The 72,089-nt window shown below is 34.8% G+C and overlaps 7 protein-coding genes, 1 non-coding gene and 1 pseudogene across 8 annotated transcripts; 5 read left to right on the top strand and 4 right to left on the bottom strand.

Moving 5' to 3' along the window:
• LOC109836783 (pentatricopeptide repeat-containing protein At4g21065-like) lies at positions 13,078-15,456 on the top strand. The gene has a single exon (XM_020404790.1). It carries the CDS (start codon positions 13,455-13,457, stop codon positions 15,342-15,344), a length of 1,890 nt encoding a protein of 629 aa, XP_020260379.1. The 5' UTR covers positions 13,078-13,454; the 3' UTR covers positions 15,345-15,456.
• LOC109838278 lies at positions 16,244-17,014 on the top strand (annotated as a pseudogene).
• Positions 20,759-21,463, top strand: LOC109838279 (putative germin-like protein 9-2). The gene is given in 2 exon segments (XM_020406735.1): positions 20,759-20,887; positions 20,889-21,463. Coding segments are annotated over 2 exon segments (624 nt in total). The 3' UTR covers positions 21,384-21,463.
• Positions 26,549-29,644, top strand: LOC109836784 (germin-like protein 9-3). Its single transcript, XM_020404792.1, has 2 exons — positions 26,549-27,281; positions 29,504-29,644. Exons 1-2 carry the CDS (start codon positions 26,672-26,674, stop codon positions 29,542-29,544), a joined length of 651 nt encoding a protein of 216 aa, XP_020260381.1. The 5' UTR covers positions 26,549-26,671; the 3' UTR covers positions 29,545-29,644.
• LOC109836785 (ubiquitin-60S ribosomal protein L40) lies at positions 28,261-30,836 on the bottom strand. Its single transcript, XM_020404793.1, has 5 exons — positions 30,687-30,836; positions 30,510-30,596; positions 30,309-30,411; positions 28,586-28,652; positions 28,261-28,468 (listed from the first exon to the last, which is right to left on the bottom strand). Exons 1-5 carry the CDS (start codon positions 30,787-30,789, stop codon positions 28,442-28,444), a joined length of 387 nt encoding a protein of 128 aa, XP_020260382.1. The 5' UTR covers positions 30,790-30,836; the 3' UTR covers positions 28,261-28,441.
• On the bottom strand, positions 31,499-32,705 carry LOC109839764 (glutathione S-transferase T3-like). The gene is made up of 2 exons (XM_020408269.1): positions 32,336-32,705; positions 31,499-32,254 (listed from the first exon to the last, which is right to left on the bottom strand). The coding sequence occupies exons 1-2, from the start codon at positions 32,627-32,629 to the stop codon at positions 31,580-31,582; spliced, it is 969 nt and encodes a 322-aa protein (XP_020263858.1). The 5' UTR covers positions 32,630-32,705; the 3' UTR covers positions 31,499-31,579.
• On the top strand, positions 33,256-34,632 carry LOC109838280 (putative nuclease HARBI1). Its single transcript, XM_020406736.1, has one exon. The coding sequence runs from the start codon at positions 33,256-33,258 to the stop codon at positions 34,630-34,632; it is 1,377 nt and encodes a 458-aa protein (XP_020262325.1).
• LOC109836786 (40S ribosomal protein S14-3) lies at positions 38,996-44,652 on the bottom strand. Its single transcript, XM_020404794.1, has 6 exons — positions 44,540-44,652; positions 43,105-43,224; positions 42,978-43,023; positions 40,364-40,449; positions 40,113-40,242; positions 38,996-39,270 (listed from the first exon to the last, which is right to left on the bottom strand). Exons 1-6 carry the CDS (start codon positions 44,540-44,542, stop codon positions 39,203-39,205), a joined length of 453 nt encoding a protein of 150 aa, XP_020260383.1. The 5' UTR covers positions 44,543-44,652; the 3' UTR covers positions 38,996-39,202.
• TRNAL-UAG lies at positions 68,346-68,425 on the bottom strand. The gene has a single exon. It is a non-coding gene; the product is annotated as a tRNA-Leu (tRNA).

Here is a 72,089-nt window from a genome sequence, read left to right on the forward strand (position 1 = left end):
GAATTTTCTCCCAATATCCTCTGACCCTGGGTCATTCATTCAAGCCTTAATCCTATGTCGAGCCCCAACCCAAATCAAATAAATCTAGACTCAATTATGCAATAACATATACATATCTCGCAGAATTTTGTTTGGTTGATAGAAAGAGAAAAGACGATCAAATCCATGCACTTCATGATGGGAAATAAACAGTACAACAAGACATTTCCCATCTTTGTGATGAGATGAGAACAAAAATAGAAAAGAAAAAACACAAAGAGAGATTGCACACACAAGATTTAGCGAGGTTCAGGTCAAATTGAGCCTACGTCCTCACCCGCTCCTTCTTCGTCGTTTCCATTTTAATCAAATGAAAGCTTACAAAGGGTCTTCTCTCAAGTTGGTATAACTTAACTTGAGGATCACTTTCTATCAAACTCACTTGAGGATTATAGCTTTCTATCAAACTCACTTAAGGATTACAGATTGTATGTGGTTCTTGTTCTTGCTTCTTGTTTTCAACATTCATCATCTTCTCTCTATTTATAGGGAGGATATTCCTCTTGGGTACACCATATTTATTGCATGGAGAAGTCCAAAGACTAGCCCTTCCTTTTCCCAATGCATGGGGAAAGACAATCTATTAATGCATGCATATAGTCAACCACAAAATCTCCATGGATTAAATCCATATTAATTCATCATGGGGATGGACTCCGTTCCCATCAATCTCCCCCTCCATCCTCATGAGGAGAAAGTTTTTAAACAATAGTCATACTTGCCTTTCTTCAGCAGAAGTCATGCTTCTTTTTTGGTAGAGGCTTCGTCATCATGTCAGACGGATTTTGGCTTGTATCAATCTTCTTAATGTGCATAAAACGATTCTCCAAAGCATCACGGATCCAATGAAGGCGTACGTCGATATGTTTTGTCCTTGAGTGATAGGTAGTATTTTTACTCAAGTCGATGGCGCTCTGATTGTCACAATATAGAGTGTACTTCTCTTACTTGAGAGATAGCTCCTTCAAAAAATTCTTCATCCACAAGAGCTCCTTGCTAGATTCTGTAGCAACGATATACTCAGCTTCTGTGATAGATAGAGCAATACACTTTTGCAGCTTTGATTGCCATGATACGGCTCCACCTGCAAAGATAAATAAATATCCTGATGTGGACTTTCTTTTGTCCAAGTCACCTGCCATATCAGAATCAGTATAGCCCTCCAAGCTAGGTTTTTTATCTCCAAAATATAAAGAATATTTAGAGGTTCCTCTATATCTTAGGGTTCATTTTACTGCTTTCTAATATTTTTTACCAAGATTAGCAAGATAACGACTTACAACTCCAATTGCATGTGTTATGTCGGGTCCTGTACAAACCATGAAGTACATCAAACTTCTGACGGCCAAGGCAAATGGAATGCTCTTCATCTCCTCCTTCTCCTTCTCACTTGAAGGGTTTTGTTGCGTACTTAGCTTAAAATGAGTTGCTAGCGGTGTGCTGATTGGCTTAGAGTTTAACATATTAAAATTCTCCAGAACACGTTCAATGTATCTTTCTTGTGATAGCCACAACTTTCTCGCACTTCTGTCTCGAGATATCTTCATTCCCAATATATGTTGTGCTGCTCCTAAGTCCTTCATGTCAAAGGACTTGCTCAGCTCTTTCTTCAACCTATCAATTTTAGACCTATCTTTTCCAACAACAAGCATATCATCAACATATAGAGAGAGAATAATGAAATCATCATCTGAGAACTTTTGGACATAAACACAATGATCTGCAGATGTTCTTTTGTACCCATGGTCAAGCATAAAAGAATCAAACCTTTTATACCACTACCGAGGTGCTTGCTTGAGTCCGTACAAGCTCTTCATCAATTTGCAAACCAAGTATTCTTTGCCTTTGACCTTGAAACCCTTTGGCTGCTCCATATAGATTTCTTCTGACAAATCACCATAGAGGAATGATGTCTTCACATCTAACTGTTCAGCTTCAAGATCCTGAGAAGCAATAAGACCAAGAATAGTCTGAATAGAAGACATCTTTACAACAGAAGAAAAAAAATCATAGTCAACACCTTGCTTCTGACTGAAACCTTTCACCACGAGGCGAGCTTTGTACTTGACTTGACCATTTCCTTCATTCTTGATTTTGAACACTCCTTTGTTCTTCAAGGCTTTTTTGTTCTTAGGTAGCTCTACCAAGTTATAAGTGTGATTCTTATGCAAAGAATCCATCTCCTCTTGCATAGCTTTCTTCCACTTTGCACGATCATCATGAACTTGTGCTTCATGAAAACTTTCTGGTTCACCTGAATCTGTTACCATAGTATACTCTGAAGCAAGGTATCTAATCGAGGGTTGCCGTTCTCTCTCCGATCGTCTCAACTGAGGTACTTGTGGCTGATCTATATATAGTGGCTCTGGATGTTCATGCTCCCCCTGATTAAAACCTGGAGAACCTGTAATTTTTTCTTCTTGCACATCTTGAAAATCATTATTTTCTAGCATGGGAGAAGAAAAAACAACCGGTGTAGAGATTGAATCTGGGATGATATGAGTGTTTTGTGGCTCTTCTTCTTTTTCAAAATCAGCAAGTGTTTTATCATCACAAAAATCAATATCCATGCTCCTCACAATTTTTTTATTTTTAGGATCCCACAACCTATACCCAAATTAATCATTTCCATATCCTAGGAAGATGCATGGAATAGCTTTATCATCAAGCTTTGTTCTTTTCGCCTTAGGTACATGTACAAATGCCTTGCACCCGAACACACGCAAGTGAGACTAGAAAATATTCTTTCCACTCCAAATTCTTTCAGGAATATCTCCATCCAAAGAAACTGAGGGGGACATGTTTATCAAATAGCAGGCTGTTCGCAATGCTTCTCCCCAAAATATTTTGGTAATTTAGCTAAGGATAGCATACTCCTTATCCTTTCCACAATTGTGTGGTTCATCCTTTCTGCAATCCTATTATGTTGTGGTGTGTGTGGAACAGTCTTTTGGTGTCTAATACCACAAAAAGAACAATAGTCTTCAAACATACTTAAAGTATACTCACCACCATTATCAGTGTGAATACACTTCAAAAGCTATCAGGTTTCTCTTTCAATTTTGGTATAAAGTCTTTGAAAACTTCAAAGACTTGATCTTTGGTTTTTATGACATACACCCACACCTTTCTATATGCATCATCTATGAATGTCACAAAGTATGAGGCACCACTAAAAGTTTTTTCATTTATGGGTCTGTATATATCCGAATAGATTAAGTCCAATATGCCAGTTTTTTTGTTATAATTATTAACAAAAACTACCCGGTGTTGTTTCCCAATCAAGCATTGATCACAATGGAGTAGTGTTGTACCTTGCATGGATGGAAATAGTTTTCACCTTGCAAGAGTTTGTAGCCCTTTCTCACTCATGTGGCCAAGCCGCTTGTGCCACAAATCCATAGAGATACCTTCCACTGTTCCAAGTTCATCGTTCTCTAAGTGAAACCGAGTCTTATAGAGAGTGCAACACTTCTTTCCTCTCGCTAGCACAAGTGATCCTTTGGTAAGCTTCCAACATCCTTTACCAAAGCTGCTCGTGTATCCTTCTTCATCAAGCTTGCTAGTAGAGAGAAGATTGAGATGAAGATCGGGCACAAATCTAACATCTTTTAGAACCAGCTTTGTTCCAAGATTAGTAGTAACACAAATATTTCAATGCCAAGAATTTGAGAAGAGTTTTTGTTACCTATTTTTACCATTCCAAGATTACCTTCACGAAGGGAAGTGAAGTAGTCCTTCCAGGAGTAGCATGGTAGGAGGTACCAGAATCAATCACTTATTCCGAGTCTTGGTAAGTGAGATTTGCACAGTCTTCTTCACATGCCGAGAAAAGCATAATTTTATTACCACTGACAACGGCTGCACTTTCATTCATTTCTTATTTTTCATTGGTCTTTCCTTCCTTTTGTTCTCGCTTGAGCTTGCGGCATTCCCGTTTTATGTGTTCATTCTTCCCACGGTGATAGCAACTAATGTCCTTTCTAGCCTTTGATTTTCCTCTCGACTTGTCTCAATTCTGAGGCTGTCGATATTTGTTCCTCCCCCTGTTCTCGGTAACAAGAGCATGAGAATGGGAGGATCCAGATGACTTTCTTTGTATTTCTTCATTCAAGAGGCTGCTTGTAACTTGGTTCATAGATACAACTCCATCAGGTGCAGAGTTGCTAAGAGACACCACCAGTGTCTCCCAACTATCTGGTAATGAGCTAAGCAAAAGAAGGGCTTGAAGCTCATCTTTCAACACCATCTTCATGGCTGCAAGTTGGTTTATAATACTTTGAATTTCATTCAAATGTTCAGATATAGAATCACCTTCCTTGAACTTAAGATTGACAAGCTTCTGAATCAAGAAAGTTGATAATCACATTTTATTGCAATTTTATACCCTCATTATCTATTTTATATGAATAAATATGCTACTAATAATTATTCTTATCTTTAATTACAGGTTAATGAAGAATAAATCTCAAACTCCAATCTCTCAACAAAAAACCCTTGATTTAATGAAGAAATGAAGCCCATGAAGCCAAAGGAATTCTTTCAAATATTTAATGAAGAAATAAATCAAAGCTCAGTGGAAAAATCAAGAGAAAATACCAAAGCCCAAATGTCAAAGCCCAAAGTCCAAGCTAAAGCCAAAGACCCAAACCCAAAAGCCAAATACAAGAGGATCTGAGGACAGCACACAGGAGAAGGGCAGGCATCGATGCCTGCATCGATGGCTGCATCGATGCCTGCATCGATACCTGCATCGATGCCTGCATCGATGCAGGCATCGATACCTTGGGCAGTTAGTTACGAATCTAAGGCTGATTTTTGATGTTTTTGGATAAAATTTTAATCCAATGGCTCTCATTCACTGATGTTTACTATAAATAGGAATAGAGAGTGAGGGGTTAGAGGTGTGAAAATTTTTATAACTCCTTTTGGAGAGGAGGGCTACTCTTAATTGAGAAGGCCTTTCAAAATTATAACTTTTTATTGCAATTAATAATAATAATTTTTTCATCACTTTAAATTTTTTTATTCTTCTCTTTGTTGGATGATGAAGATGAAGATGAAGATGAAGAATTATTTGAAGGTTTGCATTTCTCTTTTATTTCTTTTTTATTGCTTATTAGTTTAGATTTATTTCTATGCTTGTAGTTAGATTTTATTTTCTTGTTAAATAGCCAAGAGGCTAGAACCCTCTTGCCTTAGATTTATTTCATGCTTATAAAGTAGATTTATTTTCTTGCATTTAATTTTTGTAATTTTATTTTGTAGTTTAGATTTTGTAATTTATTTTGTAGTTAGATTTTAATTTCTTACACTATTCACCTTGAGGCTAGAACCCTCTTGGGTTTAGTTTTTCTTTTTTGTTTATTTTTATTTTGTTTGATTCGCCTTTAGGCTAGAACCCTCTAGGGAATCATCATTTTCTAAGAAGTGGGTTCAATTTTAGATTATCCATATCTATAATTGAATCCACCATCTTTAATTTCTTGTATTTTCTTTTATTCTAGAATTTTGTTCTTCATTCTTGATTTTTTTTATTTGTTTCTTGATTTTATTCATTTTTCCTTCCCACCTTATTGATCATACTCATTCTTTTTCAAATTCACTCTCACTTACACTTTGTACCTATTTACATACCATTTTCACTCTCTCAATCTCTTCACAATCACATTCACTCATCACTCATATTTGTCACGCACACAACATAAGAACCGATTTTATATTTTCTCCTACAAAACACCTTCCTCGTGGGATCGATATCTTTATACTATAACTTGACACGGTTGTGCACTTGTAACCTTTTTGGTACATGTTTATGCCGCATCAAAAGCTTTGTTACTGGCGATCTTTCTATCGTAGAGATCTTCAAGTTTCTTCCACAAGTTGTTCGCCGAAGTCTCATTTGACACATGGTAGAATATAGTGTCATCCACCCATTGCCGAATGGTGCCAATGGTTTTCCGATCGAGCTTCTCCCAATCATCCGCCGACATGGACTCTGGTTTGGAGGATTCGCCTTCAACTGGTGCATAGAGGTTCTTGCAATATAGAAGATCCATCATCTTCGCCTTCCATATCATCCAATTGCGGTCATTCAAACTGATCATTCGAACGATGTCGATGGGAGTCTTCATCTCAACGCAAGAAGATTAGCAACCTCGCTTTGATACCACTGATGGAAAATAAACAGTACAACAAGACCTTTCCCGTCTTTGTGATGAGATGAGAACAAAAATAGAAGAGAAAAAAACACAAGGAGAGATTGCACATACAAGATTTACCGAGGTTCAGCCTAAATTGAGCCTACGTCATCACCCATCCCTTCTTCACTGTTTCCACTATAATCAAATGAAAGCTTACAAAGGATCTTCTCTCAAGTTGGTATAACTTAACTTAAGGATCACTTTCTATCAAACTCACTTGAGGATTACAACTTTCTCTCAAACTCACTTGAGGATTACAGATTGTATGTGGTTCTTGTTCTTGTTTCTTGTTTTTAACCTTCACCATCTTCCCTCTATTTATAGGGAGGATATGCCTCTTGGGTACACCAAATTCATCGCATGGGAAAATCCAAAGACTAGCCCTTCTTTTTCCAATGCATGGGAAAAGACAATCTATCAATGCATGCATGTAGTCAACCACAAAATCTTCATAGATTAAATCTATATTAATTCATCATGGGGATGGACCCATCACTTCAAAGATATTGGTGCAAAGTAATCGTGAAGCGACTCTAGCGCTAGAAATGAAAATGAAATATGTGTAACCATCACAGCAGGATTTGCAAATGAGAGCAACATCATGATCTAAAGGAGATGATCAAATCAAAATCCAGTACTCGCATTGCTAACAAATCATCACATCAAGCAAAAAACTACAGTAAACAAACAAGCCAACCACCAGAACAGATAGCCATCATCCAAAACCTCTCTATTCTACAAAACCTGTACCAATCTCATTGGTATCTACCAAATGCTAAATACCAACGCAGCCTCGAGTGCTATAGCGACGAGTACAATTGCAAGGCAAGCATCGCCGTTTCTGCTTGCTGCGTGCCCATTGTGGTGGCATCCGTGGTGGCCTCCAAAAGGTATTACTTTTGGAAATCTGGATCTGCGGCCTCTGCCATGTCCGCCGCCTCTGCCATGCGCGCCGCCTCTGCCATGGCCCCCTGCTGACCGTTTCATGGATATGTTCACGCTCTTTTCTGCAAAGTGAAGCTGGTGAGCATGAGTGTCTAAACTAATCACTGCTATGTGAACAAGAGAAACTCACTAGTTTAATTGCACATATACCCCTATAGTATCATTGTGTTTAACTTACTACCCTGTACTTTTTTTTTGGCAGACAGTCCCCCACGATGAAATATTTTTTACTCTTCTACCTTTGGTGAAGTTTCAGCTGATATTACCGTTGGTGATTTTAGTGAGCCATCCGAGGGTAAAAGAGTCAAAGAAATTTCACCCCAAGAGTCTTGCCTGTGAAAATGAAACTACAGGGATAATAGTTCCAAAACAAAGATTTATCTCCAACAGAAAAAAAAGGAAAAATAACGGTACAAACCAATGATAATGCATGGGGCCTGTGTGCCATACTTTAGAGGAATTTAAGAGCAGAACTCAATGCATTGTAAGAAAAGAGTCTAATAATCTCTGGTTTGTTCATTCATAAAATCCTAATCTTTTCGTTTTTCTTTCTTCCTTTCACCTTCTTTTTTATCTGTTGTGCGCTTAATATTCTTTGTTATGCTTATCTAGCTGAAGTAAGATCTATGTACTTCTTATGCTTGACTGTGTTTGGCAACTGGTTAAAATTGGGTCAGGATCAGTGTTAAACTAAATAGGCTACGAACAAACAAGGGGGTGTCCATGATTGGACTAGTTTAAAGGCCATTTTACGCCAAAGGAAAACTAAGTCAATACTAACTCAAATTTTGCCAGACACAAATTTTCCCAAAATCGGGACAGCATTAATCCTAGCTCAATTTTGAGTGGATGCCAAACACAACCTTTGGTTTTTAATAGTTAATGTACCTGGTTGATGCTATCGTCTTGCCCATTTTCTCAAAAATATTGTTCATCGTGATACTGTGAGAAAATTGAGTATCATAATGGAACCGGAACCATACACCGTAGTTTGAAGATGTTCCAATTTCTTTGTTGATTTTGGATGTAATGGAATAATATAATTTTGCTTCACATCTTCATGATTAAAAAAGTAAGATAAACAATTTGTGAAGGTTTTATCTATAGGTTGAACGCTATAAACTTACTGTTTTCATGTAAACACATCTAGATATTGTGAGAAAAATCAATTAGTTATGAGTTGCTTAACAAGCCAAAAAAGCTCCAACTGTATGTCCTGGGGCATAACTTGCTAAATACACGGTTTAACAAGTTCTCGCATCTATACCACAAAGTAGAACTTAACACCCCTCAATTCACAAGAAGGGGTTATCTGCAATTTATCCTTTCCCAAAGGAAAATTAATGGACCGTATGTGGAACTAAAGAAGTCGAGGAATGATAACAGAGGTGTGACTGAAGGTATACATGCTTTGATCAACATCAAGCTGCTATTGTAGAGTTTTTTGGATTAATGTTTAGAAAATTTGGATTATAATCTACTTGGCTCATAATCCATAAAAGGGCTTATAAGTAGATTATGATCCAAAGTGTTCGGGAAATTTAGTGGATTATAATCCATTTCTAATGGTAGAATGTTTAGCAAATAAGTGGTTTATAATTCATCCGTTATCAAAATGGAAAAAATGGTTAAAATAGAGAAAGATTGCTTTGGAATTTTCATAAATGCTAAGGTGTAAAGTGGTTTTTACTCGGTCAAACTATGTTGGCTTATAAGCCACCAAAAAATAAGCTGAGTTATCCTACCTCTATTTATTTGTTTATTTTTGACTAATAAACCAAAATAAATAGTTTGCCAAACATGTCTCCATAGCTTATAAACCATAAAAATGTCTTATAAGCCACTTTGACCATAATCTCTTAGGATCAAAGAAACAAAAAAAAAGCTTCAAGTATCTGGTACTTGTCTTTTTTCCTTTTTTAGACAAAGGCTAGCCCACTGAAACAATGATATCGAATCAGCTTTGCATGCCTATTTCTTTTTCTGAAATAAACACTTATCACGACTATTGGTTTATTTATTTTTTCTTTTCCTTTGATAGAATTGGTTTAAATTTTTTTAAAGAAATATAACAAACAACTAAATCATCACATGTTCCTGAAATAACCTAATATTATATGTATTGTTGTGCGCAGCGGAAATTTCGGCAGAGTTTCTGGTGCACAATAAGAGAGAAAGATCGATAAGAATTCTTGTTTCTCAAAGGGAACAAGAATCTGAAAGCCTAATATCCCATCAAAGTGGGATATTAGCTCTTCCTCTCGTCAGTTCTAGGACTGCGCGTCGAGGGATCCTAAAAGCTATTACAATAACCACAAACTCAAACAAACCAATTTTACGTGGTTCGGCAAACTGCCTACGTCCACGGGGCAAGAAGGGGGAGATCTACTATTAGAGAGGAGATAATACAACTAGGGTTTACAATCACTCAATCTAAACCCTCACACAAATATCTCTCTCAAAAGCACAAAAGCCTACTTGCACGAAGCCAAAGAAAGCCGCTGATTTCTCTCTCTCTCTTTGCAACTGCTCTTTGCTTTTAGTACTACACCTTTACCAGCCGTCCTTTGCTCCTGCAGCCGCAAAGTTCCCGTAGCCTTGCTCTCTGTCTGCAGCACCCCTCACCTTTTGAACCACCTCTTCACGAAACCCTAGGTGACCCTTTTATAGCAGCTGGAAGTCGGGTCATGTCAAGGTTCGGGTGGGCTCATGTGGAAACGAAAAACCAAAAAAAAACGAGTTCTTTGATGAGTGGTCCCCACACGCATAGAAATCACATGCTGCTTTGAAACCGCCGCCTTAGCCTTCCACATGTCTCTAGCAACATGTATAACACAGAATATTTCAAAAATCCCAGAAACCTGATCAACCCTCTAAATATAATGATGTAAATATCATATGTGGCTAACCCACCACGGTTGATCGGACGGTTGGAAGGTTCTAATATGATCACTCTCACGGTTTGGGTTCGATTTCCAACTGAGTTGTCAAAAAAAAATCATATGTAGCTACGGCAATCAAAATTATACGAGGAAATCTACTTAGGGCCTGTTCGTTTGTTTTCAAAAAAGCAAGAAATGGAAATGGAAATAGTGGAAATCTCAAAATAACCCATTTCTTCCATTTCCATCCCTAAAACTCACCCACAACATCCAATAAAATATTATTTTCATCCAACAACTTATCCACATCATCTAATAAAATATTATTTTCATCTAACCACTCATCCACCACATCTAATAAAATATTATTTTCATCTAACAACTCATCCATCACATCTAATAAAATATTATTTTTATCCAAACATCACTCAACTCATCTCTTTTTATTATTTCAAATCACTCACATCATAGAATAAAATATTATAACAATTCACCTCATCTCATTAACATTTCATTTCTTCCATTTCATCCCAAAAAGTTATGAAAACACATTTCTTAATCTTTCTTCACATCAACCAATAATACAATGACAACTCATCTCATCTCATTTCATTTCTTATTTTTAAGAATGAACCGAACAAAAGAAAACAAGAAAACTACAGGAAATAGGTTTCTTATAATTCATTTCCTTATTTTTTTCGCCAACCGAACAACATCAAAACTAGTTTTCTTAAAAAATCACTCACATCATCCAATAATAATGTGACAACTCATCTCATCTCATCTCTATTTCTTTGATTTCCTTTTTTTTTAGCCAACCGAACACTCCAAAACAATTCTTCATTTTCCATTTCTTTGATTTCCCATTTTTTTAAGGCAAACGAACAGGCCCTTAACTCCACAAATTTATCAAACCCATATCAAATTCACAACCACCAAAGAAACCCAATAGCTGAAATCAATCAAAAGATCCATTAACAAAAAGATCAGCATCTAAATAAAAGCAGTCTACCTTGGGTTACCTGAATCAATGGGGTCCTTAGAGCTCGACGCATGAAGAAGAGAGAAGAGGAGGAGAGAGAAGATGATCAAAGAGGGAAGAATCTTGGTGCAAGCATTGGCCATGGCTGCTACAATTTCAAAGAATTACAAGCCCCATCGTCTGCTTTCATCAGCTTTCAGCATTTATAAGACGCGAGGGCGAGCGCGAAAGCGAAAGGAAAGCAGAGCAGAAACCGACCGTGCATTCTTTCCCTCTCATTGCAAGTAACACCCAAGTGGGGTTGAGGTCGTTTAATTTTTAAAATATAGATATTATCAATTTAATTTAAAATTCGAATTTTCAAATATCCGCTTGTAGCGCATTATTAAGGGGTTATTTGTTTCCTTGTGTTTGGTTAGTAATATATAACTTTTGAGTTGAAAAAATAAGAACCCACAAGACTAAAAGCAATTTCGCACTCTTAGAGGTGGGTTTTGGAAAAGAAAAATTCCTCAAGGACCCAAAATATGGGACCAATAGAGGGGACAAGTGAGGTGTCTCCCTCCTATTGGATAATGAGTTGGTCATCATTAATTTCTGTGTTATAAGGTTGAAACAGGGTTTTCTTGGGAAGGAGAACTTTGTGTAATTTTGAAAGTTAAGAAGGGTTTATCTGAGAAACACCTCAACTTTGGTGTTCTGAAATTTACCCTTTACTAGTGTGTTGCCGGTGCACGAAGATGATTTTTTCCATGGACACATTTTTAAAATCAACCTTTTTGCCATTTTAAATAGCAAAATCGACTCTATATGAAATTATTCAGCAAAACCGACCATTTTCTTCTGAAAAGAGTCGGTTTTGCTGTTGGAGAATTTTTACGAAATACACGGGACGGCTAGTCCCGTGTATTTCGCCTCAGCTTTGAATTGCACGGGACTAGTAGTCCCGTGTTTTTTTGAACAGAGAGAGCTCCTTCTCCCCGTCACATTCGTTCTCTCCCCTCTCTTTATATCTCTCTCCTCTATTATCACTGCAGTCTCTCTCTTCATCTCTTCTCCATCTCTCCCTTCACCAGCTCCTCTCAGTTCTCTCTCTCCAAACAATTTCGACCCAGCTCGAGGGGTGGCTGAGGCGAGCAGGCTGGAGGCGGAGCTCGGGGAGGAGGGGGTTGAGCAGCGGAGAGTTCACGGGGAAAGCTGGGGGGAGATCGGCGACGCTGTGGTTGAGCTGGTGGCGTGAGCGGGTGGAGGTCGGAGAGAAGACGAGTGGGGCTGGTGGCGGTGGTGGAAGGCGGTGATGGGTCTGGAGAGGAGGAGCTCGAGGTGAAGCTCGGGCTGAGGGCGAGCGGCGAGGTGCTGATGGCGAGTGGAGTTGGGTCAGAGCTCAGAGTCGAGGGAGGAGCTCGCTATTGCAGGCGGCGGGTGGGGGAGATGAAGGAGCTTGGCGTCGGGCTTGGGAGGTGGCGACATGGGGCTTGGGCTTGCAGCAGAGCTCGGGTCGGAACTCGGGGAGAGAGAGAACCGAGAGGAGCTGGTGAAGGGAGAGATGGAGAAGAGATGAAGAGAGAGACTGCGGTGATAATGAAGGAGCTCTCTCTGCTCAAAAAAACACGGGACTGATAGTCCCGTGCAATTCAAAGCTGGGGCGAAATACACGGGACTAGCAGTCCCGTGTATTTCGTAAAAATTCTCCAATAGCAAAACCGACCCTTTTCAGAAGAAAATGGTCGGTTTTGCTGAATAATTTCATATAGGGTCGATTTTGCTATTTAAAATGGCAAAAAGGTTGATTTTAAAAATTTTTCCTTTTTTTCATGCTACAGTAATCATGTTTTTAAATGCCACAATGAGTATTTTTTTGAATTGCTATAGTATCCTACGATTTTAAAATTTATTATAGTATACATGTGCTACAGTATTAATGCTATAGTATTTTCAAAGAACGCTACAGTTCCTCCTCTGCTACAATATTTCTTTTAAATGCTATCTCGTGTGCGTCAACGGGCAACTTTGCTGCCCGCCGTTTGTTCCCAAGAAAACCCACATTAATCCTAAAATTTGCCGTATCATTCCGAGGCATAGTATGATGTGTAATTCCAGCGTCAAACAAAACCTATGGAAGTTCTTAACTCTCTCCGATTAAAATCCCGACCAAATTAGAATCTAATTCAGCCTCATTAGGTCCTCTCTCCGTAATTACCCCTAAAACAAAGGGTGTTATCTGCAATTTGCAGAAGACTCGAATGCAAAAACTCTCCTTGAAGAAGGTGTTCTCTGCAAGTTCTCTTCATTAATTTTCCCCCCCACAAGGCAATCTCCTCTCTCTTTTGATCTCCCCGTAAATGTTTGAATAAATGCCGACAAGAACCCAACTCCTCTTTCTCAACGGCTAATAATAGCGCCATGTTCAAATTCAAATCCTTAACACTCTCTAAACCTCTCCATGCACCAGAAATCATCCCTTTCTCATCTCTTACAGCTTCTCCTGCCATAACTCTAGGCTCAATTCAACCCCATTTGCATCGCCAACCAATTCAAATCCAAGATACCCATTTTCTCCCAATCTCCCCTGACCCTAGATCACTCGTTTACGCCTTAATCCAATGCCGAACCACGACCCAGATCAAACAAGCCCATGCCCAAGCCATCACCACTTCCATGATTGGAAACCTCGGTGTAGCCAACAAACTTGTTTACACTTACGCCCAATTTAGAGCTCTAGACGATGCCCATTCGATCTTTTATCGAATGAAGGAGAGAGATAATGTAACTTGGAGTATAATGGTTGGTGGGTTTGCTAAAATTGGAGAGTATGAGAATTGTTTGAGAATTTTTAGGGATTTTGTTCGGTCGGGTTCGAGGATTGATAATTACACTCTGCCCTTTGCCTTGAGGGCATGTAGAGATACGCAAGGTTTGAATATTGGGGTGGAGATTCATCATCTTGTTTATAAATCTGGAATGAGTTCTGATGTTTTCGTGTCGGCTGCTCTTGTTGATATGTATGCAAAATGTGGGTGCATTGAAGATGCACGCAAGGTGTTTGATAAAATGTGGAGGAAAGATTTGGTGACATGGACGGTCATGATTTCAGGATATGCAGAGTGTGGGAATCCTGAGGAATCAATGGTTTTGTTTGATCGGATGAAGGAAGAGGGGATTGTTCCGGATAAGGTTACAATGGTGACAGTGGTCTTTGCTTGTTCTAAGCTAGGGGCAATGCATAAGGCTAAAATGATCCATGAGTACATATTAAGTAAAAAACACTCTCTCAATGTAATTCTGGGGACAGCGATGATTGATATGTATGCTAAGTGTGGTAGTGTTGATGCTGCTAGAGAGATATTTGACGCTATGAAGGAAAAGAATGTAATTACTTGGAGCTCAATGATATCGGCTTATGGTATTCATGGGCATGGAAGAAAAGCCCTTGAGTTGTTTTCCCAAATGTTGGAGAGTGGAATTAGGCCAAATAGGATTACCTTTGTTTCAATCCTTTCTGCTTGTAGTCATTCAGGATTAGTAGATGAGGGAAGTAAATTTTTCCACTCAATGGAAAAGAACTACTTGGTACAACCCGATGTTAAGCATTACACTTGTATGGTCGATCTCTTCGGTCGTGCTGGTAGAATAAATGAAGCAGTGGAACTAATACAAGAGATGACAGTAGAGAAAGATGAGGGATTTTGGGGTGCGGTTTTAGGTGCTTGTAGGATCCATGGGAATATAAATTTAGCAGAAAATGCTGCGAAAAGTCTTCTTGAATTACGCCCAAGGCACTCTGGTTACTATGTTTTGCTTTCAAATATATATGCTAATGCCGGCAAATGGGAAGATGTGGCCAAAGTTAGAGAACTAATGACCGGTAGGAGAGTTAAGAAAATTCCAGGTTGGACTTGGGTTGAGATTAATAATAAGACTTATCAATTTAGAGTTGGTGATAAGACCCATCCGCAAACTGAGCAGATTTATGATATGTTGAAGGTACTTAGTGAGAAATTGGAGAAGGCAGGATATGTTCCTGATACTAATTTTGTGCTGCATGATGTGGATGAAGAACTTAAAGCGGGGTTTTTATACACTCATAGTGAGAAACTGGCAATTGCTTATGGTCTTATTTCTACACCTGAAGGAACAACTATTAGAATTACCAAGAATCTGAGAGTCTGTGGTGACTGCCATACCTTTACTAAGATGGTATCGGGGATTGTGCATAGGGAGATTGTTGTTCGTGATGCCAACAGGTTCCATCACTTCAATGAAGGTTTTTGCTCCTGTGGGGATTATTGGTGACAAACTGAATGCAAATGTGGTAAATCTCCTGTTCTGCTACAGCATTTGATTATCTGAATAGTTTTGCAAGAGACATGACACAACGCTAGATACTATACATAATTGTTCACCAGCCATGGTCTATATTGTAGTGTATCTTTGCATCCTTCAAAGGGCAATAGAAACAAAACATATTAGACTATATGCCTTTTTCTAAACAGAAGGTAGCATGGGACTCAGATAAGAGCTAGCGACCGAGAACTAGCCCAAGAAAATGTTTTTGACATCTTGAACCTATTGTACAAAATAACATATAACAGATAAGCATATAAAAATTCACTGGGAAACAATGATATGTCTTATGAATTTGTTGGCAGCGTATTGCAAAAGATTCAATAGCTTTAACCCAGTGATACTGGGTGAAATATGGTCTAAGTTTTGATATCTAGTAAGCAGAATTCACCTATCCCTGCCATACCAAACATTTTATATCTTATCAGAGGGTGTGATCGAAATGTGATCTATCAAATTTTCAGAATGTTCCCAACTTTTGTCATCCATTTCTTCTCCCTATTGCAGAATTGGTGCTAAATTCTTAACTGAGTGATTAGGCAAAAGGAAATTTTTCCCTGAAACCTATGGAAACCTCATAAATTTATCAGGGTTCCTTTATACAAATATTATAGTTGGATCTTGAATGTTGAATAAATGTAGTAGGACAGGTAATCATTTTTAGTGTCTTGACTTTGTTATATAGTCTATCTGTTTGTAAGGTATGATTAAGATGATTTCATAGGTTTTCATCAACTAATAGACTATAAATTGTTCCATAATAGTATGCTAAATTGATTTATTTCCATATTCGTTTTTCCCCTGCCATTGTAATTTATGTTAGTACTTGTATCTTTTCTATTACGTCCATGGATGAAGGCAAAGAAGAAAAACACGTTATCTTCCTTTAGGCCCTAGTGACTTCCTTCATACAACAAGGTACATACTACGACTAGAACCCATCAGAGCCTATATAAATACATTGTTAGTAACACCCAGATATACAAATACATAGCAGGTGATTAAATATGGCCTTGACTCTTGTCAGTGCTTTGTTATTTACTCTTAATCACATCTCCATTAGCCAATGTCGGTGATCCTGATATCACCTCTGATTTCATCTTCCTACAAAATCTCATCTCCGTCAATGGTAGTTACTTCATCTTTACAGGGATGAGTCAAGTGCTCAATTCACTGCCTCCACAAACTTTTACTGTTTGTAAAGCATCCTTGCATGAATTCCCAGCTCTCAATGGTCAGAGTGTGTTACTGGCATTATAGAAATTTCCTCCTTACACTGTAAACCCTCCTCATACTCATCCTCGCTCTGCTGAATTCCTCTTCTGAATTCAAGGTTCTCTCACTGTTGGATTTGTTGACTCTACTAATAAGCTCTGTTCTCAGATATTAAAATCAGGAGACATGTTTATATTCCTAAAAGACTCATTCACTTTCAGTTCTGCAATAGTAATGAATTGGCTGTCGCCATTTCTGCCTTTGGTAGAGCAAATGCCGTGACTGTATCAGCACCAAAATCTGTCTTGACTAGTGGTATCAACAGTGCCGTCCTAGCTAAATCATTCAAAACTGATGTTGCCATAGTTCAGAAGATTGAGGCTGGTCTTTCTTCCGAGTCCTGAACCTGTGATTTTTGCTAATAAAACTCTCCCTCTAGCGTGTTGATGGGAGAGTATGTTATGTTTCCGCCTTAATCTTTGTGTTTAGTTTAATTGGTCGTGTAAGCAATAGTAGAAAATATAAGGAACAAGGCAAAGTAGCGATCTTTAGATTATATTAGCCTGTTAGAGAAAAAACACATGGAGACAGACAAAAGAGATATATGCGTAAAACAAGATAGCAGAAGATAAGCTCAAGTTATAGTTGACTAGAAAATTGTTAGAATATGAATTTTTTTATATTCTGCAGCACAGAATGGTCTACGAAGAGTCATTCACTCCTAATAGTCAAAGTGATAACACTCAGTTCAAACCAACATTCCACTGTTTAAAATAGTACTTAAATATGGTACTTTATCATGTTTCCGAAGTCCATATTTATGGGGAATTCTTACGCATGGGGAACCTAAATTTATCTGTTTTCATAACCTAAGCAGGGAAAACAGACGACTTAAGAGAACTGATAGTACATTGATAAAAGCAAGGGATATTTTTTGTTCTTTAAATGAAATTATACAGAACAGAAGTGATCGGAAAATGAGGTGATGTATGGTTCAGTATATGAGATGTTAAAATTATAAATACAAAATAAACAGGGTGGTATTGATGGTGAAAGAGAATTTAGGAGCAAAACCAGTTGATGCTAATGTGGTAGTGAATTAAAATTGATGGCATTAAACAAAGAGAAACAACCAATAGAATATTAGTCATCGATAATGATGTGAAAGAAATCCTATAAAAGGTGTTCTATAAAAAATCATAGAGGAGAAAACAGAATGCCACACGTGCCCTACTACCAACTTTAAATCAGTGCAAACAGTCTACAAACTCGATACAAACATTACAAGAGTCAGTGCAATCACCAACTTCAGAACTGATGTTAACATATTTCTCTTTCCTCCCTATATGAATTTCTACAGAGGGCTCTCTATATGCTTCTTTCTTGATAATGATACCAATAACTGTCAGATAATATCTTCATGATCTTTAACTTGCATTCATGCTTATGGTTATAGTTTGCATCATAATCTTATAAGGTGCTGAAACAAGAATTTGACAGGCCATTTTCCGACTGAGATGGAATAGCAATGTTCCTACTCAAACAGAAGGTAATAATAATATGCTTGCAGATAGAGAATCTAGCAGTCATTATAACAGCTTAGCTTGGATTTTACTCCAGAAATTATCTACAATAACTTGTGGATCATCCCTTTTCCATCGTTTAACTCATAACATATCATCTGTATCTTGTTGCCTTCTATTTAATTTTTTCTTGTGTTTTTATTACAATTGTGTGCTTGCGCATTTGTCTTTATCCTGAGGCACAATGGGTTTCACATTTCTAGAAAAGCTTCACACATTGAAAACATGTAAGGAATGTCTAGCTAGTAGCATGCATATAGATGTCAAATACATATCGTCAATGACTGATCTAGGAAATCCCCTTATTTCATTTGGAATTATTTATCAATTGGTTTTGCTAGATTGTAGGCATATGTTATGTTTCTTGCTTAGTATTTCTGTATTTGTGTTTAGTTTTATTGGTCCAGCCTTAAACTTTGTTGGATGCATTATCGTTAATCTTCAATATTAAAGATGGCATGATCCGTGACAAGAATAAAAGGTTTCATATCCGTGACAAGAATAAAAGGTTTCATATGCAGAAGTATTTTATGCAGATCAACTTGTCTCAATTGAGTTTAACCATACTCTTGGTTCTCTAGATTATAAGCTCTTAGTTGTTTCATTTGCAAAAAGGATTTTGTCTGTTCATCCCCTTTGTAAGGTTAACTAGAAAACAAGAATAATTTTAAAATGAGTAATATAATTATTTTATAATTTGTAAGAAACAGTACAAAACGTAAGGAACTGGACAGAGAAGCTAGAGGAAAGCACAGACAGACAATAAGATAATACATACATAAAACAAGATCATACAAGATAAATTCAAACGATATTGAACTATACTCTAAATATTGTAGAATCCAACATTATTTAGCTAAAAATAGTAGTTAAAAAATTCATATTTTACAATGTTTCCAGAGAACATGTAATTTAATGGGAGTTTGAACGCATGAGGAGACCTGAGTTTATCTTTTTTACCATAAAAATTAATAAAACCCACATTACATTGACAAAAGCAAGGAGGTTAATTTTGTGCTTTATGTGAAACAATACAAAAGATAATCAAACATCGATAAATGAGTTTTTCAGTACCTGAGATGGTCAACATGATCAGATGCAAATGAAAATGATGGTATTTAAATGATTAATGAGAATTTAGGTGCTAAACCAATTGTGAAAATGTGTTGGTGACTTGAAGTTGAATGTGTTAGTGACTTAAAATTGATGGTACAGAACAAAGAAATAAATTAATAAAATATATACTCTTTGATAATGATTCCAATAACATGCAGAAAATAACCTTGTCCTTTAGCTTGTATTTGTTTGCATATGGTCATAGTTTCCAAAAATTGATTTACAGTAACTCTTCAGCTATCCCTTTTCCATTTCTTGGTCAATATCATACTGTTTGTTTTCTCTATCAACCTCTTTTTGTTGCCTTTAGTTCGTTCTCTTTGTTGTTATTACTGTTGTGTACTTTTGTGTGTGTCTCTTATCCTGAACTTTGGAAAACATCTGAGAGATGCTTAACATCGCACAGGTAAGTGTCAAATATATACCAATCATGACTGATCTAACTAAGAAATCTTCTTAACCCATATTGACATCAGGTAATTATTCTGTTTCTGAACAAAATAATGGGGAATAAGTGCAAAAGTGAGAAATGATTGCATGGGGCTGTGAGGTTCGATAAAAGGGAATTGGTGATATTTTCCCTATCTTTCACCATATGTACATGTACATACTATAGATTGTAAATGCCATTTAATGCAAAACTCTATTTTTGTATCTCTTTGTCCATTTCGAACTGTATGAAACCATTGTAGAACAGAAGCATATTCCATTGTTCCTTGATGGCTTATGAATGCAGACAGTTAATGAAGGTGCATGTATTTGAAATTAACAAGAAATTATCATAGAAATTTGATGCTCAATGACAATAAATTAACTGGCAAAATTCATCTTTACAGCACAATTTGTATTTCAGTACGTGGTTTGCTTATGTTCGAACGATTTCTGAACTTTATGGAAAAGTGTCCACATATGGTTATTGTCCTTTGACAAATTCTTGGCAGAAGAGTCTCCATATAGGAAGTTAGCATGGTAAAAGAAGGGAATTGCCATGAGAAAATAACTAAGATGATCACAAAAATTCAATATGCCAACCTTCACGATTACAATTCTTGTGAAACATCAAATGCATTTTTCATTGGGTAGTCCACGAGACAACAAGCTGACATGTCAAATTCTGAATGAAGTTTCAATGCAAGTGAAGCTGCAGCTGACTCCTATATGCTTATAACTTATAAGAAATATCTTCCACTTAGTCTCTTAAGACAATTTCTTTTGAGTTCTTCCCCTCTCAAGAAAGACATAAGGCTGAACTCTGCATCTCTTTTAAGTCCTTTTCAATTGAAGTGTGATCCCTATGCAGAATGAAATTACATACACTGCTACCTTGTAAACTCCAAAACCCAGCAGGCCACACTTGTCTACAAACTACAACCACCTAATATAAATCCCACATCTTTCTCTTCAGCAACACATTGACATTTATTTTCTTAACCCTCACAGAGATACACAATGTCAACTCTTAAAACTATCCTCCTCCTTACTTTCTTCTCTGTTGCATCCCCTCTCATCGCTAATGCAAGCGACCCCGATATTATCACAGACTTCATCATCCCTCAAAACCTAACCCTCCCTATGATCGCTGGAAAGTGGAAACCTCTTCACTTTCAGTGGCCTGCGCATTTTATTTGATGATAATACCCCAGAACCTGATTCCTTCACTGTATATAAAGCCTCTGCCTCTGAATTCCCTGCACTTCTCAGCCAAAGTGTTTCCTTTGCTGTCCTTTTCTTCCCTTTGGAAACTGTAAACCCTCCACATATTCACCCGAGATCTGCTGAGTTACTGCTCTTGATCAATGGAATGTTGGATGTAGGTTTTGTGGACACACAGAATAATTTATATACTCAAACTTTGCAGCCTGGAGATATGTTTGTGTTTCCTAAAGGATTGGTCCATTTTCAGACTTGTAGAGGGAAAGAACCAGCAATTGCTGTGTCGGGTTTCGGGAGTGCCAATGCAGGGACCGTGTCGATTCCTAAATCAGCGTTTGGTTCAGGGATTGATGATGAGGTGATAGCGAAGTCGTTGAAAACTGATGTGTCTATAGTGCAGAAGATTAAGGCTGGGTTTTGATATTGTTTAATTGATAGAATATTAATAAGTTAGGTAATGTGTGGTTGTGTTTCTAAGCCCGTAAGTGGCCTTTTTCATGTTTTTCTTTTTCCTGGGAGAAATAAAACGCCCTGATCATTTAGATGAAAGAAATTTCCGATAATGTGATGAACATTATTCTCTGTAGCATGTTAAATGTGACGTGCATGTTTATGAATGTTTATGAATGCATATATGTACCCTATGTGCTTATGTATATAGGTATAGATGGATGAATGGCAGGCTCATGAGCATTTACATGTTTATGTATGGACAAATGGATGAATGTGTGGCACACATGCAAAAATTTGTGTGTTTGTGTAATTTTTCTAGAAAGAACTTATGTAAGTTGTAACACATACTTGGTTGATGTAAATATGATCTTCACACCCCTCACATGCATGCACTCAAATAACATTACTTATTTATCTACGATGTACATCATACATACTTACTCGTTATTCATAACATTCATGATATGTTGTCCCTATGTAGGTTTGCTATAGGTTTGCTATATCAAGAACTTCTCTTGATATAGGTTTGCTATATCAAGAACTTCTCTAATCAAGAACTTCTCCAAAGATATTTCAATACGTAAGTTTGTTTCCATTAAGTTTCTCATACTTTCTAGTTTGTGAGGTTTCCCATACATCCATATGAATGGAAAGGACTGTCTATATAGCATTAATGTTCCTTAAGAGTTTGCTAGTTGTTTCCCACTCATCAGTGACATCCCTACAACCAACTTCGATGTTAATGTCAGAAATCTGACCCCAGAAGTAAACGACCATTTCTTAACACCATCAAGTGAGTTGTTGAAATAATTTTATCGATCGATCCATCACACTGATTATTTTTAACCTTCAATGTCAAAGATGGCATCTGTAATAACAAAAGGTTTCATACGATGGAGAAATTAAGTGATGACCACTTTGAGGACAGAAGTAGAATCGTCTTCATTTAGTGTACAGACTCTTGGTTATCTAGATTATAAGCTTCTATATGTTTCATTTTCCAAGATATTTTTGGACTTTTTATCTCCTTTGAAAGGTTTTTTGAGGGGGGAAAGAATAATTTCAAAAAGAGTAATGTGATGATTTTACATCATGTAAGAAACAGTAAGAAATGTAAGGAACAGGACAAAGAATCTATTTGCATTAGATTAGTCTGTCAGAGGGAAACACAGAGAAAAAAAGAGAGTATCTATATAAAACAAGATTGTACAATATAAATTCAAGTGAAACTTAAGTATACTTCATAATGTTAAAACATGGCAATTCCTGCATATATTCATGCAGGTTTGCAAAGAGTCATTGATTCCTAGTGGTCAAAATAAATTTTTGTTGAAGCCTTCATTACACAGCTGAAAATAGTAGTTAAAGTGCATATTCCTATTTTGTCATGTTTCCAGAGAATATTTACTTTATTGTGGACTTCTGACACACGGGGGAGACCTAACTTCACCTGTTAAGAATTTATGAAACCTGACAAATTAGTAAAACCTATAGCACATTATCAAAACCAAGGAGGTAAATTTTATGCTTTATCTGAAAAACTATAAAATTAATAAAACCTATAGCACGTTATCAAAACCAAGGAGATAAATTTTATGCTTTATCTGAAAAAGTATAACAGATAGTCAAACATCAGATGATGTATGGTTCAATACCTTAGATGGTAAAATAAACAGAAAATGGATGTCATTCAAATGATGAAATAGAATTTAGGAGCAAAATTGATAAAAATGTGTTGTGTGACTTGAAGTTGATGGTACTAAACAAAGCGAAAATTTACTAAAAGGCATACTTCTTGAAATTTGTAACAATTAACTATCAGAAAATATATGTGCTCTTTAATTTGTATTTATTTAGTGATGATTACAGTTAGTATCAAATTCACTATAACTAATTGTTGCAACAAAAGTTAGGACATGCCAATTTCCGACATTCCTACACTCATATGCTTGCAGCCAAGGAATTTAACAGTCACTAAAACTTTCAGATTGTTTTCTACTCCAGAAAATGATTCATAATTTAATTTGGGACTATGACTTTTCCGTTTGTTAGTAGCAATTATCTGTATTTTTCTAAATCTAGCTCTTCTTGTCGCCTTTTGTTTATTTTTTTCTTTTTATTGTTATTATTGTTGTGTGCACCTGTGTATCCTATCCTGATGCAGTTTTAATCTTTTGTAATAAAAGTTCACTTATTGGGAACATGTAAGGTGTGTCTAATATCATAGAGATATATGTCAAATATATATCATTGCTGACTGATCTAATTAATTAATTTCCTTAACCTATATTGACTCCAGGTGATCTATGTGTTTTTGGTATAAAATAAGGTGGTATCTGAAATAAAAGTGAGAAATTATTGCATTGCATTGCAAAGGTTCAAGAAGAGAGAATTGGCAGCACTTCCTTACATATACATATTATTAGATTGGATTTGTCTATTTAATTGAAAGCTCTATTTCATTCTTTGACCATTTCAAAACATGTGAAACCATTGTAGAACAGAAGCATATTCCATTGTTCCTTGTTGATTTAAGAAACCAACCAGTAGATAAACATGCATCGATTTAAGATGAAAAAGAATTTATTGTCAGAATTTGATGCTTATTGACAAGATATGTACATGCAAAATTAACCTTTATGATACTATGTATATTTCATAAGTTGGTTTGATTGCAGTACGTTCTACCAAAGTTTCTCAACTTTATGAAAACATTTGTCGTTCTTCTGTTATTCCTTTGACGTATCGTTGGCTATAGAAGAGTCTTCATATGGAAGTTGGTGCATGTTAAAACTAGGAAACTTTGATGCAAAACTAAACATATCTCAATTATCGAAGTTAGGATTAGAAAATTTGATAGGATATTTGTCTGTCAACTTTATGAAAACATTTGTCGTTCTTCTGTTATTCCTTTGACGTATCGTTGGCTATAGAAGAGTCTTCATATGGAAGTTGGTGCATGTTAAAACTAGGAAACTTTGATGCAAAACTAAACATATCTCAATTATCGAAGTTAGGATTAGAAAATTTGATAGGATATTTGTCTGTAGGTGTGAAGCCATTGTTTCTAGTAGGCACGTAATGTGCTAGGTGTGAAGCCAAATCCAATTACGTGTTGTGTATGAAACCCGACTAACCCCCAATTTATTTGTATCTTTTTTTAATAACTTTTTAGGTCCAAGTCTACGATCAATGCCAATCGCCTCCATTCCGCATCAAATTTTTTTGAGAAAATAGCTGCATAAAAGGATTGTGTGACTTGAAGTTGATGGTACTAAACAAAGCGAAAATTTACTAAAAGGCATACTTCTTGAAATTTGTAACAATTAACTATCAGAAAATATATGTGCTCTTTAATTTGTATTTATTTAGTGATGATTACAGTTAGTATCAAATTCACTATAACTAATTGTTGCAACAAAAGTTAGGACATGCCAATTTCCGACATTCCTACACTCATATGCTTGCAGCCAAGGAATTTAACAGTCACTAAAACTTTCAGATTGTTTTCTACTCCAGAAAATGATTCATAATTTAATTTGGGACTATGACTTTTCCGTTTGTTAGTAGCAATTATCTGTATTTTTCTAAATCTAGCTCTTCTTGTCGCCTTTTGTTTATTTTTTTCTTTTTATTGTTATTATTGTTGTGTGCACCTGTGTATCCTATCCTGATGCAGTTTTAATCTTTTGTAATAAAAGTTCACTTATTGGGAACATGTAAGGTGTGTCTAATATCATAGAGATATATGTCAAATATATATCATTGCTGACTGATCTAATTAATTAATTTCCTTAACCTATATTGACTCCAGGTGATCTATGTGTTTTTGGTATAAAATAAGGTGGTATCTGAAATAAAAGTGAGAAATTATTGCATTGCATTGCAAAGGTTCAAGAAGAGAGAATTGGCAGCACTTCCTTACATATACATATTATTAGATTGGATTTGTCTATTTAATTGAAAGCTCTATTTCATTCTTTGACCATTTCAAAACATGTGAAACCATTGTAGAACAGAAGCATATTCCATTGTTCCTTGTTGATTTAAGAAACCAACCAGTAGATAAACATGCATCGATTTAAGATGAAAAAGAATTTATTGTCAGAATTTGATGCTTATTGACAAGATATGTACATGCAAAATTAACCTTTATGATACTATGTATATTTCATAAGTTGGTTTGATTGCAGTACGTTCTACCAAAGTTTCTCAACTTTATGAAAACATTTGTCGTTCTTCTGTTATTCCTTTGACGTATCGTTGGCTATAGAAGAGTCTTCATATGGAAGTTGGTGCATGTTAAAACTAGGAAACTTTGATGCAAAACTAAACATATCTCAATTATCGAAGTTAGGATTAGAAAATTTGATAGGATATTTGATTTGATATGAATAAAAATTTTAATTATAGAGATGAGAGTGAATACTTCTGGGTGTGAAGCTGTTGTTTCTAGTTGGCATGTAAAGGGCTAGGTGTGAAGCCATTGTTTCTAGTAGGCACGTAATGTGCTAGGTGTGAAGCCAAATCCAATTACGTGTTGTGTATGAAAATTTGATATGAATAAAAATTTTAATTATAGAGATGAGAGTGAATACTTCTGGGTGTGAAGCTGTTGTTTCTAGTTGGCATGTAAAGGGCTAGGTGTGAAGCCATTGTTTCTAGTAGGCACGTAATGTGCTAGGTGTGAAGCCAAATCCAATTACGTGTTGTGTATGAAACCCGACTAACCCCCAATTTATTTGTATCTTTTTTTAATAACTTTTTAGGTCCAAGTCTACGATCAATGCCAATCGCCTCCATTCCGCATCAAATTTTTTTGAGAAAATAGCTGCATAAAAGGAAACTGTGGTAAAATCATTGTTAGCTTTAATGTCAGATTTCACTGGGTAGTTCATGAGACAACAAGCTGACATGCCAAATTCTGAATGAAGTTTTAATGCAAGTGAAACTGCAGGTAAACTCCTATATGATTGGAACTTATGGGAAATATCTCCCCCTTGGTCCCTTAAGACAAAATCATTTGAGTTTTCACTCAAAAAATAGCAAGGCAGCTTTTATTTCCGCATCTCTTCAATTCCTTTTCAATTACAATATGATGCCTATGCTTCCTATGAAAGCAATATTAAATGAAATTTCACACAATGTTGCCTTGCAAACTCCAAACATCAGCAGGCCAAATTTGTCTACAAACCACAACCACCTAATATAAATCCATGCTTTTCTCTTCAGCAACACATCAACTTTAGTTCCACAATGACGACTCTTAAAACCATCCTCCTCTTTGCCTTCTTGCTTATTGTGTCCCCTCTCATCGCCAATGCAAGCGACCCTGATATTCTCACCGACTTCATTATCCCACAAAACCTGACGCTCCCAATGATCAATGGAAGCTTCTTCACTTTCAGTGGCATGCGCATTCTTTTTGATGATAATGGCCCTGTACCCGATTCCTTCACTGCATATAAAGCCTCTGCCTCTGAATTCCCTGCACTTTTGGGTCAAAGTGTTTCCTTTGCTGTCCTGATTTTCCCTTCAGAAACTGTAAACCCTCCCCATACTCACCCGAGGTCTGCTGAGCTACTGTTTTTGATTAATGGAATGTTGGATGTGGGTTTTGTGGACACTGCGAATAATTTGTATACGCAAACATTGGAGCCTGGTGATATGTTTGTGTTTCCGAAAGGATTGGTGCATTTTCAGAATTGTAAAGGGAAAGAACCAGCTATTGCTATGTCTGCTTTTGGGAGTGCAAGTGCAGGGACTGTGTCGATTCCTAAAACTGTGTTTGGGTCAGGGATCGATGATGAGGTAATAGCTAAATCGTTGAAAACTGATGCGGCTACGGTGCAAAAGATTAAGGCTGGGTTTTTGTCTCGTTGAGTTATCACCGGTAGAGTATTAATAAGTTTTTTTTTTTTTTTTCCTCAAAAAGGAATATCAATAAGCTCGGTGATGCGGTTGTAAGTGAACTTGCATGTTTTTATTTTTCCTGGAAGAAATAAAATGTCCTGATTGGTTAGTTTTTCTGTTTGAAATTTCTGAAAAATTGGTTTGTTAAAAGTTCAGCAAATGGTTTATGATATCTGCTTATACTTCAGTGTAGCATCAGATTAGTAGAGCACGGTATCCCTTAAGGATGCATGTCTAGATTTTGCGCATCACATTGATCATTTTTAAATCTGAATGGCTCAGATTATGGAATTGAGGGTTTCGTCGTGAACTTTATAAAATTTTATCTGTTATCAGTAAAACAAGGTGATCCACAGTTTGGTGATATTATTTCTTTTGCCGAAAATCACCTAAAAAGAGGGTGTGATCGCAATTTGACGATGCATCTCCTCGCATAATTCAGGACTGAGACAACAATGCAAATCTTGAGATCACATTACAGGTGAAACGAACCAAGAGAATCAAGACGGATTAATACACAAGGAGTTGCTCATACGAGACGTGGTATCTCCGTAATTTTTCTTGAAAATTGGTCATGAGCTAAAAGGTCCCAACTTATCATCAAACTAATATCAATAGTGTAATACAATTAGTACCGTTAATGCTCAGCATATGAGTCTTGGTTCCATTTCCATACGTGCTTGATAACAGAGGCTGGTTTGTTGAACCTTGAAGTTGCAGGATCTGAAGCACCACGCGGTCACATGATCTCAGGTCTTCTCATGATATTGGAAAGTATCTTTACAACACAAAGGACATGTAACTTTCATCTCTATAAAATGCCTTTCCAAATGAGAAGTAAAGCTGATGAAAACCCACACGGGCAAAACAAGCAACTGAACCGAAGAGTATCAAGATAGTAACCATAAAGTAATTTGGACTAGAAAAGATCACCAGTGACAATAAATTTAGAAATAAGTTGAAAGTTTTTTTGCTCATAATCACTAATAAAGCAGTTCCACTGTTATCTCGAAAAACTTACAAAGAAGAACATCAGATAGAGAGATCACATCACAACTACAAAAAGCAGGACACTACAGCACGAATACTGAAAAGGTAAATGAAATAAGCAGCCTACTTGATCTTCTTCTTGGGCCTCAGCTGCAAAAAAAATAAAGAAAACACACAAGTTAGCTACAATAATTTAATCGTAATTAACATAGATAAAATCAATATAAAGTGAACAGAGAATATTGAGTTAATGACCAAAGAATCCACCTGATTGCTGTGACCACACTTCTTCTTTCTGCAGTTGACAGCCCTGGGGTGAAGCCTTGCATAGCACCTGCAAAATCACAAACCAAAAAAAAGGAATTACAAAGAAAGATTTTAGTAAGAAATATATAAGAAAAGTAGTCTAAACAACACTGCCAAAGATAACAATATTAAAATATAATCAGAGGGAAATAATGATTTCCCAGTACAGAAGTAAGTAAACACTACCCGTCTCCATACTAATGAAATTATGGTAGATAAAAGTGTAAATATGTCCAAAGTTGCATTCATCGGACAATACTCAAAAGTTTTAATTAATTTAGCACTCCTGCCTGCAGAAATCCTTTGCATCAAAAAACAGATGTTGAAGAATCAGATCTTGATCAAAAGATTCAAGGGACTTAGTAGTTAGCATGAAAAAAAATCATGTCCTCAGCTTCCAGGTAAAGAGTGATTATACAAAGTTGGAACTAGAATCCCACGCTGCTCTTCGCAAACTAATATCAGCAAGCTGATATTAGTCTTAAAAATTAACATGAGGGAAAACCAATCCAAACAATTAAGACCCTCGTGAATGTGGAAAACGAGATGGTACCAAAGAAATACTCTCTGAAACCTTGGTATTACTGTTGCATGGTTATGACTCAAAACACTTCCACAAAATAGGAAGACGATCTTAAGGACCATGCTTGAGTACTGAAATACAAATTTGCAAGCAGAAGAAATTCATTTTTGAGAAAACAGTGGCAGATATGTGATTCAATGTAAGGTGACCAACAACCCAAACCAAATAAACTTTTACAAATCAGAAAAGCACACAAAGCTAATTTGGTCAGATAAAGATAAATATGCTCTTAATTGAAAAGAGATTCAGGAGTCAGGCTGATATTAAACTAACAAAAATGCTAAAAACTACCCCACCCCTCCCACCTCCCCCTAAAAAAATTGATGTGAGGCTATAACTTTCATGGGCTCTTTGATTGCGAGAAGCAAAAAAGGCGGCATCACATCAAATGCGGGGCGCTTCGCCACCGCTACACATGAGGTGCAGTGAAACGCTCGCCATTGATAACAATGATGATGACAAAGCTTACTTATGGATATTGTCTAATCTTTGCAAGTCAAGTGTTCATTTCATCTTTTTTTTTTTTTGAATTTTGAATTTGTTGTTTTGATTAATATTGCAGAACAGATATTAGTATAATAGTAGTTTTAACTAGACTACACCTTAACATACTCCCACTTACTTGAGAGGAAGTGTAGCAAGATCACTGCAACAGTAGAAGTTATTGGCTACAAGGTACAGATGAAAGGAAAATAAAGGGCATCTAGTTGGAAAATATAAAGCTTTTTCTATTTCGTTGTAAAAACTATTACCCTTTGATCTTCTATCTACTGGGTCTATTTTGTTTCCATATTGGAATGTGATAACTAGTCCCGAAGCACTGTCCGATATTATACGTCATCACATCCAACCTAGGTTTACTAATAACACTGAAGCAGCTGTAACTAATCAAACGCAGATGATAAAGCTGAACTAGTAAAATTAATCTTGGATCTACAACAGTTTCTTAGGCACGCTTTTCAGCTAAGACAATATAGTTTCCAAAACTAGATCCACATGCAAACACATAGAACAAATCTCCATTCGTTAAACAAGTCCCAAATAATAAAACTTATCAAAACTATTTTCACAAATAATTGAACAGAGATTAAAAGAACTTACTTTCTGCAGATCATCTTATCTTGGTTGTACTTCCTAGCTAGAGCCATAAGAGAGGGCTCAATAATCCCACCCCTCAGCCTCAGCACCAGATGAAGCGTCGACTCTACATCAATTTTTCATCACAATACAAGGAACTTTAATGCACAAAACCCCAAAAAACTAAGAAAAAAATCAACAACAACTTAAAAATCAAATCTTTACCCTTCTGAATGTTGTAATCAGCCAGGGTTCGTCCATCCTCGAGCTGCTTTCCGGCGAAGATAAGCCTCTGCTGATCCGGAGGAATACCTGCACAAATTAGGGTCTTGATTTTTCATTTTAACAACGAAAGAATGCAAATTTTGAGGGGGAAATTTTGAGGAATGAGAATATTGAGACCTTCTTTGTCCTGGATCTTGGCCTTGACATTGTCGATAGTGTCGCTGCTCTCGACCTCGAGGGTGATGGTTTTCCCCGTTAGGGTTTTCACGAAGATCTGCATCTTTGCCGGCGATTACAGAAACCCTAGATATGAGATGGGGTTGAGAGTTTATAGGTTTCAGCTACTAGGGTTTTTTTCCGTTTTGTGGCGAATGACGAAATTGCCACTTGTTGGTGGGTAGGGTTGTAGACTGGAGGGGTTCGGATCGATTTATGCGAGAGCAGATCCGGATCCGGATCTCTCTGAATTTTCGTTTAGACGGTTTTATAGTAATTTACTTTTTAAATTTAAATCAATATCAAGAGCTCTCATTTATCCTACTTGGATCTAATTTTCTAGATATAATTTCGATTCAATATAGTAAATGAAATGACATTTTTCGTGAGGCTAAGAGCAACTCCAATGGGGAGGCTGCAAAATGCAGCCTCCCCAAAGCATATTCTTAGGCATATGCTTTTTTAGAGGGGGGTAACTCCAACCATCTTCTCTATATGAAGCTCTATTTGCATTTTTAATTAATTTCTTTTATTAATACTTTAAATAGATTTGAAAATATAAAAAATATAAAATATTAAAAAATTATATGAATTAATTTAAAATATAAAATATATTATAAATTAATACTAAAAGTATAATATATAATATACTCATTATTTAAATAAAAGTAATTATCTTTAATAAATTGATAATAAGACATAGATAAGAGCCTTTAAATTTTAAAAAGCAGAAAATATAGCATAATATTTGGAACAACCTTCACAGCTACTCCGAATGATGAAATTTTATATATTACATTCAGCGGCATTACATAGAAAAAGAAAGTACATGAAAATAAAGTACATGAAAAAAACTAAAAATCGGGCAGGCCATTTCCTCCATATCCACCGCTTCTGTAGTCAGGTATTCCGTATTGACTTCCTGCATAACTATATTCAGGATTAGGAATATCAGATGAAGAACCTCCGGTTGTGTTTCTATTTAAAATCTCTTGTTTTTTAATTCGAAAATACTCGCGTTCCGAAGGATCAGTAATAGTATCAAGATTAATCAACATAATCTTACTTTCCTGGCGTTCCCTTTGAATATCTAATTTTTTCTTTTCGTTTTCGGCCCTTAACATCATAATCTGGTGCATTGCTATTCTATCATTTTCTCGTTGTCCATGACTTTTTTTTAAAATATCGACAATTTCTTGATTGCTTTTATTGAGAGTTTCCAAGTCGAGGTTGGATTCAGTTGCTTGTCGCCTCCTCATCTTCTCTTTCTTCCTTCCTGTCGGTCGACTTGTTATCATATCTTCGTCATTATGAGTATATTCCTCATTATCGTCATTTAAGTCGACGACAGGAGAACTTGAATCTGATCCCTGAGATGAGCGGGACTTTGAAGTTTTGGAAGTTGCAGGCGATCTGACACTTATATTTGCCCATTTCTCTGCATCTTTTAAAATTGACCAAACATGATCAAATAGAAACCCCTTTCTCTCTTCTGGATCTTCTGCAAATATTATCCTAGCACGTTTAATCTACCACAAGAGAGGAAGAAACATTTATTAATAACATGATAGTAGATGATAATCAAGATTTATGTTATTCAAAATACTTACAATGTCAAGCTCAGAAGCACCGCTTGGATTTAAGCGCTCGACTTGTCGAATACATCCTCGAAATTTACTGATGGCCTTCATAATTAATTGCATTCGGCATGAAAGAGACTTTGGAGTCCTTTGAGCATTACAAATATTGGAAATCCTTTCATGAAATAAAGCAGAAATTCGTTCCCACAGCTTGTCCTTCTTTTGATTAGAACCCATGACTGGATCTTGAGAAATTTCGAGCCACGTGGCGCATAAAACTTGGTCTTCTTCTTGTAAAAAAGATTTTCCGCGACTAGATGCCATAATCTAAGGAGGAATGTAAAGAGTTATGAATATAGAATAAGAAGAGTTGTGGTGGAGATATGAAAATTGTGCAAGTATTATATAGGGATTAGATATGGGGAGTCTCCAACACCAGGAGAATCCAATGTGGGGAGTCTCCAACACAAAAGGAATTCAATGTGGGGGTGAAAAACCAATGCTGAAAAGAATCCAATGTGGGGAGTCTCCAACACAAAAGGAATCAAATGTGGGGGTGAGAAGCCAATGCTGAAAATAATCCAATGTGGGGAGTCTCCAACACGAAAGGAATCCAATGTGGGGGGTGAGAAGCCAATGCTAAAAAGAATCCGATGTGGGGAGTCACCAACACGAAAGGAATCCAATGTGGGGGTGAGAAGCCAATGCTGAAAAGAATCCAATGCGGGGAGTCTCCAACACGAAAGGAATCCAATGTGGGGGGGTGAGAAGTCAATGCTGAAAAGAATCCGATGTGGGGAGTCTCCAACACAAAAGGAATCCAATGTGGGGGTGAGAAGCCAATGCTGAAAAGAATCCAATGCGGGGAGTCATATTATATAATGACATTACATCCATCTCTAAATAACTCAGAACTTATATGATTATTTCTATAAATAACTTCTTCATCAATGAACTACGGAGCCGGACCGTCACAACTACCATCTTCTTCTTCTTCTTCTTCTTCTTCTGACGACGAAATATGGTCTCAGTACATTAAAGATTGGGAGGAAGATATGACACAATGGGAGAAGGAAGATGAACTCTTAGCTCGCGTACATGCCTCTAACACGAAAATAATGACTTATTATCTCTCTCAAGAGGCAGAGCGGCCAAAGCGTATTGGCTCAGTTCCTGGTCATTTGGTGATCAATCGCGGGAGGGAAGAAGGTAATTCTCGACTTTACCATGACTATTTTTCTGATAACCCTACATATGGTGCAAACCTATTCCGTAGAAGGTTCCGGATGCACAGGAGTTTATTCCTTCGTATAGTTGAGGCGGTACGTGATCATGACAACTTCTTCATACAGAAGATGGATGGTGTCAGCAAACTTGGGCTATCAACTTTACAAAAAGTTACATCGGCATTTCGCATGTTGGCGTATGGAACATCAGCAGATAGTACTGACGAATATGTTAGGATCGGTGAGTCAACTGCAATTGTGTGTTTAAAGAGATTTTGCAGAGCAACTGTAGAAGTATATGGAGATGAATATCTGAGGACTCCCAATGTCGACGATGTTGCAAGGTTATTGCAAAAGGGCGAAGAAAGAGGTTTTCCAGGAATGTTAGGAAGTCTAGACTGTATGCATTGGCAATGGAAAAATTGTCCAACAGCATGGGCAGGACAATACTCAGGTCGTCATGGAGGTCCAACCATTATTCTTGAGGCAGTAGCATCATATGATCTATGGATATGGCATGCATACTTTGGCTTACCAGGATCCAATAACGATATTAATGTATTGCAGTCGTCTAATTTGTTCGACAATCTATCACAAGGTATTGCTCCTCCTGCTCATTACACAATTCAAGGAAAAAATTATGATGTCGGTTATTATTTGGCCGATGGCATATATCCGAAATGGCCAACACTTGTTCAAACCATTTCTAATTCCGATGATAAAAAGAAACAATATTTTGCAATGATGCAAGAAGCATGTCGAAAAGATGTTGAGCGGGCATTCGGTGTTCTCCAATCACGATTTGCTATCATCAAGGGGCCAGCCCGTTTTTGGGATAAACGAACTCTGCATGATATCATGACTGCTTGTATTATAATGCACAATATGATTGTCGAAGATGAACGCGACGAGCAAGAAGATGTTGTCATTTCAACTCCACAATCAATTCCGAATGCTGAAAATATGGAGATAACGGAAACTGAACGATTCCAACGGTTTCTTGCTCGACATAAGAGGTTGAAAAACAAAGAAGCTCATTTTGCACTTCGAAATGCATTGATTGAACATTTGTGGGAAAGACATGGAAATGAAGCTATGTAACTTTTTTTACTAATGAAATAATGACTTTTTTATTTTTTTAATTACTTGGTTCTTGAAATTTTATATTTCAATTAATATTATTCAATATTAGTCTCATTTTGAAGGTATCGACAAAACATTTCCAACTGTAAAATTTTTATTTAAAAATAATTAGTAGAAATAAACTTATGTTGATTTTAAGTTGAATATCTAAAAATAATTAGTTAGTTAGAAGGGTATTATTGCCAATTTTTATGGGGAATAGTGGTTTGGAGGGGGGCTGCATATTTGGAGCAAAAGCTCCAAATATGCAGCCGAAGATTATTTTTTCCAGCCGGACTCCAAAAATTGGAGTCCGGTTGGAGCTCCATGGGGCTGCAAAATGGAGTTTTGCAGCCCCATTGGAGTTGCTCTAAGTCTTCTCAGCGCACGCCCTCTCTGTCTCTCTCTCTCTCTCTTCCCCCTGCCTTTCTAACTTTTACATGCGTGTTGGTTTTTCAACAGGAAAAAAAAATGTGTTCTTTATTTTTCCAATTTTATACAATAAAAAATATTTGTTTCTCTTGAATAATCAAAAAATCAAAATATGAATATGATATTGGGATTACTAAATAAAATTAAAATCTCCATTCCAAATTAAAATAAGTATTTTTTTTATAAATTATATTCTTTCTTCTAGTGGTGGGTTGCTTTTTCTTTTACTTTTTTCCTTTTTTTTTTGGGCTTTTGGCACGCTGGGGAATCAAACCCAAGCCTCCCATGAGGGAGGGTAATGATTTTGTCATGTGACCTACTGGACCACCCCTGTTGTGGGTTACTTTTTTGAAGCCTAGAATTAATCAGAAAAATATATTTTCAATGTGTCCTTATAATGCAAACATAATAAGTTTCTGCAATTTTATATTTTCATTATTTTAAATATATTTCACATTTGGACAAATTGTGTCCGGGTCTCAAAAATAAATGATCTGTCGTAGCCCCATGTATTATTCTTATTGTGTTTCAACCCTAAATATAATGGGCTTTTGTGATTCAGCCACTTTTTACACCGCTGATATGAAATAATGTCCAACATACTTTCCGTCAAATATGTTTTAACAAGATTATTGTACTATACAGGTGGATGAAAATCATATTTGATCTCCTAATTGTAATCAGTGTATTTTAATAATAAATTTAGTAAGTAAATCTTCATTTACTTTATTACTCTAAGGAAAAAAAATTCTTTAGAGGGAGAGTTATTTAATCTAGGGAGAAAAACTTTAAATGAGTTGAAGGGGGTGTTTGGCTCAATTTCTATAAATTATAGGAAATATTTTCCACCCAAAATATGATTTCCTTGTATTTCTTAAAAAAAAATTTAAAAAAAAACTTTAGAGAAGTTAAAAAGTACAAAAAAACTTGTTTTTTTTACTTTGCATGTTTGGTTCAAAACAAAAAAAATGGCTCATAACTTTATAGAAAATAGCAAGATTTTCTACAATTTATAGAATTTAAACCAAACACCACCTAAAATTATAGAACAGTGTCAACTTTATAGAAAAGTGTCAATGTGGTGTTAGTTTTCTAGGTGATTTCCGCACATTTTGAAAGGAATTTGATTTTTGTAAATTTTGATACTTTTTTGTACTTTACAGAAAACATTTCTATAAAATTTTTTGAACCAAACACAGTTTACGGAAATCTACAGAAAATTTTTAATTACAGAATTGCCATTGGCATACATTTTGAGAAAACTTTTCTATAAAATTGTCCAACCAAACACCACCGAAGATTCTATGAATTTAGCGGGCCAAAAAATGAGAGAAAAATACCCTTCATGGTCTCTCTCTCCCCCCCTCCCCCTAACCATGATTCATATCTCTTCTTTTTGTTTCACCCGGAAGAAACCAATATAATTATTTATGGGTGAGGGATATTTTCCACATAATAGATTAGATCTATCGATGTTAGTTTAGAGGGCTTAAGTGAGAAAAAGAGTGTTATAAATAACTGTGCACCCCCCACCCAAAAAAAACACACACGATAGTTTAGGGGGAGTTTTATAAATTTTAACCCTTAAACAAAGATCGACTTAATGCACCTGTGACATCAAATTTATAAGAGTGGATTTTATACCAAGTATACCACTTAATTGACATATTTGTCCTTATATTTATTCTTTACATTAACTTTAATAGTCTACTATTAGAGATTCTCTAGGAGAAGTTTACTTTCTACTTGGGATTGTATGAGATCCTTTTGATTTTGATTGCTTATCACAATATTGAACTAATTATTTGACGAAATTAATTATGTTATTCATGTTACTTTACTAACTGTCTCATAAGTTTACAAAGCACATAGCTTAGACATTGGTATTGTTGCTAGTATACGATTATTATAACTCATTAATTTAAATCTCTGGATATTGTTTGACATTGGATAAATCTAGACATTTCTGTTAAAATACAATCTATATGAGTGCATCATATATATAAATCATCCTTAGATTATATTTTATAATTTTATAACACTAGAGCGTAAAATCGATTGGGATTTTTTAGACAAATTGTAGTTGGGATGATGTGGAAGGATTACAATATTAAATTTTGGAATCGATCACATAATTTATTTTTCCTTTCATGAATTTGCATACTTCGACTCTGAGAATTCTTAAAAAAAACTTTTGAATTACTATAACACTCGATTATCGACTGTAAACAGAAGTGATTATTTTATAATTAATAAAATCTGTTAGCACTACATAAAACCTATTATTTTCTTTTGATATGTTTAAGAATTTATTTTTCATTAATAATAAGAGTCTTTTGGTATTGGTCTCTTACATCATCAATATTTTGAAATTAGTCCTTCAAATTATTGAAATTGCTCTTAAATTATTAATATGTTAAGTCTTTAAGCTTCATTGTTCCTCTGAAGGCAAAATGTTAAGACCAACAAGGTTTTACGCATGAAAATATCTAAAAAAATTAATATGTTATGGTAATCTTTAGGTTTTTCACAAACATGTTATAGTAAATAAACAAATATAAAATGCACAATTAAGATATTTGACCACGTGCAATGCACATGCATTCCATCTAGTTGTCTCAAATGCTTATGTGGATTTACGCTACAAAATTAAGAGTTGAGAAATTGAAGGAATTTATACATTAAAATACCAAAGCGATGAATCCTCACAAAAAATTAGTATTTAAGCATTATACATTGATAAAATTGATGAGCATTTAATGGGTTTTTTTTTCGTGATAACCTACCCCGGAATTAAACCCAAGACCATGAGAGCCATATTGAAACATCCTAACCGTCAAAACAATAGAACAAATTAGGTAAAAGAGAATTAAATGAGAAAAAGGGAGGGGTAGAATAGATTTTTTTTTATTTAATTTTAGCGGGGACCGCATAAATACAAAGTGTATTTGAAAATTTGGATTTAAATATAAATACATAAAGTTGATTGGATCAAATGATACAAAGAAAAATAATTGATTTAAACATAAATTACTGCACACCTTTATATCTAATGACAAAAACCCCTCATTTAATGGTGGCGACCATTACAACGTCATTTGTGTTTATTTTAATGTTCATAATTACCCCGGCTGTATCCTGGCACTTCTTGTTCATTTAATGGGAAGGACATTATTTATTGAATCTAATTGCCTTATTTTGGTGCTTGCTCTGTGGTGTCATCGCCCAGCCACATCAACTTCTCCTACCAGTGTGCATATTTTTTTCCCCGCTATAATAATTTTAGTTTAACTGTTATAATATTTTTAAATTTTTTTTGAAATACTACAGTATCCCACCTTCGCTACAGTATTCTAGTGTGCTACTGTGATATTTTTTTTCAAAAAAACACAGTGTCCATTTCATATTTACTACAACAATAATACTACAGTAAATATTACTATAGCTTTTACTGTCACATGAATTGTAAATCTTAGATTCTCTCGTTTGTATAGAGGAGTAGATGACAACCATGTTGACGCTGAGAGAAAGTTTGAGCTCACAAGTTTGCTCAATATGCTTATAGATATCGATGTACCGCCTTTTCTGATGCTTGGGCTGATCATCTATAATCATACTATCCTTAAAGCTTCGTAATAAAATCGTTTTGATTCCTTAAATATAAACAAATGAAAAAAAGGGGAAAACGTAGACTCGGATCCTCGACCTCACCTTTCGAACTTGATGATGAGCTTCTTAAATCACAAGGCTCCAGTATTTTGATCATGATCTAAACGTAAATAAAAAACCCGATACCGATCTATAATTGTTCGTAAAACTACCATATTCTCAAAATAACGGGATAACAATTTCTCAAAACACCAAAATGAGAAATTGATGATCATGCATATGTGCGTAGGGAAACCAAGCATAAAGTCGAAAAGACCACGCTAAAAACCATAGGTTTCAAACGTTATCAAGGAAACAGCAGATGATAATCTTTAGCCCATATAATGGGCCACACATAAATTCCCATAAACTAACCAAATATCAAAATACTACAAAACTGTTCAAAATAACTAGGACACAAGCACCGCTGAGAAATAAATGGGACTCCTTGGAAAACGGATGGAGGAAACTACAGCCTCCTTCCTCTTCTCCCACCCTTTCTCCTGGTGCTGTCAGTGGGAATTGGCGTCACATCCTCTGTTGCAACAACAGAAACATAACATTAGAATTAGAATGTTAACATATAATACAGCAGAAAATCTTTAATTTCATCGATACAGTAATTGCTAGCATAGTTCACACTACAGCTTCATGTGTAAGACAAAAACGTTATCCTCTTAACACTTCGACAAAACCATAGCAAAGAATCACACTAAGCATCCAATCTCACAGTACACCCGTGTAGAAAGTAAGATTTATGAGCATGATTCCATTAAAATAGCAGAATGCTTTTGTTTTAACCAGCATCTTCTTGTGTGCAGTTTTCAATCCTTCAGTTAATGTGTTACCCATATAACATGTATCCTCTACGCTATGACGAAAACCCAGTAACCAATCATGGCATGCATCCAAGGTGATACTTTACCTATAGAAATGAAGGCTTTTTTGGTGGCACTTGGCTAGTGTTTTGGCAACTACAATATGATCAAAAAACATAGTCTGGCCACTGCTTATTCCACCACCCTATGTAGCTACATTTTAGGCTACAAACACATAATTGCAGCTGCAGTCGAAATGAGTATAGCTACAACTAAACATTGAAGTATGTGCCTAACAAGCACTGTCATAAAGATCATAATTTGATTTTTTTTTGTACATATTATGCAACAAATATATGAACAAGAATCAATTTATTTTTAGCAATTTCATGACAGTTGGAAAAGCATCCTATCTAAACCTTGGATTGTATCTCCAACCACTGCAGTTGAAAAGACATGCATTTGGAGATGCATCACTTTTCCAATTACAAATAACCAAACACACCCACAAATGAAAGATTAGATATAGCTGGCTTAAATGTATCAAACAAGAGAATTTACCAATGCGACCAATTTTCATCCCAGAACGAGCAAGTGCCCTGAGTGCAGATTGGGCACCAGGTCCAGGTGTCTTGGTCTTATTGCCACCAGTAGCCCGGAGCTTAATATGCAGAGCAGTGATCCCAAGTTCCTATAAAGACACGAGGTTTCAGATCAAAACGTCGAGCCATTTAGCTATGATAAGTTGATAACTATGATGACAGTAAAGTGCCACACCAAAGAACCAGCAAGGATAATAGATAGGGACACACCTTGCATCGCTGTGCAACGTCCTGAGCTGCAAGCATGGCAGCATAAGGAGATGATTCATCCCTGTCAGCCTTGACTTTCATCCCACCTGTATAAGAGAAAATTTGGTCAAGTTAGCCACAAAGTGTTCTTGCAGTAACTAAAACAGAAAGGTCTGCTGCAAAGAAAAGGACTATAAACTATTCAAGAAGGTCATGAATAAGCGGATTTATTACCACAAAAGAATACATGCCTTGCACATTAATCATTACACGACTTTGGAATGAGGCTACAAAACCTTAATCTTAGTCTGAAATGTTAGACGTCATCAAATTATACAATATTAACATGGTTTGTTGTGTGCAAAAGATGTTAACTATGTCCAACTAGACTACCAAAAAAGGGACATATATGCAACAGAAACCTCTTGAAAAATAGAATATTGTTCTTCCTATTGAAGCATGTGTAGGAGATTACATCATGCCAAGTTGTCAACAAATCAACAGCTACAAAAACATAGACTAAGGCAAAACATCACAAAGAAATTCCTTCAATTTCTTTCATCAATTCGAAGTATATAATAAGTTAGTGATCAAATTTCTACATATTGAAAAGAAATCAACAAATCAGTCCAAGGAAGCGCTTTTCACCATGCCTGCATTTAAGTTCACAATTATACAGCGATATGGACCAAGATACAATCATCTCCAAAAAATAGATGTTATCTGAGACTGAAAGTCAACACCATAGTATGCAAAGGTGCATTTAAAACTTCAATTTCTTTAAAGAATGTTGAAAAGGACATAACAATGTGATGAAGTCAAAACATTATTCTTCTAAACCTTGATTTAGAAAAATGAGTTTTCGAACAAAATTTTTAACCCGTCCTGAACACATTTGTTCCCTTTCCAGCATTTTCCGGAAAAAGTCGAAAGACACTATGATATCATTCTTACTTGGCAGTCAATTTTGTTTTTGCTTCAATTTTTACCTTTTAGATATGAATTAGTTTTATAACTTGTTAGTATACCCATTGTCCAATATCCATAGGAGATCTAAAATGTGAAAAAAATAAATAAACAGACATGAAGCATAAGTACCAATTTCATACCATATATTACTTCTACTGAATATGTGTGTTGACAAAGCAACATGTGAATTCCCATATGATACACATGGATGAAACATAGTATCGCTACACTTGCCACAGTCCACAACTCATTTTCAACAACAACAACAACAACAAAACTTTTATTCCAAATGTTTAGGGTCGGCTATATGAATCCTATTATTACATTCCGCTCTATTACGGGCCATGTCCTCCGTTTACCATTATCACATCCTTCTTAATTGCTCCCAAGTTTCTTTACCTCTAGATCTCTTTGTCCCATTAACTATAATATTACTACTTTTTCTAACCGGTGCACTAAGAGGTTTTCGATGTATATGACCAAACCACTTTAGTCGCTTCTCTCTCATTTTATCATCTTCAATAAGAGCACAACCTCTAATTTACTACGGATACTCATTTGTTCTCATGTATTTTAGTGCATACCCACAAGACCATCGTAACATTCTCATTTCTGCTACACTATTTTTGGCGCATGTTGTTGATTCCACAACTCATTTTGCTATATAACAAAATGAAATGTGTTAATAAACGTTGGAGCACACGTATTTCAGTGTTGGTGAATGCATAGTAGGTTACAGGTAGGGGTGGAAATGAACCGAATTTGAATCAAATACCACAATATTCATATTCAGCTCATATTGGATATGAATATTCTAATGTGCGTTCAAATTCAATTCGATTATTATTCAAATATTTGACAACTATTCGTGAATATTCTTTAACAGTTTTTATGTAGTCTTTAGTGAATTATTTGGTTCATATTCGGTAGATATTTAGTAAATATTCATTATCCCATCTTAGTCTTATAATGCAGCCAAACATGACGCAACTAATGAAAAATGAAAATCAATTTCTATGAGGCTATGTGTAAAAAACTTTTGGGGCACATAGAAAATGTAATAACTAAAACTTGTAGGTCTAGAGTGTGATATATAAACGAACAGTTTATTAAACAAATGAAACAAATATGTCTATGGTTCAATTCTATTTGTTTATGGTTAAATTCTATTTGTTTATGAAATGAATACTAAAGACAATTCGTTTATTGTTAAATGAACTATCGACTCGAATATGACTGAATATTTAAGCAAATAAACACCGAACTATTCGTTAAATATTTGGTATGTTTCCAAACCTAGTTACAGGTTGCTCCTATGGGTATAGTAACCTTTCTCTAAAGGCACACTACAGATGAAAGAGCATATGAATGAATGCACAGACACAAATATGTACTCCAATTTTTCACAGATTAAATTTTGCTTAGTATGGTATTGCACATCACTCTAGACACTTCTCATTATCATCAACACTAAACAAAAACTCACACAATACAACACCTAAACTGCACCAATCAGATCTTAAAGTATCCAGAAAAATCTTAGGATATAAGATCCAATATGAAGTAGCAATCATATATCAACAACAAATTAAATTCATCTATTCTTTTCCAAATTACTCTGGTACGTATCAAGTGAAAAAAGGGAATACTGAGCATAAACTAGTACCAGTGATGCGAACAAGTGTTTCCCTTCCAGACAAATCAGTGACATGCTGTACAGCGAACAAAAAACAGTTAAATAACAGACATTTAAAATACAAATGCCACATGAACACCTAACATGAAACACTCACAATGAAAGTGTCATTGAACGATGCAAAGATGTGGGCAACACCAAACACATGCTCCCCTTCACGGACAGCCGGTCCGAGGGTCACATTGTCCTCCTTAGGCTCCCTGGTCTTTCGTTTCGACTGCAAAACCAAAAGCAAAAAAACTTAGAAGAGGAAACTTCCCAGTTTTTTCAACATAATTATAATTTATATTAAGCAATCCTCAGACATAAAACCATAAAAGAAATCATTTTGTACACAATATGATACCAATATAGCAGAGTTCCTAGAACTACAAATAATTCTTTAATTTTTAATACTTTAAAATAAGAGTTACAGCTCTTATTGTAATACCAAGAAACCAATTATCAAGAATGTCACATCTTAACAAACAAACATAAAAAAGCAATTTTGACAATACAAAAAACTAGAACAAAGCTATCATTTCCCCCCTCAAACTCTCATGTTGTTGCTAAAGTATTAATTTGCCTATTTCCCCCTTAAACTATGTGTTTGTGTTCAATGTGATCATTTTATGAGCATACAATCAAATATTTAACAGACTAATGAGTGATTGTACATTTTCCACTTCTCATATTTTTAATTTGCCTATTTCCCCCTTAAACTATGTGTTTGTGCTCAATGTGATCATTTTATGAGCATACAATCAAATATTTAACAGACTAATGAGTGATTGTACTTTTTCCACTTCTCATATTTTTACAATTTAAAAAAAAATTAATTCATAAAAAGAGTTAAATGGTAAAAATTTCTGGGGAAAAGTAGTTAAAAATGTTCTTTAGTTTGGAGGAAAAATAGAGAAACTGATAAAAACCCAGGAAGAAATGCAAAGGAACACTTGTATCTTATTAATCTATTAAATATTTGATTATAGACTCACAAAATGAACATTTTGAAACTACAAACATAGTTTAAGTGGCAAAATAAGTAAATTGAGGGGGTGACTTGGGAGTCACCAATACTTTTAAGGGGGAAATGATCATTTCGTCCTTAAAACTAGATTAGATCTCCAAAACAAGACAGAAAAATAACAATAGACATCATTTATTCCAAACTACATTTTGTAGTACATTATGTTTAAACATAGGCTCCGTAGATTTTCGGCGCTGCTTACATTTTCCAATAATCCCATCTCCAGAAAACATATTTAAACAAAAAATATCACATTAAAAAGGTAATCTTTAAGCTCTAACCATCACTAAAACCAATAACAGTACGTCCATTAGTAACACTAACAGAAATATCTTCAAATTAAAGGGACGCAGTATCAAAAATTTTCATTTATTTCAGCATAAAGCATTCATATAGATCTAGAGGCTCCATTAGGATTTTCTTATAAAACTAGTACGTAAACAGAAATTAAATGCAAATTATATACCGACTAAGGAGATTATGTCAAGGATTGCCGAAATTTAAAAAAAAACTAATTGTTTACCATGGTGATTGCAGCGAAGTGAGGGGACGGAGGAGGCTACAGGGAGAGCGGCGGCTGAGACAGAGAAGGCAAAAACCCTAATCGCTCTTCAGTATCAGCAGGCGTCTGGGCTTTTATTGTCATGGACTCTTCGTTTTGACGGATTTGCCCTTACTGCCGGCCCACGTTCAATTGGGCTGGGCTGTATTGCTGATTTTTCACCCTGTATCGTTCTGGTTCGCGGTTTTTTTTTTTTTTTGATTTTTTGATTTTTTGCGTCCCCACCCCCCAAGCATTTGCTTCGTTACTCCCAAAGCTTTTTTATCATTTTTAAATCGGAAAAAAAATTGAAAACGATCCCAAAAAAAGGGGGGGTGTTATTGTCCTTCATTTACAGCCTTTCTTAATTTTGCTCTTTCAAATTGTTCCTTTTATCTCTTTTCTCTCTCTCCTCTCCATCTCTCGCTCTCTCCTCTACATTGCTTCACCGCCATTTTTATCAGTGATGGGTCTTAGAACAAATAACGTATTATTTAAATTTTGACAAAATTGAATGTTGGAGTAGCATAAAGGTTATTATATGTATGTACCCAACAAAAAAAAATAACTTTTAAGGTATACGGTCTCAATCACAAATAGAAAGAAAAAAGTCAAATGAATCATAGTCAACCAATGAATCATAATAAATTAAGAGCCAATAGCCAGCTTATTATGCAATAGGAGGGGGACATCTCACTTGTCCCCTTCAATGATCCCTAATTTTGGGTCCCTGTAACAGCGATCTTTTCTACAACTTAATCTCCTCTATTATTTCGTAAATTGCCTTTATAGTTAGACTAGAAGTTCAATCTATTTAGATGTTATCTTTTTAACTATCGTAACCTGCAATTAAGGTTTAAGAGAGCTAAGTATCTGGTACTTCAACTAAATAACATGCCACCGAAACTCTCAAAAAGTTATCTGGGAGCACCGAAGCTGTCGGTTTTTTGGGGGGGAGGGGAGAGGGTTTCTTAGAAACTATCTTTAAAATAGATGAAATTGGTGAAAACCATTTTTGATGTTTTTTTCTTTCACGTAAACTCTCTTATAAATGGATTGATTTTGCAGAGTAGTACTAGGAGGACCAAAAATGGGACGGACACAGGGGACATGTGATGTGTCGTATCTAACTTGTTAATGAGCTGGCTAGCATTAAGGGTGTTTTGGTAAGTGACAGTCGACTATCTCTTCTGATCAATAAACCTAAGGCTCAATCCCAAAACACTATCATTTTCCCAAATCCACAACCGGCGACCAAACATTTCTTTTCCCATCTTCGTGATCTCCCCACGTAGCGTCGGTGATCAAACACAACTATCCTTTATCGTCCGGTTTTCCACGATCATCGTTGTCGTCTCGCGTCAACAACACTATCAATAACAACCAGAGCTTCCTTTATGATAGAAATTCATGAACAATGTTCGATTAGGGACATTGGCAGACTTACGCTCTCCCAAACAAAATTTAATTTTTTGGATTGAGATGATTGTAGGCGTCAAAAAATGCTTACGGACATCCAAATACCACTCAAGACAAAGAGAAGGTAGTAAACACCAGTCTCTTAATCAGAGGGGATCATTCAAAGGAAGTGAGATAACATAGAAGAACAATATACACATCATCAGGCAACACACTACGGCGCGACAGGACATGGTGCCGCGGCTAAGGCGCGGCAGCCCATGGTGCCGCGGCAAATGCGCGGCAGTCTATGGTGCCGCGGCTTAGGCGCTGCAAATTATGGTGCCGCGACCATTATAGGGGATGCTATAGCGGTTACAATGCAGTTATGTAATGATTATTTGAAGCCCACGTGGCAGCATATCAGAGATAGAACGTGTGCTGACGTGAACAAGCAGTTAAACCACGAAAAAGGTGGTTAAAGGTCGTGGGAGAACGGTTTCAAGCACGATGAAACGTGCTGGTAACCAGATATTCGCTTCAAATTCTTACTTCGATAAACGAAGGAAGAATCATTAAACCCCTCACGGTTCAATCAGAATCTGTGATTCGGTGGTCCACGGGCTAACGCGCCTCCGGCACAGGCAAAGATCCCACGCAAGCAGCGATCCAAACAACGATCCTGCGTTTGTTTCTAAAAAGTTGTAATTTTTCTTTTGTTGTGTAAAAGAAGTCTTATAAAAAGACTATTTCTTTTGAATTTGTTGTAATCGACCGAAGATATAATGAATTCCACAATAAAACCAACTTTTAACGAAAACAAACTGGCAACCACAGTGGGAGCCAACGGTCTCGCTGCCGAGACCATCGTGTTGCAGCCAATCAAGATTCCAGTTGAATCCATGGTCGAATACGAATTCGACAAAACCAAGTTTGAGGAATATCTCTCATCATCCTCTCTAAGATCTTCATTGTCTCACAAGTACAAGAGGATCTCACCATTGAAGAAGACTTACATGCCAAAGAAGGTACAAAATGAAGACTCTCTCCTGATTGTTGCTGAGGATTCTACTCGCAACATCTCTGCTCACGATGACTCTTCTCTAGTTAGAAAGTCATTGAATCAAAGCCCACCGGCACTGACGAAGAGGGCTCGTCAGAGACAACGTCAGCGCCGCGCTCGTCAAATAGCTAAGGCCTTGGAACAAACCGACGGGTTCGTTATCACGCGGACCTAGAGTCGAGGAGACATCGAGTGGTTCAGTTGTCTCAACAACCAATCACTCATATCTCTGCTAAAATAACGACGGATAAATGGACTTTTGTCAAGAGGGCTCGCTCGACCCTCAAAGAACGTATACAAAAACGTCGTGCAAACGCTGCTCATGCCCGTGCTCTCTTACAACAAAGACGGGAAAGAAAAAAGAAAACGGTGGCCAAAGAACCACCAAAACTCTACAAAGTTTGGATTCCAAAGTCTGGAGTTGTACAAAATCAGCATTCGGAGCCCGTTAAGACTCCATACCCGCAAGGGGGTGGTTCTAAACATGCGACTCCCGATATAACCTTGGATCGCTCAAAGACAGTAATAAATTGTCCTGAGAATGCCAACAAGGTTTTACACCCCCAGAAGAAGACGCATTCACCAAATGACATCGTCATACCTGGGAGGTCATGCCAACAGACGATACGATTTTTTGGCAATCATACCGATGAATCGTATTATCAAGTTGGAGTTGTGAATAAATTTCGAAAGAGAGTTATTCAAGAAATAAGCTCTCATTGTTCCTGTGCGCGACTCATTAGAGCAATGCTATCAGAATGTGACTGTTTCAAACGAGAAGTCATCCCACGAAGAGTCTCGGTATTCCACAGTCTTTTCAGCGAAATGTTGAAGCCTAAGCCGAGACATTTCCGCAAGAGAAAATCAGCTGCCCAAGATGATGAATTCCCTAAAGTCACCATCAACATGGCTGATAAAAGAAAGTCTAAGCGGCATTCAAATGACTTAAATCCCGACTTTTCCCCGAGAGGAAAAGTCAATCCAAGAATTGCTCAAAGGATGTCTCGACTCCAATTAGGAGCCATCAGGCGCAGAGATTACAAAAGAATGCAAGAAGGAATGTCCTCGGAGGATGAATTCTCGGACACTTGTTCTGCAATCGCTTCTGATGATACAATGTCTAGCACGGGACAAACCAGATAAGTACTCATGATCACCTCTGATCAATTTGCTCAAATGCTTCAAGAAGCTCTAGCGAAGCAATGTGAAGAAGTTAGAGCTGAGATGAAGACAGAGATGGAGTTGGCTATCCAACAAATGAGGGAATTGCTAGCTCAACGGCCTCAACCTCCTGAGTCCAGTCAACGAGCTGAATCCAGCCGCCACACTCAGAATGTTGTAGATGACAGTGATCCAGAAGTGGATGAAGTCATTATGGCTGATACACCTCCCAATAGCAATGACGCTGGGGGTGGTTTAATACATCCTCCCAATAACGATATTGGGGGTGGTTCAATGGCACCTCTTACAGGGGGTGGTCTAACTTATTCTCCTCAATGTCCTTCAAATGAAGACAAAGACGATGACGAGAAAATGAAAGAGCTTGAAAACAAAATCAACGCTTTGATGACGGCTCAAGAAGTGAAAAAGATGGGTATTCCATGTCCCTATCCAAGAGAATGGGATTCAATACCGTACCCAGCAAAATTCAATTTGATTAACTTCACACCATTTGAGGGGAAGAGTTCGCCGATTCAGCACTTGATTTATTTCAAGTCTCATTTGGGCATGGTATCTGGAAACGAGGCTTTAATGGTCCGGTCATTCGTTGGCACCCTTCGTGGGCCCTCCTTCGATTGGTACCTACGGCTCAAGCCAGGGAGCATCAATTACTGGGATGACATGGAAAGTTTGTTCCTCAGCAACTTCTTCGATGATGACACCGAAGTGTCAGTCGGAACCATTTTGGATGAGAAGCAAAAAGACAGAGAGTCTATTGATAATTTTGTCAAGCACTTCCGTGACAAAGCAATGAATTGCAGAGATCCTGTTACAGAGGAGTTTATCCTGCAAACATGCCACAATAATCTCTCCATCGATGTCCTAGAAGCCCTGGGGGTCGTACCATCCAAAACTTGGAAAGAGTTAAAATTACGTGGCGAACAAGCTGAACACTTTCTTAAAAGAAAGAAAGTTGAGAGAGGTCAACCGACGACATCCACAATTCCTGTGAACGCAACTCTCGATCCGAGGTTCCAAAAGGAGTATTCTTTCGAAGATGATGAAGCTCCAGCCATCTTGAAATACCTCCTCGCCAACGACAAGATCAAGCTACCACCTATTAAAGATCAGGAGGGAGCTAAAAGGATTACGGATCTAAACTACTGTGCGTACCACAGAAGGGTTCTTCATCCCACTGAGATTTGCTTCGGACTCAAAAATAAAATCCAAGCATTAATTGACTCTGGCGTCATAACGACGAAACAAGCCAAGTAAAGATGACTCATACTCCATTGGATACACGAGTATAAACTGTTTCCCCAAACTCCATTGGGTACACGAGTATAAAGAGTATAAACTGTTTCCCCTCACTCCGAAGAGTATACGAGTATAAACTGCTCCTCGATACTCCAACAGGTATATGAGTCTAACCTCGATACTCCAACAGGTATATGAGTCTAAACTATTTCCTTTCTTTCACGGGAAGTTCCTGGAGAGCATCATGCATAGTACTCTTAAGGATAACCCGATCATGCAACTGAATATAATGATAAACCCAGCTTCATAAGAAAAGTTGGGGGTGGATGGTTCGTGTAACGGGAAGTTCTCGGAAGAATGCTATGTGTATTTTTCTTAGGGATAACCCGATCATTACAAACAAAGTGATAAACACTATATCCCCACGGTGATTTTCGAATACTCTTTTGCTAAGATGAGATTTGATTATTTCTTTAGATCAATCTTCCCTCTCAAAACCCCTATTTGGTCAATCCTTTAAACAGTTAGGACCAAAGCCAAAATTCCCTCTCGATTCCTTCCATGAACGAGAGGTCCACAAATTGAACGATCAAAACTTTAAACAGTTAGGATCGTCTCAAACCCCACCTGGTCAAACCTTAAGACCACAGCCAAAATCTCCTTTCGATTCATTTTGCGAACGAAAGGTCTATTTTTGAATTGAATAATCAAACCTTATGACAGTCAGGATTATTCAAACCAGTCCAGATCCTCTAAGTGGAGATCCCACTTTGAGTTTCTTTTGCACCAGGAGATAGAATATAAAATTCTTCCTCTCCATCATTGGGTTCATCTCTACCAACAAACAAGAGACCAGGAGATAGAATATAAAATTCTTCCTCTCCATCATCGGGTTCATCTCTACCAACAAAAAAGAGACCAGAGTACTCCAATAGGTATACGAGTCTAAACTATTTCCTTAATCTCAACAGGAAGTTTCTGGAGAATATCACTTAGAATATTCTTAAGAATAACCTGACTACCTCCCAAAGGGTATATGAGGATAAACTATTTCCCGCACACTCTAATATAGTATATGAGTATAAACTATTTCTCCAATCTTCAACAGCAGTTCTGATTCAAGACTTCGACAACGGCCACGCGATAAACGCAGCACCGGAGGAATCTTAGCTATTCTACAAAGCACTGAATAGGCTAAAAGATGAAGAAGTCAAAGATTGAAGCCATTCACAGACCATTCTACGCAATTTTCTCAACAAAGTACTGAAAAAATTGCAAGGAAAGCTTATCATATCCAAAGTGTCCCAGACTCCTCTTTAAAGAAATGATGAGTCTGAGATACTTTGGAGGGGGTATCTGTAGGCGTTAAAAAATGCTTACAGACATCCAAATACCACTCAAGACAAAGAGAAGGTAGTAAACACCTGTCTCTTAATCAGAGGGGATCATTCAAAGGAAGTGAGACAACATAGAAGAACAATATACACATCATCAGGCAACACACTGCGGCGCGGCAGGACATGGTGCCGCGGCTAAGGCGCGGCAACAATATACACATCATCAGGCAACACACTGCGGCGCGGCAGGACATGGTGCCGCGGCTAAGGCGCGGCAGCCCATGGTGCCGCAGCAAATGCGCGGCAGTCTATGGTGCCGCGGCCATTATAGGGGATGCTATAGTGGTTACAATGCAGTTATGTAATGATTATTTGAAGCCCACGTGGCAGCATATCAGAGATAGAACGTGTGCTGATTATTTGAAGCCCACGTGGCAGCATATCAGAGATAGAACGTGTGCTGACGTGAACAAGCAGTTAAATCACGAAAAATGTGGTTAAAGGTCGTGGGAGAACGGTTTCAAGCACGATGAAACGTGCTGGTAACCGCCTCTTTGGCCGCGAGTCTATACTGCCGTGCCAATAGCCACGGCAGTGTAGACTGCAGCGGCCAAAGAGAAATCATCCAGTCAGTTATTTTGCCCCCATTTTAACTGTTGTGCACTTAGACCCCTATAAATACTTCCCTAGACACGAAATAATGGACATAGGGCAGATTGGAGCAGAAAAGGCTTGAGTTTTTGGTGATTTGGAGCAAGAGAGAGAGTCTTCCTTCTTCACAAACATCCTCAAGAAGCTTCTGGCGATTCCTAGAGATCTAAGCTCTGACTTGATCTTTAGAAGAGTGAACATATTACATTGATAAGATATTCGCTTTAAATTCTTACTTCGATAAACGAAGGAAGAATCATTAAACCCCTCACGGTTCAATCAGAATCTGTGATTCGGTGGTCCACGAATCAAAGCGCTCCCGGCACAGGCAAAGATCCCACGCAAGCAGCGATCCAAACAACGATCCTGCGTTTGTTTCTAAAAAGTTGTAATTTTCCTTTTGTTGTGTAAGAGAAGTCTTATAAAAAGACTATTTCTTTTGAATTTGTTGTAATCGACCGAAGATATAATGAATTCCACAATGAAACCAACTTTTGACGAAAACAATGATTAGGAATCAAGATGTTTCTGTTTGGATCCTAAGAATCACTTGATTCCTTTGCCTCACTTGATTCATTTGCTAAGGTTTATCTATTGATAAATAAATGGGAAGCCACAAGTTGTCACATACAAATAGTAAGATTCAACTGGCATAATATCTCATCACTATTTATGTTGTTTGACTATTTTGGACTTGAATTGCTTAAAATCCATGGGAAGAACTAATCCAGCCAGTGACCAATAGTATCATTTCACAACAAAACCAGAGCAATTAGTCGAGAATATCAACACAAACACACTGCTAAGCGGCACGACCTGCGGCTAAACTTAGGGCACCAGACAAAACCCCTTACAGAAAACCCCAATTTAGGCTCAAAAGATGGGTTAGAAATTGATGTCTATTTCTTATTGCTAGTCAGACAAAATATCAAATCTTCCATCATACGAATGTAATAGGAGGAGGAGGAGTTGTCGGAGTTCCTATGAATCAAATAGGAGAAAGAGAAGAAAGTGATGTAGAGAAGAAAGATGAAGAAACAAAGCAATATTTCGAAAATGACCCTTCCTACTTAATCAAGTCAACTTCTACTCAATCATTATCTCAACTATCAAGATTGCCCTTATTAATTATGCGTGCCTTGCATGTGTTTCCCACCAAAATCCATTCCTATTTCTAAATCAAACCACCCGCTCATTACCAACAAATGCAAGGACGTAATCACCATCAACAACTTGGTGAATAAAATCACCAAATGGTTAACTTTCACATAATCCGTCAGTTTAATAATTAATGACAATGTTAGGCGGTATTAAATCTCTCTCCTTTCTCCCTCTATATAACTCTCCTACATGATTTCTCCCTCCTTGAACCTCAAAGAATCTCAATCCTAATCCCAATCGAAAATCTGATCTGATTATTTTACCAATCAATTGAATCCTCTTAGATTTGACAATATTCAAGAGGATCGCCAAGCGTAAGCACTTAGATCTAGGGTTTGATGAGAATGATTGTGGAGTTGGATTCGGAAATCTAGGGGTTAATGACCCTAGGGGCTTGGATTTAAATGCTAGGGGTCATGTCCCAAGTTCTAGTGGTACCAAAATGATTTGGGTACCAAAAAGACTTGTATAGTATTTTTTTTGTTTTTGATGGTTTGTTTTGTTTTGTTCTTATTTTGAATAAATTTTTTTTTTGAGCTTTGTATGACAAATTATACTCTTTATGTTAAAAATAAATTATTTGTATGTTTTTATAATTAAAAACACTTATATATATCTTATAAAACTTCTAGTATTTTATAAAACAAATTTCCAAAAGGTCTAAATTATAAAAACTCTCAAAACAAATTTCCAAAATCACCTGTGTTTTTCATTTTCTCGCGGTCGACCGACCCGGTCGACCGAAGGTCTTTCTGTAATCGTTCCGGTCGACCGCGTCGGTCGACCGAAATGAAATTTCTGCAGTAACTTCGTTTTTCTTATCGAGTTTTGGGTTTTAAGATGATAACTGTTTCAAACCCGAACTGCTCATCACCATTAATCTATTTCTTGGATCAATCTCAGTCGTTCCCTCATCTTCTCCTTGACCCGACTCTTCACGTTCCCCTCTTTTTGAAAATTTCCCCAATCTGTTCGGTTTTTCCCACGGTCGCCTGCTTCTGTCATCCGCCGATCTCAAATCGGTTCTTCCTCATCAAATTCATCTGGGATTTTGCTGGGTAATGATCTCTTTCCTATCTATTTGATCTTATGTCATTGATCTAGTGTTTATTCTTCTTAATCTAGGGTTTCTTTTTAGGGCAGCTGTTTAAAATTGCTCTAAATCCCTTTTTACAGGAATTTTTCATATAATATCTCATATCTAATCATATTCCTAATCTATCATGCCTCCCAAGCCTTCCAATAAGAGATCCAAACCTGAATCTAGTTCCTCCTCTACAAAAGCTTCACATTATGAGGATTATTTGTTGTTTAAATCTCTTGTCAATAAATATAGGGAGTTGTGCAAACTGAAAATTCTCCCAACTAGATATATCATTTATTCTCAGTTATTCATGTATGATACTGAGTCTATCCTTCACAATGTTGGGCTAGATAGATTGCTAGATGAGAGACTTAAAGTTCCTTATTATTCTTTTTTAGTTTATCTGTTTTATGCTAACCTGTCCACATCATCCTCTGCTGATGGTAGTTTGACCATTACCTCCTCTGTTAAAAATGTTGCAATAACCTTTTCTTCCAACGAACTTGCGGGGATTCTTCAATTCCTAACAGGTGATGTTGATCTCAGGTCTATTGAGCTTAGTGATCCAGCTGTCAACCAACTCATGTTTAAACCCGGCTTCTCTTATCCTATGAACAACAATTCACTCAATCCAATTGCCAAACTCATTGCTAGAATTGTTGCTCAAAACTTAATTCCTAAGACCGGTAGTTTTGATCACTTTGCTTCTAATAAGATTAATGATGTCTATGCCATTTTTGCTAAAATCAAAGTAGATTGGGCAACTGTGTTTCTCAATAACATAGCATCAAAGCATACAAAATTTCTACCTTTTGGTTCCTTTCTCACTATTATCTTTCAACACTTCGGTGTTAATCTCACCAATGAACCAAAAATTGAAGCCAAAAAGGACTTCTTTGATAAGGTTTCTCTTTCTAGAATGAATATGTCCATTGATTCCACTCGCTCCCGTTCTAGAGCCTCTACCTCATCCTCTTCTGATATTTGTGACCGTCTGGACCGTCTTGAGACTCAGTATAAGTGATTCAGAGCAAGTCTCAATCTATTCAGAGGGATGTTAGGACTATTCTTTCCTTTCAGCGTCAGTCTCTGGGATTCCGGATCCCTCTTCTAGCTCTGAGTCTGACTCTGAGGAGGCTCTGCTGGATAGGATCAGCGATCTTCTGATGGCTCAGGCTCTGGTGATGATGATGGTGATGGTGATGGTGGTGGCAATGGTGATGATGGTGATGACTGATTTGAGTTCATTTAGTGATGTTTTTTATTTGTTTTGATATTCTATTCTGGGTTGTAAAACTTGAAAGCTATATTTTGTTTGAGGGTAATAACTCTATGGATTTATGTGTGTGGTTTGCTACCTTGTGGACGAATCTATGTTTATGCAAAACTATGTAGTTTCTAATGCTTATTTGATGATTTGTGACTTATTGTGTTTGGTTGATTTCTTCTATGATCAATGCACGGTTGAAACAACATTCATGCTTTTTGGTGTGTGGAAAATAAGTTGCTTATCATGAGTTCTTTGTACTATTTATGATTGGTTAGTTTGCTTAGCTCCTTTACATACTCTTTAGTATCACTTTTTCTACTTAACAGGGGGAGCTTTTAGCATACATTTTCTTTTATCTGTGCTCATAAGCAGGGGGAGCAATGCTCCTATCTTCCATTTTTTTTCTTCCTTTTTGATGTTGTCAAAGGGGGAGAAAAATCCACATATAGCTCATATACTTATTCCATATATGGTTTATGTGATCATTCATGAATGGTTTATGAATGGTTTATCTATGCTTGGCTTATATGTGGGTTATCTGTTTATGGTTCATATAAAATTGTTTGCCATCATCAAAAAGGGGAAGATTGTTGACCCTATAGTTTTGATGATGATTTAGCAAACAATTTATCACTAATAAATTTTCTAGTGTTTTGTGTTTATGCTCTCTTTTCAGGTATTTCAACACACGTCAATCAAGCGTTAAAGATTCAAGTTCATTCGTGTGGATTTACCTAGGTATATGTTTGGTTTACTTACATATATTGTATGATTATATCTAAGCTCAATATATATACACTTAACACGATTTTTGACGTTTTCTATCATATAGATGATTTTTCATCAAACATTGTTAAAATACTTTATCTCATGTTTACAGCTCTTTCCTACTTCATTATATACATATATTATATGTACAATATATATATACATGTTTACAAGCTCTATGTCAATTTTCATGTTCACAAAAAAAAACAGGTATTTTGAATACTTTTCAAAAACATGGAGTTTTCACAAACGAAAATTGATTTTCGAAAAATTCCTTTTCAAACATGTTTATTTCATCATTTAGAAACTTTTCCTAAAGTTTCACTAATTTTGGAATTGATTTGATATTTTTTTTGGATTTTCAAATCAGCCTCAAAAACCTGTAAATATGCTCATGTCAGATTTCGGTCGACCGGTACGGTCGACCGACAGTTGTTCTTTTTCTGAGCAAATTTCCAGAGAGCCTTCCGGTCGACCGAAAATCTCGTCGGTCGACCGCCAGCCTTGAACTCCTATTTTCTGAGGTTTTTTGAGCTAAGCGGTCGACCGGACCGGTCGACCGCCGAGTTGTCAGATGTGTATAACGGCTAGTTTTTCAAATGGGTTTTTTGGTCTTTTTGCCTACTTTTAGCTGTTGTATTGGGGTGCTATATATACCCCATTGCTGCTCTTCCTCCAAACAACTAAGAAATTCAAGTTTGGTGTTTACAAAAGATTAAGTGCGTTTAAGAGCTGTTTAAAGTTGGTTTCATTAATCAGTTTTCAAGAGAAGTTTTTCTACAACAAGAAGAGGCTTGCAAATCCTATTGGGATCATCATTTCCTCAGCTCTTCTTGTCCATTGAGAAGTTTTCTAAACTCTTCTTTATATAGCTTATTATTTCACTTTCATTTGATTAGCTATATTCATTGAATTATATTTATTGAATTTTATTCACTATTATCACACACACTTACTGTGCTTAATATTTTCATATTATATATTGTGGGTTGTGGGGTGTGATTTAGTGAGTGTGAGCTTCATTGAGTTCTCACTTGTTATTTGAGAACAAATCATTGTATTTAACTTTTATTTGTGAGAATCACTTGTAACACACTTGTACACCGAGAGAAGTGTGAGGAGAGAGAGAGACAGGGTCAAATCCAATAGGAGTGGTGTCGATTGACGAACCTAGGGAGAGGTTGTGATCGAGCACTTGAGGAGGAGGACACGGGCTAGGTTCCTACACTTAGTGTGTAAAGTGTGATTGTTGAGTGATTGTGTAGTGTGAGAGTTTTTGGTGAACGTGTAAACCGAGTGTGTAGAAGTTCCGGCTTCCAAACCGGATTGTGATAGTGGATATCTCCTCGAGGTGAGGAGCGGGGACGTAGGTCGTGGGGACTGAACCTCGTGAACATATCGTGTGTTTGTGTTTTGCTTGTCTCATATTTTATTTGTTCATATTCTTATTGTTCTTATTGTTCATATCTATTTCTTACAAGAACATATTGATCTATATAATTTTAATTGGTTTTTAATTGGGATTAGATTAGCATAAGACCCTAATCACCCCTCTCTAGGGTCTACAAAGATGAGGAGGTTGTCCTCGAGAGAGAAGGAAATGAGACAATAGGAAGATGGGGAAAAAAAGAAATAAATGAAGCAGCTACTATAAACTAATTAATTAGGGCTTAAATCCTAGTTAAAGGGTGAGGATATTAATAGGTGCAATTTGGATAATTGGGGCATTAATTGAGTAGAAATTGGCTAAAAAGTGATTGATTGCAAAAGAATTCTACTTACATGGTGGTTCATGTATACAAAATAATAACAACAGTAGTAGTAGTAATAATATAAATAAAATATCATATATCATATCATATCATATCATACTCCCTTTAAAAGAAGGAGTTGTGGAAAAACTTTTCAATGACTATATTACCCCTATTTTTTGATATTACATTCTATTACTAACTAAACTAAATTAATTATTATTGTTAATTAATTATATTATATGTCACTTCAAGTTTGAATAATTTTGTCCCTACAACTTCCAACATTATTGTAAAACTCTACATCATATTAATTATTAATAATTATAATAATATATTAATAGATAATTACATATTAATAAAGTATATATGGAAAGAGTAGAAAACATAGAATTGTCTTAAAATTATACCATGACACTCATATAGAAAAATTACAAAGAACATTATTATGTTTAGGTAACAGAATAGAGGGTACAAACATAAAATTTTAGAAAACATTAATATATTTAAGTGTGACAAAATACAAGTGGGGGTAGATAAGTATAATTTTGGTAAACTATAAGTTATTTAAGTTCAATTAAGTCTATAAAAAATTGAAACATTTGTTATCTACAAACAATAATATATAATCTCATTGATAAATAACATTCACCATACAATATGAGGCTAGATGCTTAGCTTATGCACTCCTCTATGCTTTAAGAAGGATCCAAAGATTTACTGTTCATGCTACAACAAATAAACACAGTAAATTACTACAACATGAACAGTAAATCTTTAGGTCATCCTTTAAGTATGCAGAGTAAATTTACTACTTACGCTACAATAATTTACTATATCATAAATAGTACCCTTTTAAGTATAGAGCAGTAGATATAATTTTTAATTTTAAGCATACAATAATTAAATCAAATATATTAAATCTTAGAAGGATGTAGGTTCAAAATGCAATGCTTAAAAAAAGCACCATATTTAGATTAAGTCTTAAGATTTTAAATTATTTCTTAAAAGTATATACTTTGATTAAAAAACTTTAGAATATGCTTTAGAAGGACTACTATAAGATGGTGGACATGACATAAATATTGAACAAATAAAATACATGATATCAGAATGCAAAAACCGGGAAAATGCATATAATACTGGGCGTCATATAAGATAATATTCATACATAACATAATATTATAATATGTAATCTAACATATTAAAGAATTTTAAATATAACAATTTGTGTCGAGATATATGCTTAAGATTTTGGAGAGCCGAGAATGCAGAGATTTTGGAGAAGAATTGCAGCTTTTGTGGGTTTTGGGGGTCTCAAATTTGTTTCCCAAATATGATTCAAACCTGAGCCCACAATCAAATTAAAAATGACACAAATATTTCGATATCTTCAAAGAGATATATTAACCATATTTTTTATAGCAGTCGATATATCAAAAAATCACCAAATAAAAGAAGGCAATATAAAATTTTATTGAGATAAAGTCACGATATATCGGCCGATATAGCAATATACCAACTAATATTTAATACAATGCCTATAAAAGCAAATATATGAAAATTATTTAGATATTAGTTCCTTGATTTTAAGTATCCAATAATTCTATGTTGTTCCCTCAAAATTTTAAAATTGCTTATAATATTAGGGACTAATATTAAATTATTAAAATTTTAAGGGACAAATTATAAATAGGTCATATTTAAAAGAAGAGTTAAATTTTCAAAAACCATCTCAACTATGGGGATTGTCTCCAAAAACCCACTCAACTGATTCAATTTAATAAAACCCCTTATTATGGATAAGTTATAGATAATCCCTCTCAATTTTGGTGCTATTTTAGAAAACACCCTTTAACTATAGCGTGTCTCATAAAAACTCTTATAATCTTTTACACTTCTATCAATAGACCCCCCTTAACATAGTTACTTCATTATGTGATTTGGACAAAACACCCTAATAAAGAAAGTTATTTTAGTTAAAAAGAAATGCTCAACCGGTAATAAAAGGACAACAATTAATCTACAATTCTTTTTCCCTCTATATCACTTTTTTCTTTTATATGGAAAAAACCAAGGTAATTTTTTTATGGTTGAGGCATATTTTGATCTTTTCAAGTCAAGTACTCGTCACATAATAGATAAGACTCAATGATATTAGTTTTGAGAGGTTAGGTTTAAGTGAAAAAAGTTCATAGGGGTTAAATTAATTATTTTACGTTGAGATAGATTACCTACAAAACACCCAAAACTTGATGGAGATTTACTCAGTTTTAAATAGTTTTTTGGGAGAGGGGGGAGAGGGGAGGGGAGGTTGTTGACATGCGCTTCATAGTTGAAGGGGAGTTTTCAAAGTCAACATTTAACCAAAAGCACAACTTAAGGCACATGTGACATCAATTGATTTGGGTTATTTGTCCTTAAATTTGTCCTATACATCAACTCAGAAAATCTTTTGTGAAAATCATTTTGCTATAAAAATCTCTAAGAGAAACTTAATCTTTATCTGGGATGGGTATGTGGTCCTTTTGGTTCCCCTTACCTTTCACGATTTATAATAAATTATTAGATAAAGTAAATTAAGTTGTCATTTTATGTTACTCAACTTCTTATAAGTTTATGAAGCTCATAACTTGGATATGAGTATTGTTGCGGAAACTGTATTCTTCTAATTCCTTAACATAATTTTTTGGATATCGTTTGACATTGAATGGATATGAATTAGTTTGTTAAAATACAATCAATATGAGTGCATAATATGTATAAATCATTCACAAAGTATATTTTATAATTCTCTGAAACTAGAGAGTAATCATTTTGACAGATAAATTAATAGTTGTTGAGATGTAAAAAGAGTACGATGTCATATTTTGGAATTGATCACATACTTTACGTTTTCGTTCTTGATTGAATTTGCACATTCTAACTTAGAATATTCTAAAAAAAAAGCTCTTGAATATATATAATACTCGGTTGCTGGATAAACAATAGGTGGAAGTGATTTTTTTATAACTAAACGAAATACTTTATAATTAGATAAAACCTATCATTTTTCTTTGATGAATCAACAATTTATTTTCTTCATTAATAATAATAATATTTTTTCATATTGGTCCCTTACATTATTAATATTATGTAATTATACATTCAAATTACTAATTAATCTTAAATGTTTAACATTTTAAGGCTTTAAACATCACTATTTCTCTAGAAGACAAAATGTTAAATCTAACAAGATTTTATACATGGAAATATAAAAAATTTATTATATTATGATAATTATAAACTTTTTTATAACCATGTTATAGTAAATAAATAAACTTAAAGTAAATAATTAAAATATTTGACCACGTGCAGTGCACGTGTATTCCACCTAGTTCCCTTTAAAAGAGGGAGTTGTATAAAAAAATTTCATGGACGATATTGCCCCTATTCTTTTTTGATATTATATTCTAATCATAAATTAACTAAAATAATTATTATTATTAAGTAATCATATTACATGCCACTTCAATTTTATCTAACTTGGTCCTAAAACTTTCAATGTTATTGTAAAACTCTTATATTAATTATTAATAATGCATAATACTATATTGATAGACAATTGCAAGTTAATAAATTATTTTGGAATGAGTATAAAATATAGAATTATCCTAAAATTATATCGTGACACTCATGTAGGAAAACTATAAAGAGTATTCTTGCGTTCATAAATACAAACATACAATTTTAGAAAATATTAGGATATCTAAGTGCATTAAGATATAAGTGGAGGTATATGAGTGTAACTTTCGTAAGTTGTAAGCTATTTATGTTTAATTAAGCCTATAAAGATTTGAAACATTTGTTAAATACAAGCAATAGTATGTGATCCCTTTGATAAATAATATACATCGTATAATATGAGGCTAGAGGCTTAGCTTATATTTATATAGTACAGAAGATGTGGAAAAATTTAAGCATCGTATTTTAAATAAGTCTCAATATTTTGAATTATAAATGAAATTATATACTTCGCTTAGAATATAATACTCCCTTTAAAAGAGGAAGTTGTAGAAAAAACTTTCTATGGACTATATTACCCCTATTTTTTAAATACTATATTTTAACCCTAACTAAACTAAATTAATTATTATTGCCAATTATATATATGTCACTTCAAGTTTGTCTAACTTGGTCCCTAAAACTTCTAATGTTATTGTAAAACTCTCATATTAATTATTAGTAATGTCAATATATTAATAGACAATTGTATATTAATAAATTATTAATGAAAAGAGTAGAAAATATAGAATTATCCTAAAATTATATTATTATATTCATATAGGAAAATTACAAATAGTATTCTTGTATATAGAAGGTACAAACATGCAATTTTAAAAACATTAGGATATTTAAGCGCAAGAAGATACAAGTGGAGGTATCTAATTAAATTTTTTATAATTTGTAAGATATTTAATTTAATTAAGCCAATAAAGATTTAAAGTTATTGTTAACCACAAGCAATAGTATGTGATCCCTTTGATAAATAATATTCATCATAAAATATGAGGCCAGAGGGTTAGCTTATATTTATATACTAGAGGAAATGTGAGAAAATTAAAGTATCATATTTTGAATAATCTTAACATTTTGAATTATTTCTGAATTTATATACTTTGTTTAGAAAACTTTAGAAGAGGCTTTCAAAGAACTACTACAAAGTGTTGGGCATCATATAAATGCTGGACAAATAAAATCCATGATATTGGATTGTAATAATCGGCGTTATGTAAAAAAATATCTAAGTGTCATATAAGATAATGCTCATACATAATACAACATTTTAATCTATAATCTTAGATATTGATGAATTTTCAACATAAGAATTTGCATCAAGATATATGCTTGAGATTTGGGAGAGCTGAGAGTGGAGAGATTTGGGATATGAATTATAGTTTTTGTGACTTGTGCTTTAGTTTTGGTTTTTAAATACGACCTAATACCAAAGCCTACAATCAGATTAAAAATTACTCGATTTTGTTATACCTGCAATATTTTTGATAATGATCGATATATGAGAAAAAAATCCATAGATAAAAGGAAATAATATAAAACCATAAATATTATTAAGATAAAATATTTAACCTTTTATATCAATCGATAGAGCGATATATTGGTCAATAATATATTGCCTATAAGAGCAATATTTAAAGGTAATTTAGATATCATTTCATTAATTTTAAATCTCTAATAATTCTACAATAGTCCCTTAAAATTTTGAAATTACTTATAATTTAGGTACTAATATAGAATTATAAAATATTTGAGCTAAATTTAAAAGAATAGTTGATTCTTTGAAAAGTCTCTCAAGTATGGGGAATGTCTAAAAAAAAAAAAACCACTCAACTAATTTAATTTGACAGAGCCTTCTAATTATAGAAGTGTTGTAGACAACCCCTCTCAACTTTGGTGTGATTTTAGAAAGCACTCTTTGACTTAGCTTGTCTTATAAAAACTCCCCTCGTCTTTTACACATCTCTTAACAAACCCCCTTAATGTAAAAGACTTTAAAAGTGATTTTATCAAAATACCCTATTAAATAAAGCCATTTTAGTTAAAATAAACTCTCAATCGATAATAAAAGGATTACGAGTAATTTACAATTCTTTTTACATTTAAATCTTCACTTTTTCTTTCATCTAGTAAAAAACCAAGCTAATTCTTTTATGGTTGAGGGATATTTTGGTCTTTCCAAGATAAATACTTATGACATAATGAATTCGACTCAATGATATTAGTTTTGAGGGGTTAATTGAGAAAAGTTTATAGGGTTAAATCAAAATTTTGAAGTTGAGATAGATTAACTATAACACTCCAAATTTGACGAACAAACATTTACTCATTTCAAATAGTTTGGGGGGGAGGAGGTTTTTTAACATTCCCCCCATAGTTGAGGGGAAGTTTTCTAAAATTAACCCTTAAGCAAAGCACAATTTAAGGCACATATGACATTAATCTTATAAGAGTGGATTTTATAGCAAGTTTATCAGTATCTTTGAAATCTTTTGCTATAAAATTCGCAGAGAGAAATTTTTTCTTTATTTGGGATGACTATGTGATCCTTATGGTTCTCCTTATCTTTTATGATTTGTAATAAATTATTTAACAAAATAAATTAAGTTGTTCATTTTATATGTCTCACCTTTATGAAGCATACAATTTGGATATGAGTGTTATTAGATTCTTTTAACTCTTTAGCTTAAATTTTTGGATATTATTCAATATTGGATAGATCTATATTATTTTGTTAAAATACAATCCATATATGTACAAAATATGTTTAAATCATTCTCAAATTATATTTTATAGTTTTCTAAAATTAGAGAGTAATCGTTTTGATAAATTAATTAATTAGTTGAGAAGATGTAGGGAGATTATAATATCATATTTTGGAATTGATACATAATTTATATTTTCTTTCTTGATTGAATTTGCACATTCTAACTTTAAAAATTCTATAAAAAGTTTTTGATATCTATAATACTCGGTCGCCAGATAATAGAAAGTGAAAGTAGACAATAGGCGTGTGTGATTTCTTTATAATTAAACAAAATCCTCTATGACCAGAGAAACCTATCATTTTACGTTGATGAATTCATGATTTAATTTTCATTATAATAATAGTTTTTTAGATATTGGTGCTTACATTATTAATATTTTAAAATTAGAATTTCAAATCATTAAATTGCTCTTAGATCATTAATATTTTAAGACTTTAAAAATCACTAATTATGTGTAAGGTAAAGTGTTAAAACCAGCAATATTTTATATATTAAAATATCTAATTTTTTTTAATATATTATGATAATCATAAACTTTTTTGCAACCATGTTATAGTAAATACATAAACTAAAATCAACAATAATAATATTTGACCATGTGCATTACACGTGCATTGTACCTAGTAAAAAATAAAATGAATGTGGTCCCATTAATTTTAACTATTTTAAAAGTGGTTTCCATGGTGAACCCCCCCCTGTTGTTTACTTTTCTCTTTTTTTGGATAAAATTAGAAAAGGTTGTAGAGAAATTTCTGGTCAAAAGATTAATGAGGAAAAAAAGACGATGTCTACAGACTTATCATACACCCTTTAAAAGTACGAGTTCAGAATAATATTTCTATGGTCAATATTACCCTTAGTTTTTTTAAAATATTATATTGTTATCCTAATCTATTCTAATTACCCTATCTTTTTTGAATTGGTAACCAAATGATCTATTATATTCATAATGAGACTTAACATGTTATTGGATAAAATAAATACGTTTAATATAATTCAAATCCTTTACTTATTTTAGTTCGTAGAGAAATCTAAAAAAAACATGCTAGTTAACACCTACAAAATTTTGGACTTTGTAAAAAATATTCTCTAAGTATTTTAAATTGCAAAAACGGTCCTACAATTTCAAAATTTTATTAAAATTTCTTGAAAATTATAAAATTTGCTTATCTCAATTTAGTGAGAAACCTTAAAAATATATACTAACTAGAAATTGAAAGTTTTTTAACTTTGGAGAAAATATCTTATAAGTTTTAAAAATTATAAAAACACCCCTAAAAATTCAAAATCTATAAAAAATTCCTTAAAAATTTCAAACCTATAAACATACTAAAAACCTACAAATAACACAAACAAGCCCCAAAAATTTATAAAATTTGCAATACACACTCTGAACTTTTTACAAATTACAAAATAAAACCCTCAAAATTGTAAAATTTTAAAAAATATCCTGATAGTTTCTGACCTAATAGAACATTAAAATATAAGAATTATAAATATCCCCTACATAATTTATAATTTATAGAAAACACCCTTAAAGTTTCAAAAAATACAAACAAACATTTAAAAATTCAAAATTTACAAAAAACAACCTAAAATTTTTAAATTCATTAGTAAATTGAAAGCATAGGAATTATAAATAGTCTATAAATAATTTATAATTTATAGAAAAGGCCTATCCGTTTAAAAAATTATAAAAAGTCCTTAAAATTCATAATTTACAAAAAACACTATGAGAATTTTTAACCTATAGATACTAAAATGAATATGCAAAATTACTAACAACCCTAGAAAATTAAATTTTGTAAAAAATATCATACACCTTTTAAAAGTATAGTTTTAGGAAAAATGTTTCATGGTAAATATTACCCATAACTTTTTTAAAAAGAGCATAAATAATTGAAAATCTATTAAATTTAAAATTTACAAAAACCACCATTAAAGTATAGTACATTGCAAATTATCCCTCCAAAGTTTGAAAATTTTTAATGATTTTTTTGTAATTCCTTGATTTTAATGTAATATTTAATAGTTTTGTGTATTTGTAAATTATAAAATTTAAGGTGTTTTTTACACTTTTTAAAACTTTTGTGGGTGTTTATTTTATAGTTTTCTAAATTTTCATTGTGTTTTTATTGTAATGCACATATACATCAATTAATGATGATATTGAAGAATAAGTTGTTCTTAAAATTATAAAACCATAATTATGTGTGCACATCATTATTCCTAGGTAGTATAGTTTATATATGCAAAATTTTTTAGACAATCTATATAGTGGTTAAAAAGATTTTAACTTTAATGTACTATTTTTTATAAATTATATTTAATGTGAACCCACCATATAATTTTGACTGTGGTCATCATAATTTTAATACGCTTGATTGATTGACTATATACATATATAGAACATAGATTACTTTATTTTCTCACATGAGCTAATATTTGGTGCTTAATAATTTAAATTATTACTTTTAAATTTAATATACAGAGGAGCTCTAATAACATTTATTTATTTACCTACAACATCATACAATCTCAATTCCTATTTTTACTAGAGATTTATTCTATAGTTACACGTATCACATTAGTAACTAAAATAATAATTATTTATGCTTAAATTAGGATGATTATAGTTGGTCACTCACTATGAAATTTTTATAAAGATATATACCTTATTTTTTATAGCTATCTGCACTGACCATGTATATTTTATAAATTAGTTCTTAATTTGACATATTAAATTACTTTTCCTTTATAGAAATTTATTTCTTGACTTTTAGACTGTATATATCACCATTCTAGCATAGAAATGACTTCACTCTAAATAGGCTTCAAGCCAATATTTGAGTTGCACTGAAGTATATACTATTGTTACTATGTGTATATATTTTAAGAAAATCATGTCAACACTTTTTAAATAGAAGAGAATATTCTAACCTCTTTACTATGTGTATATATTTTAAGAAAATCATGTCAACACTTTTTAAATAGAAGAGAATATTCTAACCTCTGATATTATAAAAAATAGAAGAGAATATTCTAACCTCTGATATTATAAAAACTAAATATAACAAATTGAATGATTAGCAAAAGAGAACTTACATCAGAAAAGTGTGAATAATAAGATAAATAGGAAATGTAATGACATTGCTAATAATACTACAAATAACAAACTATATTGTAAAGTTAACCTATTTTGTAGAGCCCAACTACAGGCTATAAGCATCGAGATTTTCCATATACATACTTTATAATTTATTAAAAAGGGTCATATAATCTTATATAATAAAATTGATTTAATATTGAATAGTAATATCGTTGTAATAGTATCATTATTAGGAAAAAAATTTCATGAATCGATATGTTCTTTACGATATATAAGTTATGCACTCCAAATTCTTGTGTCTTTTATAGAGCTAAAAATTTTGAATACGAGTCTCTAGTATGTTGCTCTCACAAACAACAAAATCTATTTAGGAGATATGGATATTCCAGATGAGTTATGTATCCTATATACAATACAATTGACCTAGGCAAGTGAGTAATAATAGCATTTTTATTCACATCATTTGGGGTAAGATTTGATAAGGACCTTGCATCAAAGTTTTTTTTAATATTTAGAGCATATGGCGAAATATATCATAATCTTCATGTTCTAATTTCGTAAGTAAACAATTCTTCACACTTTCAGTTTTACTTCTATGATACAAATAATGAGTTATAACATTGAATGAGAATATTATTTTAGATAATATAAATATGAGTGAAACATCAACTAAAAGTTAACGTGTATGTGTCAAACCACGACTAAAAGTTTAATGGACATATTACAAGTAAATTCATATATAAAGCTTCTTTGCGAATTGAATGATCACCCATCTTTTGAAAACTTCAAGATACTAATAAATAGAGATGTTATACTATATTAATGAGTTTATAACTCACAAATAGTAGATCACGTGACCACAGTCTGGATTGAAAGGAAACAATGACAATATTTTATTTGAGAGAGAATTTATTGAGTTGATGATCAATATCACAAAAAACTTTGTTTTATTTATTTATTTTACTCTATTTTTATTAATTTAAATAATCATGATATTTAACCACGTCTATTTAAAATCATGAATATATCAACCATTTCTTTATTTTCCGATTGTCTGGAAGGGACAAAAGAAACATCTTGTTTTTTCTTCAAAAAATTCTGATCTCTAGTGGACCTCTCAGTAGGATTCGAACCCAGATGAAGTTCTGACCATCTGTCAGAAAAAATTCTGATCTCTAGTGGACCTCTCAGTAGGATTCGAACCCAGATGAAGTTCTGACCATCTGTCAGAAAAAAAAGAATGAATTGATCTTGTAGGATTCCCAAGAAATTCTTCGATTTCTTTAGGAAGCAGATGATTATTCATCTGCTTCTCAGGTTTGGTGAATAGCCGGGACATTGAGGAAGACAGCTGAAAGGAAATTTCTATAATTATACGGTTTATTTTTTTTAAAAAATGCCAAGTAATGTGGAAAGGTTTATTTTTGGACGTTAATTAAAAGTAGATAACAAAAATGACAGCTGTGGGATTTGAACCCACGCCCTTTCGGACCAGAGCCTAAATCTGGCGCCTTAGACCACTCGGCCAAACTGTCCATGTAGTCCGTAAGAACAAGTAGAAATATAAAACAAGGTAATTTTTGGGCTGCCGGCCATACATGATAATTCTGGAGCTCCCAGTCCCAGATGATAGCAGTTCTTCATCAAATTCGGAAAAAAAAATGTAAATATTTTCCCATTTTTAAACGTCTTAACAGCACAGTATTCATGATATTCGCCTTTATTCCTTTCTCTGAATCCGACTACAAAAGCTAACCGCAATATTCGCAACCCAGCGGGCGCATAATTTTATAAAAACCCTACCGTCTCTTTTGTTCGATTGGGACGGAGATTCCCCATACCTATTCTTTTCTCTCATCTCAACTTTGACCCATTACTCTGCAAATATGACCTCATTTTCTACCGAGAGGCCACGCAAGATTCTGACCGGCACTTCCCTATCGATCGCTCCCAAACGATGGCAGTTCTTCAGCAAGTTCGGAAAAGGGTAAATTTTTTTTTTTTGCCCCCATCACAGGTTTCAGTTTCAGTGCATTATTTAATTGTTAATATGACCTATGTCTTTTTGTTTGATTGGAACGGGGATGCTCATACATTATTTTTTTTTCCCGTCGCATTTCAAATTTAACCAAGAAAAGTTGCAACTTGTAACAAAAACGTTTTGTTAAATTTTTTTTTTGTGTGTTGTACTAAATTGTCAGCTCAAAGTGACGCATAAGTAGCAAGATAAGTCAAAATCGGCGCAAAAAATATGAAGAAAACAGCAGACACGATACATGTTTCCCACACGCACCCAACACGATACAAGTTTGTGATGGAAGTTTTATGCTACGTGGGTATTGGCTCTAAAATTGCTCTCATTTCAAATAAGAGAACTAAGACATTTGTGATAAAATTACACATATTTTCCTTTTAGTCCGGCAATCGAGCTACTGGAAAAGAATAATATTATGACCAAAGAAAAAAAAAAATTGCCGTGCTTTTTCCCCTGCTGATCCAGTCCGGTATTGCTGGTACAACTGTTCAAGGGTCATAATCCATTGTTCATATGATTTTCAAGATACAGAATCATAAGGACGATCTTAAGCACACACCCCGTGTTTAGGCTTTATCAAACTTAATGCACCAATTGGCAATACTTGTATCTGTTCTATACTTCTATGGTCCTACTGTAGTAGCTAATGATGCGTACAGATATTTTTGACGACGTATGAAACTGTTTTGTGAGGATCTTTGTTATTCACCATTTTTGTAGTCGGACAAATTTTCAAAACCAACCCATTTGATAAACTATTCCCAAAAAAAGACCCATTTCAGTTTTATTTGCAAAAACCGACCTGGTTTCAGCCTCAGCGCTGAAACCAGGTCGGTTTTTGAAAAAAAATTTCCGAAACTTCACGGGAGTTCAACTCCCGTGAAGTTTTGTTATGAGAAAAAACTTCACGGGAGTTGAACTCCCGTGAAGTTTCGTAAAGTCACCTAGAACTTTTTAAGTAGAACTGGGATAATTAGTAAAGTGGGATAATATTTTGACACTGGGATAATTTAGTGGAATAATGATGTGTAATTCTTAAAATGGGATAATTTGGTAGGATAATTTGGTGGGATAATGATGGATAATATTATGAAGTTGCATAATTTGATAGGATAATTTGGTGGGGGTAATGGTGGGTATAAATTACTATTGTTAATAATTGTATATTAAAAATAATATAATATTGATAAGCAAATTCTAGTAATAACTATAAACTATAATGCAATAAAGCATCACTATTCATCTCAAATAATAAAATAATTTACAAATAAATAAAAATCTAAATTCCTAGAGTGACTCGACTTTCATCATCCCACATGGCTTCTATCATCCCACATGACATCTGCCATAGAATTTCTCCAAGCTCCTACAGCTGCTCGTTAAGTCTATAACTCGTCTTCTTTATCGGAGTCATCGTCTGCATCAGCAACATTTTGTGGAGCTTCTAACGGAGGATCATAAATGTCAAAGTTCAAATATCATAACATCATAAAGAAAGAAAAATAAGCATTTTTCAGCTATTAACCCTTTGGACCAATCTCATCATGATCGTTGAAACCAAATCAGCAAATAAATAAAATGTACACAGGAATCATCCATGGCCGCTAAACAGATGATCGATAGATGAACTATAAATATCCCAATTAATTTACTGAGCCGATTTAATAATAATAGATAATAGATATCACCATTAACCATTCAACATCTAATCATCAATGTGATCGCAAAGTTGCTTTCTAACTTATAAAAAAAACATAAATAGCCCGCATATCTTTAGCACTAACCCACCAACACTATATTCTTAACCTAAACCACTGTTGTGGAGAGAAAACTTAGATCAAACAAATAATAATAAAGTAATTTCTCCCAATTGTAAAGATAATAATAAAGATCTAATCATCACAAAAACAAAGTAAAGATAAAAAATGAACGGATGATTGACTTAATAGCAGATAAAATTTCTAGGCGGAGAAACTAACCAAGAGGGAGGGAGGTGGCGTTTTACTTTTTTTTCCCAATTGTATTCTTTCCAATGTGTGGGATAATTTAAGAGAGGAGAACTTATGGTTATATATATAGGTAGTATAATTTGTGGGATAATTATGACCAATTATCCCAATTCTAATTCTAGTAGAATTCTACTTGACTAACGCACCAAAAAAATAATACAGTTCTAGTTCTACAAAAGTTCTACTTGACTAACACTATAAAAAAAATATCCCATTTCCTAGTTCTATGTGACTAACACCTTAAAAATTTATCCCACAAATTATCACAGTTCAAGTTTTAAGTTCTAGATGACTAACCCCCCCGAAAAGAATAATATTATGACCAAAGAAAAAAAAAATTGCCGTGCTTTTTCCCCTGCTGATCCAGTCCGGTATTGCTGGTACAACTGTTCAAGGGTCATAATCCATTGTTCATATGATTTTCAAGATACAGAATCATAAGGACGATCTTAAGCACACACCCCGTGTTTAGGCTTTATCAAACTTAATGCACCAATTGGCAATACTTGTATCTGTTCTATACTTCTATGGTCCTACTGTAGTAGCTAATGATGCGTACAGATATTTTTGACGACGTATGAAACTGTTTTGTGAGGATCTTTGTTATTCACCATTTTTGTAGTCGGACAAATTTTCAAAACCAACCCATTTGATAAACTATTCCCAAAAAAAGACCCATTTCAGTTTTATTTGCAAAAACCGACCTGGTTTCAGCCTCAGCGCTGAAACCAGGTCGGTTTTTGAAAAAAAATTTCCGAAACTTCACGGGAGTTCAACTCCCGTGAAGTTTTGTTATGAGAAAAAACTTCACGGGAGTTGAACTCCCGTGAAGTTTCGTAAAGTTTTTTAGAAAAACCGACCTGGTTTCAGCGACAGTGCTGAAACCAGGTCGGTTTCTCTAAATAAATATGAAACGGGTCGTTTTTTGCAATTAGTTTATCAAATGGGTTGGTTTTGAAAATTTGTCCTTTTGTAGTCGTTATATTCCCAAAAACAAGCAAAGCAAAGCAAAGCAAAGCAAAGAAAACATTTTCTTTTTTGGTTTGAGAAAAATATACTTGTATATGCTCTATAGTCATAGTATAGTTTTATTTTTCACTCACTTTTTTTCCATTTAAAATTGGTTTAAACTTTAAATATCCTTACCCCTGGATA

This window comes from Asparagus officinalis, chromosome 4 (genome assembly GCF_001876935.1).
Source record: "Asparagus officinalis chromosome 4, Aspof.V1, whole genome shotgun sequence".
Taxonomy (NCBI): domain Eukaryota; kingdom Viridiplantae; phylum Streptophyta; class Magnoliopsida; order Asparagales; family Asparagaceae; genus Asparagus; species Asparagus officinalis.

Excerpts from the sequence above, each read along its gene's own strand:
- LOC109836783 (XM_020404790.1), top strand. The coding sequence starts at position 13,455 with ATGTTCAAATTCAAATCCTTAACACTCTCTAAACCTCTCCATGCACCA.
- LOC109836784 (XM_020404792.1), top strand. The coding sequence starts at position 26,672 with ATGACGACTCTTAAAACCATCCTCCTCTTTGCCTTCTTGCTTATTGTG. Across the intron at positions 27,282-29,503 it reads GGTGCAAAAGATTAAGGCTG|CCCTCCCACCTCCCCCTAAA; the intron begins GGTTTTTGTCTC and ends AAACTACCCCAC.
- LOC109836785 (XM_020404793.1), bottom strand. The coding sequence starts at position 30,789 with ATGCAGATCTTCGTGAAAACCCTAACGGGGAAAACCATCACCCTCGAG. Across the intron at positions 30,597-30,686 it reads CAAGATCCAGGACAAAGAAG|GTATTCCTCCGGATCAGCAG; the intron begins GTCTCAATATTC and ends TAATTTGTGCAG. Across the intron at positions 30,412-30,509 it reads TGATTACAACATTCAGAAGG|AGTCGACGCTTCATCTGGTG; the intron begins GTAAAGATTTGA and ends AAATTGATGTAG.
- LOC109839764 (XM_020408269.1), bottom strand. The coding sequence starts at position 32,629 with ATGGCATCTAGTCGCGGAAAATCTTTTTTACAAGAAGAAGACCAAGTT. Across the intron at positions 32,255-32,335 it reads GTGCTTCTGAGCTTGACATT|ATTAAACGTGCTAGGATAAT; the intron begins GTAAGTATTTTG and ends CTCTTGTGGTAG.
- LOC109838280 (XM_020406736.1), top strand. The coding sequence starts at position 33,256 with ATGAACTACGGAGCCGGACCGTCACAACTACCATCTTCTTCTTCTTCT.
- LOC109836786 (XM_020404794.1), bottom strand. Across the intron at positions 43,024-43,104 it reads CGTTCAATGACACTTTCATT|CATGTCACTGATTTGTCTGG; the intron begins GTGAGTGTTTCA and ends TTCGCTGTACAG. Across the intron at positions 40,243-40,363 it reads ACGTTGCACAGCGATGCAAG|GAACTTGGGATCACTGCTCT; the intron begins GTGTGTCCCTAT and ends GTGTCTTTATAG.